Source organism: Hippichthys cyanospilos, chromosome 20, assembly GCF_059441005.1.
Source record: "Hippichthys cyanospilos isolate Australia breed blue-spotted pipefish chromosome 20, RoL_Hcya_1.0, whole genome shotgun sequence".
In the NCBI taxonomy this organism is placed as follows: Eukaryota; Metazoa; Chordata; class Actinopteri; order Syngnathiformes; family Syngnathidae; genus Hippichthys; species Hippichthys cyanospilos.
Genome location: NC_142388.1, coordinates 13111248 through 13183336, shown reverse-complemented (window position 1 = coordinate 13183336; position 72089 = coordinate 13111248). Strand labels below are relative to the sequence as shown.

The following is a 72089-nucleotide window of genomic DNA, read 5'->3' as shown; positions in this document are numbered from 1 at the left end:
AGACCAATTTGGGAGAATTTCACAAAAACGTGATTATTGTATAAGTCTACCCCTGATTTCAGTGGTTACATAGATCATGGCTGTCCAATTAATGTGTGTTATTAAAATGTTAAAATTACAGTACTTTTAGAGGCATTTCTACATTGTGTATCAAATTACATACTATTGCGGTTATGGGGGCAGGTAGTAGGGTGGAGACGAGACAAGTGCAAGGCGATGTACACATGTGCATGGATGCAAAATGCTGCAACTAATGTTGTGAAGCTTTATTTTTTGACACAGCTGAATATTAATTTGTTGAAAAGCTCTAAAAGTCATCATCACTATCTGATATGCCAAATAGCTCCTCCCATTTAACTCACAGATTTTCACTCACAGGTTATCTTCCTCCTCATCATTCATTCAAACATCCTCATTACTCTTCCACAGTTAGTCATTTTCGGACCTGCCCAGTTTGTTGGAAATGGAATTCATCAGAAAAGATTTGCTGATCATCTTACTTTGGATACTATTCAAAGTTTTCTTTACCCAAGCACATGCACCAACAAAAAGATACTACAACAAATCTCACACAAGATGTAGATGACTGGGAGGGGTGGTGGTGGAAGTGGGGCCATGACGTGGAGATATGAAGCGACCAAGTGCTGCAAGCACCAAGTCCTCAAGCGGCAGTCACCTAACACAGGTTGAATTTAGGAGCAACAGATGTGTTGAGCTGTGACGGTCAATGTGGTGGCTTGTTTTGTGTAAGGGTATCCTTCAGCAGATGCACCAAGCATACCGTCCCAGGCAGAAAAGGTACAATCTATTTATTAGTCTAAGGGCACTTGGTAGGGGTGTGGGTAGCCTTGCAGTATCTGGAAAAATTATATTTGGGAGAGCCCAGTTTACAATTGTGGAAGCTGGTCGACAAAAAACTTTGCGCTGAACCAGATATCTACCACCTCCAAGAGGGTGGATCTCCGTTATCAAAATTCCAATAATGTAGGTGTTCCCCATGTCCTCTTCGGACAAGTTTGAAAGGCACACCCCCTCAGCCTTTTCCCGTTAAGAAAATTTCCTCAATAGAGTCAAAAGCCCAGCTGACCAATTCCATGATAGATTTTTGAAATAGAATATTGCAGGGGACTACAATTATAGTTTAACAGAAGACAGCACAGACTGCATTTACTTTACAAGTCCATGCAAATGCATTTACAAGTACATTCAAGCATATTTGCATGTGCCTTCAAATGTATTGAAAGTACTTTCAAATGCACCTGATAATATGTTTGAACATATTGGCAACTATGCCAAAAATATGTTAAGCAACAGAAGACTTGACCTTGCCCCTTGGTTAGTTAAGTGGCGACCTCAAGCACTCCCACCACAATGACTATCAGATAACAAAGCAGGACAATGACATAGCAGGCAGCAATGGGAATAAAAGGAGCTTAGTCACTTTTGTTTTGATGTCTTTTAGAGAGAAGTTTTTAATTGTTGGTAGCTGGTCATGTTTTTAGGACACTTACTCTCTGGGAAGCTGTACATTCAACGTGGACTTTTTCTTTTCAATCTAGCAGAATATGTGCAGTCTTCAGGGACACTGCGGCAAGGTCAGGATTATGGCTGAAAGAGAAAGTCAGCACGTGAGGGCTCAGATTTCTCCTTTTTTTCACTTTACAGCTAAAATACAAATATCCCCTGAAGCACCATAAAAGAGACAATTATACAATTCTAAATCCCTCCATTACTGTTATTTGGATCAACTGTTGTAAATAATAATCTGAATAATAAATAATAATAATGACAGATTCCCAATGCTATAATTTATCATGTTAGCTTTACTTTGAGGTTCACTGCACAACTCTGGCCAGCATTTTTTCATTAAGACTTTCTGCAAAATTCTGGAATATTTGTGTGATTTTTCTTCAACTCATCCAGTTGAGCATCTATGCAATGGTGTTGTGGGAACATAAAGATGCCTTTCATGATGACAGCATGGGTTTGATTTAAATCTTATCAAGCCCAATTAAAGTAATGGTGGTTTAAAAGAGCATCGGGCATAAGAAATGTACCAAAAAATCATTTGTGTGAGACCCCTAATAGGAGAAGTCAAAAGCCGCAGAAACAGCAGAAGCTTTAAGGTCAGATATTTCTGATTTTGGATGAACAACTTGTCAATCTAAATGTTTCTTATTTTATGGGGATGATCTTAATCAATAAAGGGTTTGGGTTTTTTTCCCCCCAAACCGAACTCTTGTAATGTGATTCCACAGAAGAATGGATTTCCGCTGGAATACATTCGTAAGGTTAACATAATTAACCTAAATCAAGTCCATCGCCTGATATTGTTGCACAGCACGGACCCTGCAGGGCACTCCCATGTCTCGGAGTCGTCAATGAACTTAAAACGAACGCTGTTTGTTATGGTTCTCTAGCATCACCTGCTGGTGAACGAGGGAAAATACATACGTTAGTGGAAAATACATACCTAAGTGGCCAAAGTCATAGTTTTCACAATCCAGAACGTGGTAACAACACTTCGAAAAGAAAAAAAATGCTAATGATGATAATTATATTAATAACGAACAATCATAGCAACAACGATTTCATCCAGAGTATTCTGTCATACAGAATTTGAAAGGGAACCGTTTCATGATCACTTGTTTAGATATATCCTAGACATATCCCATCAAGTCTCATGGTGAACTGTGATTAACTTCAGTTGATTAATAATTCATTCATTTATATATTTTGTTATAGGCCGACTACACCCAGTCACACAACGTTTATATCATATACATGTAAACATACCGCTTGACACAAAGTCAACAGGAAAGTGCAAAATACCGAATAAATAAGTTGTCATTGGGGTGAGATTTCAAGGAAAAAATAATTGATATCACTTGTTTTTTGATTGCGGTCACTGATCGTCATTCTACAATAATTTGTTTTAACTAATTGGTATGACTCAAAGGCACTCAGTGGAACATTGGTGCGTCCGGTTTGCAGCTCAGGGACCGAACTTCAAATCTTGTGTGGAGTTTGCATGTTCTCCCCATACCCGCTTGGGTTCTCTCCGGGGACTCCAACTTCCTCCCACACACCAAAAACATTCATGGTGGGTGTATTTGAAATACTAAATTGTCTCTTTAGGTGTGATTGGGTGCGTAAATGGTTGCTGGTCTCTGCGTGCCCTGCAATTGGCTGGCAACAAGTTGAGGGTGCCCCCAGCCTACTCCCCAAAGTCAGCTGGGATAGGCACCAGCAAGCCTGCGTCCCTTCTGAGGATAACCTACAGATAGATATACAGTGGACCCCCGTGTTACAGCGTCCCTGGCTTACATTTTTTTCATGTTGCAGTGTAGAATACTGAGTTTTTTCATCCCCTCTTTACGGTATTTTCCCGGCTTTGGAACAAAACAACTGTCATGACCCTAGGGAGTTGACTGTATTTGTGTTGTTTTGTCTCCATTTACAGGCGTATTTAGGTAATTTTCAATTCAATTTTCAAAATGGTAAAGCTTTGTTCGATTGGGGGTGGTAGTTAGGGGTGGTAATTAGATGCTATATATGGAAAAGAAGCTGGAGATAATCAAGAAATACGAAGCTATTAGGTAGCTAATACAATTACTTACTATACTTACTATACTGTTTTAGTACCAATTTTGAATATGTCTGTACAATTTTTATGTTTTTACCGGGGGTTTTAAACGCATTAGGTATTTAACATAGGTTTGGATTGCCTGCCATATGGTAAATTTTCCTTACGAGCCCAACTGTGGAACGAATTAATCTCATAAAATTGGGGCCCACTGTATGTCAACCTGGCATGATAACGACGCCCTTTATTTCCCCACTCACCAATGTGTAGCTGAGGTTTTATGACTTTTGAAAATTACCACATAGTGCATTTGACAAACCAAAGCCTTCTCTGCTGGCCTAATATAACCTGAAATTATGATAACTATAATAAAGTATAATAATTATAATAACTATAATAAAAGTCAATTTCATTTTAAATTTATTTTTACTAAATAAATATATTTTATATATAATATTATTCTCCATATTCTGTTCTTTTCATGTCATATTATAGCCATATGGTTACACTCCTCCAAGTGCTGCCATTTTAGTGTAGAGATTTTAGCCAATTTGAATTCAGCTAACGTGTGTCGCCAGGCTGTATGTAATCTGCCTGCTCCCGGAGGTGCTTGGGCATTCGCTTTCACAGTTGTGGGCTTCTGCGCAAGCGCTGATGGATATTGGAGTGGCCGTATACCTAATAGACCTAATAGACTACAGTCAGGCAGACCTCAGTCGACTTCCAGGCAGACTGGGAGGCACTCGGGCATTCGCTTGAACAAGTAGAAGGCTTCTGTGCAGTGTGCAATGGCATATTGTGTATGGACCCATATATTTGTTAGACAGCTGCATTAGCCAATCAAGTCATAAGATTGCCACCTAGAGGCCTCGCGTATAACGTGACGTAAGTGGACGCTCACTGCAGAAAGGCGGTGGTATATTGATCCAAATACATAGTTACAATCAAGTGAAGTGATAAAAATAACTTTTTAAAATGAAGACTATTTTGTGGCTCTTTTTTTCCACAGATGTTTTGTTATACTAGCCAATGCGTTAACATCAGCAAAAAATAAAATAAAGTAAGTGGAGCTCATAATAATTGTTTGGGACTAGCCAAATAGTTGATTGAGATGACACACCCTGTTCATCACATATCACACCAGCCACAACACACGCCATCTTGCTACCATAAAAGGCAAGTCCTGCCTCGCAGGTTGTGCATGTGTTTATTTGAGTGTGAGGGTGAACAGATTGAGTTCAGGGGATGAGGGTTGCCACATTGAATTTTTATAGTTGTATGAGGGTATCACATAAAGTGTCCATATTTTTTTTATTTTTATTATTTTACTGCAGGTAGTGCAGTAAAAAGCACATCTGCCTCGCAGTTAAAGGGACCTGAGTTCAAATCCACCTGACTCTAGCCTTCCTGTGTGGGGTTTGCATGTTCTCCTTGAGCCCGTGTGGGTTCTCTGTACACACCACTAAATCATCATTGTGTTTTTAACAACTTCTCTCTTGATAAAATGAGAATCCTTCACGCACTAATCTGCCTCATCACCAGTCACTTTTTGGCATGCACACATGCGCCTTACAAACCCTGGACAGTGCAGGAAAGCTGCTAAATACATCATATTTTCACTACATATGACCACAGTTTCTATGTCCTTCTTTGTTCCCATTATGCTTATAAATTGACAGGTTTAATGTGATATGATTTTTTGCCATGTCGGGACTGAGCTTCTCTAGGCACATCCCCAACCACTGCAGATTTGAATTTTTATAACGTTCATAATTATTTCGTGAAGCTGGGCTTTTTTCCAGACATATTTAAAAAACAAAAATCCATCATGTAACAAACCACAACACATTAAAAATTGGAATAATAATAATAATAATAATTTTGTTATCTTTACTAAAACAAATGTCCACTGTCGCAAGAGACAGCAATGAAACAAACAATACCACGAAAATGACATTTAATTTCATTTAAACAGTTTCATTTGGGATTCAATGTGGTCATTACTGGAAGGGGGGGTACCAGACTTATTTAATATTTACAGATTTACAGACTTTCAGATTTTTGTTTTGTTTTGTTTTTTAGATTTGGGCTCAGTTCTAGTAAATTTTACTTGGAAAATTCATGTTTTATTTTGATTTTGTATTTGGATTATTTAAAATGTGATAAGTGGGATGTGAAATGTCCTTCATTTATCGAATGACTCACGAGCCAGAATTCAAATACAAGGAACAAAGTTTTTAAGTTCCGTATTTCTCCAAGTAGAAGTTGATTTTTTTTTCCGCATTTTCAACCCTCATATTAGGAGGGTTGATTTATTACCACATTACTCAATTCTCAATTCTCAATTACTCAATACCACATTACTCAACCAGACCAATTTTCTCCACTTATCAGTGCTTGAATATTATTGATTTAAAGTCTAAATGTACAATTGATCTAAATGCAAACGCTAAAAGAATCTGTCCGTCCATTCCATCCGCTCTTTCCCTTCCCATAGTTATTCATGTTTAGACCAGGAAAATTGGTAGGTGAGACTTTCGTGTGGTTAACCCCTATATAAATACACTTGGCTTGACAATGAGTTATATACACAGAAGTAGTATAATAGAAAAAGTGATAATCCATCAGAATGATATGCCTAAATTCATACTGCATTTTGGAGGTCGTCCCTATAGATATATATATATATATATATATATATATATATATATAAAGAGAGAGAGAGAGAGTGAGAGAGTATTTTTCAAGTGCAAGACAAAAACAATTCTTTAGCTTGCAAAATACCTTTGTGCCAAAAAAAACCTTGACCAACATGCTAACAATTTCTTTGAATTTTAAATAAATAAAATGTGTTAATTCGTATAAGACTTATGTTATTTTAGAGCAGTCACAAAGCAGAGCCACTTGCCGAAGCTTTGTCCATATCGAATCCCGCTCTGTCTGAGTCATGCATCTTTTGAGTCCTTGAGCACCTCACTCACGTGGTTGGCCTGACAGGCCATAAATGCAAGCTAGCAGCCAGGTTTGCGCCAGGGCAGCTGTGGCGACACAAGGTCGCTTACTATCACCGCTGTATGAATGTGTCTGTGCATGAATAATGTATGTATGTAGAGTGTCCAGAAAAGCATTTTATAAAGGTGATGCACTTACTCCATATTATATGTTTCGCAATTCTGTTAATTTTTGTTAACTATAATAAACTTGGTACCCATTAGATTTATGGCAAAGAGAACTCGAGCCGCATCGCAAGGAAAATGAAAAACAACTGCTTGGTGCTCATTCAACATTTCACTGGTGTTCACTGACTGTTCCCAAACTGGAAAATCTGAAAAAAATAATCCACAACATAATAATTTGTAAATTGTGCATATTAACACAAGAGATTATGAAAAATTTACAAAAGATGATATTTATTCTGTTTTGCAATAGTTTTTACATTGTGGCAAAACTCATGGTGCGTCTTATACATGGTAACAACAAAGAAAGTACCAGAATTTGACCCCCAAATTAAGGGTTCATCCTATACACAGGTGCATCCTAGATTTGAGGAATTTCGATAATTGGCAAAAGGTTCTTGTGAGAACAAAGACTACTCTAAAACACGAATATAGGGAATTACAAAAAGGTATTCCATAATGAGTTTAAAATCAAGTTTACATAATTAACTACTATCATCTTAAAAAAAAAACCTGCACTGTACATTTTCAGATTATAAACCGTGACTTTTCCCTCATGATTTGAGCCCCATATATATATATATATATATATATATATATATATATATATATATATATATATATATATATATATATATATATATATATATTCTTTGAAATCAAAGAATTGATTTTGATCGTTTGAACTGCTACTCAGCAGTATTCTGTTGGTGTTATGTTGAAAATATCCATCTAATTTCTATAGATATGTTTTCAGTCTGTTAAAGAGAGGATATTGCTGTTGGCAGGCAATTAAATACATTATTTAAAAAGAAAAAACTTCCATGTACCATCTTTTTGCATAAATATCTGATGTTATGACCTGCAGCATAGAGTTTATTGCGGCTCATTCGCGACAAAAAGTTTTATTTATTCATTTATTTTTGAGAGGGGCTCAATTTTTTGCTGCTGCGCCCTATATACGGATGCAGTTTGTAATACAGTCCATTTTTTACAGCGACAGTCACACCCTGGATAGGGGTTGATCAGATTTTCATTGTTTCCTATGGGAAAAGTTATTTAAAATCCGAATAAGTCCACTACAAAATTTGCCTCTGAAATCAGAGGGCAATATGGCCACTCCTGTAGCTCTGGATGAGGGGGATCAATTGGGACACCTCTGACACATGCGGGTAGGCGTTCATGACTCCTTCAACTGTGTCTTCAGGGTAAAGCGTGCTCAGCGTGATCCTCATCTCGTTGCGGAGCTCATTGGATGGGCTGCCGGCGTGGCTGCCCTGCACCCATGTGACCCTGGGCAGGCTTTGGGTCTGCCTGTGCGCGGACCTATTGAAGTAGCGCTTCTCGGAAAAGCCCGACGGATGCTCCCGCTGATGTAACGGCACAGGCGGGCAAGAGGCCCATGCGGGGGGATGAACAGTAGTGGGCAAGGCGGGTCCATAGTGAGCACCTGTGCAGTGGGCACATGCAGACTGCTGGCAGGTATTTTGAGGAAAGTAGTAAGTTCCCGCAAACTTTTGGCCAGTGCCACCGTACGAACCTGCGAGGGAGCCGTCATGGCTCATGCTGCAGCTGCCCACTCCGCTGCTGCCGCTCATGCTGTAAGGCGCATCCAAGATGTAGAGTTTGGACATGCAGCTATCCAGCGAGCTGAAGGCCTCATCCGCATCTGTGTTGGGCCAGTCCGGGAGGCCCCCTGGCGTTCCGGGGCTGTTGCTGTCTCTCTGATAGGTGAAGAGTTCACTGTGAAGAGGCTCATCTGTATTGGCGGCAGGGGGGTGCGAGTGCGGATGTGAGTCTGGCATGCTTGGATTGAAGCTGGACGTCTTGGCTCGGTCTCTGAGCTCGTCGGCCACAGACAGTTGTGATTGGTTTGTCCTTTCTGGGTGGAAGAACTTGCACTTGACGCCATATGTACACTTTTTTCCTGAAGGAAAGAAATGATATCAGCTCCAAGTGTGACAAGTAAAAATATTTGTGAGTGAGTATTTGTGACTGGTGTACTTTCATAGTCAAAACGGAAATTATGATTCAGCATTATGATTTCTGCTTACCAATAAATGACTAGGAAATGAAAATATCTGATCATGAATATCTTGATCGTCTTCCGCTATGTTGAGCACTGGCACTAACATGTGATGCATCATTATTGAAAGCAATGCAGTTATTTGGCATTTACAAACTCTTGACTCATGAAAGGCCACAGTTCATATAAATGAACTGCGAAGTAATCATCTTTTTCATTTGTGCATCGGTTCACGTTTCCTGTGAAATGACAAAGTATATATGAAATATATAAACATGTCCATGTGCTGTTTTTGCGGAAAAAGTAATGTTCCTCACAAACCAAAACTTAATAAAAGTATAAAAATCCCTTTGTTGACACTTTGTCACCCTTTGGTCGTCTGTCCTGCAAAGCAGACTGAAGTACAGTAGTATGATGATGATTTTCAAATATATAGAATGCAGCAGAAATAATTTTTAACTGAATCAAATTAAATCAAATTAAACTCAGTATTTTACATCGCAACATGAAAATAATGTAAGTCAGGGACGTTGTAAGACGTGGGTCCACTGTATATACGTATGTACATACAGGATCAGGCAAAATTATCTGACACATTTGTGGGTTAGTCACGGATTTTTTTACAGTGTGGATATATTTTACAGCGCATTGTGGGGCTTTACTGTTGTCTCGAAATAAAATATTGGCGCTGTTCTGTATTGGTTTTTCACTTGTCAATTTATTACAAAAGGCATAAGGCTCCAAAAGCTTGCTTTCTTCTCTCCTGTGTCTCTCCTGTGCGCAAAACTCAGCATACACACAAACGTGCTAGTAAGCACATTGATTAACAGCCTGGTCTCTGTGAGCCAATCACGTGACTCGTAGGCGTGCCGAGAGGAAACACACGTCTGTGTGCTTACATAGACAGCAACGGAGAAATGCACAGCTCTGGAAATATGACTTTTACCTAGATTTCTTTGGTAATAAATTGAAATTTAAAGTCTATTGTTATGATATAAGAGGCTTCACTTTAATTCGATGTCCGGGCATATCCGTTTATAAAAACCTTCTTGCTCAGAAAAAGAGCTAAAACACTTTCTCATAACAATATGAGGGTTCAGGAAGAAGAGGCATAGCTGGGACTGTGAAATACATGAGTGGCAATGTTTCCAATTTTGTATTACTATATTAAAATGATTGTTTTAAACAAATTTTGGGCTTTAAAACAGGTTTAGATTTTTGGTTTTATTCCATAGTTTAGTAATGCATTGTAAAATCATAAACAAAATAAAGCTGGCTACTTCACGGATTTCACTTTGCGCATGTTATTTTTGGAATGTAACCCCCGTGATAAACGAGGGATTGATGTATACAATTAAAAAAAAGCATTATATGTACTTTTGTGGTGTATTATATATATATTATATATATATATATATATATATATATATATATATATATATATATATATATATATATATATATATATATATATATATATGTGTGTCATGCGAAGGCATAGATTTTAAAAGGGCTTATGTATTGGATCCCATCAGATTGGTTTGACAATTGACATGGACATCAAGATATGAACCAACCATAAGGGCAGTGTTGCAGTTTGTTGTCAAGATTTTGTGGCTTCTTTCGTAGGAAATCATCAATGGTGGGGCCGTTTCTACCCAAAGGGTCATCTGGGGGCATGAACCTGTAGAAGCACAAAAGACTTCTTAATATCTAATAGATTCACTTGGCAGCGTAATTATTTGTATGCAAAATATATGTCCGCCGCACCGTCTTACTTGTTATTGGCAAACGTGTACATTAGCAGCCTCTCCTCAATGAATTTTTTCCATTGGGGATTCTCCATCTGAAGGTCACGGTAGTTGTCATTGGACACGATGATTCCATCTACATCATAAGCCAGCCTCACAATGTAGCGATCATCATAGCACACAACCCTTTTTCCATTCACACAACGAGACGGCGTGTACACTAAGATCTTCCTCCTCTCGAGATCATGGAGAATGTGTTGATCTGTCAGGCACATGGGAGAAGAGGATAAAATCACATAACTATAGTATTTTTTTGTATAGAAATGCATATAATTCATTTTCTTTAACGAGTTAAAGGGCTTTTACTGAGCTTGTTTGGGAAATAGGCAATACAACCATAGACTTGTAGTGTTTTTTTTTTTTATGTGAAATACAGGCAAGCAAGGTACTTTACAGTTAACATGCTGAATAAAAACAAGTCTAAAAAACAAGACTAAACGTAACAAATCAGAACTTTGAATAAACTCAACACAAAGGGGAAGAAGACTTGAGGAAGCATGACTGATAACAAGAGAAACAATGACCCGACCCAGTCTGATAGAAAAACGGGAATTAAATACAAGCAAACTGACAAAAGGGAACTGATACACACAAGAGAGCGTTCTGATGAGAACAGGTGAAAAATAACTCATAATGACTAAGAAAGGAAAACCAAAACCTTGAAAAACAAAACCAAAAAAAGCAGTGCATGAAACAAAACCAAATGTAATTCAAACAGGCACAGAACATTATGGTAATATTCAAAACAAAATGTTATATTCCACATCGGTTTTGTCAGTTTTATGTGTTACGTGTTTATGTTTATTCACATGTTTCTTTCAGATTTTCAGGTACTCAATTCCCCATCTAATTTTTGTACAAAACATACATTGAATACTCGGCATATAATGAATACTCGCCGTTGTTTTCAAATTATTCGGGCATATAAAAAAATAAAACAAAAAGTCAGGCCACCAGTTTCCCATGCCTGCTCGAGGAACAGTGTTCTAAAAAAGCAGGTGTCTAATTTTAACCATGTTTTTTTTCTTTGCTTCAATTAGACTACACACCCTGCAATTCATTAAAGCATGACATCTATTAAAGCAGAGGCCACTATGTGAGTAAAACTAAACCACAACTACTCAAGGGATTATGATAATGTTTATAATTACAATGGGCCTTGTTCAATTATAAATGGGTCTACAAGTAAGGCTGAGCAATAAAGCAATCTAATTCAATGACTATCATTTTAAAAATCAAAGTTTTTAAAAATTGCTAAATCGCAAAATCGATGTTTTATAAAAGTGGCTATGGCCCAGTATCGTTCTGTGGATCAACTGGTTCCGGGCCGTATGGGGCGCACCCGAAATAATGAACTTGTCATTGCCTGGAAGTGTTTGTGCTGTTCTTTCCTCCCTCTTCAGGCTTTTTTTTTTTTTTAATTTTTTGGTGCAAAGTGAGCACTAAAGGATTTCAAGCACAGAAAAAATAATTGCTCGCTCGAAACCTCTGATTGCTCGCTCACAATACCCCTCCTTCCCTCGCTCAACATCTAGATCTCTGCGCACTGAGCTTGGCACACACGTTATGAATGTGCCACAAAGCCAGCCAATCAGAGCTAGCAAAAGTACAAGGCAGTTTGGTCTCCAATTAGATCGCTTGTTACGTTCACCCAGAAAAGGCAAACAAGATCGCGTCACTCCGACTTGGGCTGGAGAAAGTACACTTCTTTGGAAACAATGTATGTGTCACATCCTGCGTCCCTAATGTGTTGTCCTGTTTGCAGATTGGGGAGCAGAACCACTGGCCACACACCTGCTCCTCATTCCAATCAGGAGACTATTTAGGTGCGGTCAGAGCTGGAGAGTGTGGCCGGATTATTGCCTCTGTAGCCCTCTTGTGTACATGCCAGTTCCTTGTTCCCTCGATTCCTAGCGCCTTTGCCCTAGTGTTTTATTTGCTACTTTTCCTCCTTGCCTCCAGTCTGCCAGTTGGTCAGCACTTTACTTTGTTACTTTGTATTTTCGGCGGTGCCCTCCTGCTGGTTCTGCTCCCCACGTCTTAGTAAGTTACTTGCTCTTTTGCATAGTCTCTTTTAGTTGTACTTTGAGTCCCCTTATCGTTTTGTTGTACTTTGAAGTAACTTTGTTAGAAACCCACGCGGTGCGTGCTTTTTGTGTTAATAAACCGTTGTCTCTACTCCACGCTGTCTCCTGTGTCCCGGGTTTCACAATCAACCCGCCCGAGTCACAATTGTGACAGTATGGGCAGGATTATTTTTATTATAATCATTGTTATTATTATTGTCTTATTTGATAGAACTACCTTGTTCGTTTTTGGTGTCCTCTTCCAGAAGTACTTTAACTTTAGCCTTATACAATGCTTCTCAATTATATTTTGCAAAACCTCCCCTAGAAAAGAGAACCCCCCCCCCACTTGCTACACTGACTATAAATAAGATTATCTAGCAAAATTGTTTGACGAAGCACAAAAAACCCCAAGTGTATCAAAGTGCCTGAAAAAAATGTCAATCCCTATTTTTTCACAATTATACTTTACCCTGGGGTCATCTGCACCCCCCTGGCATCATCTCGCCCCACTATTTGAAAAACACTGGCCTAATCCATTCCAAGTCACCCCACTCCACCAAAAAAAAAGTCCCTTTAAATGAATGATTCATAAATACTCCAGCAATATATTAATTTTCAGGCACTTTGATACCTTTGTTAAAAAGCCTTTTTTAACAATTGAGATCCTCCTACATGTTTACCACAACCCACAATGCAAAGCAATGCACAATCTCAATTGGTAATGTAAGAATCCAATATCCCTGATCTATCGCTAAGATAAAATCTTAATTCATTCACTGCCATTGATGTCATAGATATCAACGTTCCATTTGAACTGGGCTGGCACATGAGTCAAAAATAGTGTCTTACATCAGATAACAGACATTTCAACAACAAATGTGACATCACGAACGAGTTCGCCTGAAGCCTTTGAATTCCAGAATGGACGTCTGAAGGGACACCTCATAGCAAAAGACTACAAACCTCAACTTGAGTTCGACATGTCTGCCCGCACAGTGATCATCAAACGGGAACGCCTTCTTTGATTCTTAGGTTTGTTTCTTAAAATGTTCTTAAATTGATAAACTAAAAGTACATTTACTGTTTCTTTTTTTTTTTAATTCATTTTATTATTGAAGAGGTTTCTCTACCAGAAGGTTGAGAAAAGGGTTCGAGCCCCTATTAATGTAACACTTCATGCAAGAATCCGCATAATCCTCCTCTGCATCCTGTGCCAAAGTTTGTGGAAGTTGCCAACAATCGTCAATGTTGCATTTTGCAGTAATTCAGAATCCCCACAACATTGCTGGTGTTCTGTTGGTTTCTGTTAATGCGGTTGAATAACGTGTTCTGACTCTTGATATTCCTCGACGTAGGCAAATGAACTTCTTGCACTCACTGAGGCATGTAGATTAGCAAGATATAATTGTCACCATTTCCACTGACTCCAGTTATGCATTTGGCATTATGCTTGATCTAGACAAGCTCTGACGACGCTGGAATTTCCTCAAGACAAATGGGAATCATCATTCAATTAAAAACAAATATAAATTAGTTAACTGAGTAAGTATGGAGGTCTTTGGGAAGGGGTAAAGGCCCGGTCAAGACAGGTGACGAGTCTACACCTTCAAAAAGAGGAAAGCTTTTCTCAGGCAATACCAGGAGTCCTACTTGAAATCATACTTCTCTTTGAGCGCTATGTTTTCCAAAAAGGACCCTCCAAGTGACAAAGAATGGATGTTCTAGCTTTTTGTTACAAAACCAGATCGCAAATACCATATATAGTTCATATTTTATGTGCACTTTGTACAAATGAGATTAAAATAATGCATTACATTTATAGCCTGAAGGTAGTTTTTAATGTGTTGCTTTAACAGCTGGGTGCAGTCAGGCTTAAAAAGAAAAAAAAAATCTTCCTTTCAAAGCCTGCTGTGTTGGGGGTCATGTGATGGATCATGTGACTACCTGTAATAGGGGCCTCGGGCCTTGGCTGCTCCTTCCTCCACATGGGAATGAACACAGTGATGTCTCGCAGTCCCTTTTCCCAAAACCAGTTCACTGCCATCTGGATCCCCTGACATGAGAACACCTTCTTGTCTCCATGGCTACACACATATGAACAAACACACAAGCTTACGCTAAACAAAAGTACAACACTGTCTGGCTAAGCACGTTGCTAAAAAAAAAAAAAAAAAAAATCCTTCCTCTTTTATAAGGAAGTAGGTTGGTCAAAAGTGAAACTTCCGCAAAATACCAGTAAAAGAAACACAGTATTGTATCTTAAACCGTAAACGTTGTGGTTTAATGTGCAGTCAAAGGGAACAATATGATATACAGTGCAGGCAGCCACATTTAAGCACTTTTATACTGATGTCATCTCTTAACTAGAAAGCAAAGACGAGCTGGTCGTCCCTTTCAAGTTTGAATCTGTTGCCTGGAATTACATGTGGTTAGCACAGCAAGCCCCAAGACTTGTGAAAATAAAAAATGGAGCAACAAGAAAAGAAATTAAATACAGTAAAGACATAAGGGAGATTATTCACGGTTTGAGCATGAGCAGTTCTAGAATGAAAATGCAACAGGCTTGAATTACACATGATATTTTCCAAGAAACACTTTCGAGGGGCATGGGGGCAGGGTGAAGGGGTGGGAGAGTTTTGTTTTAGTTTAACGTTCTTAACAGCTAGTTAACTAAGTACACTTCAGTTGTGTTTAGCTTGAACATACAATACATTTGCATTTTAAATCATTTGGTGTCAAACATGTATTCCAGTGCAGTTCTTAAAACATGTTTTTAATGTGCAATACTATTTGATGGAATGGTCATTTACTGTACCTATAATTTCATGTGCATCATTTTACATAAGCTTACAAAAATATGAAAGTTTACTACCACTGGATGGATAGATGGTCCAAGCTTTGTATATAATGCTGAATTTCTTCAGCCATAAATAGAGTTGTCATTTTGGAAATGTAATAAACTTAGCCAAATCGTTAACCAGAGAGAGAAATACATCATTTATCCTTATTCCCCTTACAAAGCAGCTAAAAGTATACATAGCTATGGCTCATCTGACATGCGTGGAATTTTTCATTTTGTTTTTTAACCCTTTCACTCCCGTTGCGACAACGCGTGACACAGCTTTTGAAAAAATGGTAGTGGGTATGGGAATTTTATTGCTAAAATGAAATGGCATCCCAGTGGTTCATTACACACCTATCTAAACATCCTAGTGGCCTTTTCCATACTCTACAAGCCAGTGCTGGGCCCACTGTCAACAAGGTAGCTTGCCTTGTATAATTTCTCCTCAATTAACCATCTCGTACTACGGAAATAATTTGATTATATCAGCTATATATGTGTGTTATTATACAGTAGAATACACTAATTACTCTGTGCTGTAGGTGTTTGGTGATCATTTTCACTTCTCTGGCATGTTTTTGTAAAAGTATCATGGTCTATGGCAAGGGTTCTCAAACTTTTTGGAGTTAGAGACCTCTTTGAGGAAGCAAATTTTCCAAGAACCCCTATTGCAAATGTTTGCAGAATCAAAACAATGAAAAAAATAATTTAAGCCAAACACAAGTGCCCTTTAAATCAGCAACATATTCAATTAGACACCACGTATATTTGTGTCTTTTTAGCTATAGCAAAGTTTAGAAAATAACAATTGCAAATTGCACAACCTCCTCATAACAAACTAGGTCAATTTCCCCCAGAAAGCTTGCTGCCAATTATTTAGTCAAAAACAGTATTATAAAATAAAATGACGTTTTAGCTTTGCCAGCTTCATCGCCTCATTAGCATGCAATCTTAGATACAGTTTTGACTAATTTAAAAATCATTACATTTTAATAATATGTTAAAGTGGTTGAATTGATTGCTTTATTGAAAAGTCATGAATACTTTCACAATCTAATATAAAATGAAATGTATACAAATGTATATATATTTTTAATTAACACAATCTTCTGTCCTTCCTAGATATTACAGTGGCTTCTATCTTGGTAGGTGAAGCGAATTTAATTTAATTTAGTTGTGTCATTAGTTGTGTCATTCCTTCATATTGTAAAACTCTAAAGAAAACAAAATACACCAACTAAATGAACAGAAATTGTGTTGCTTAAATCAATCATATAACTGAATTAGAAATGATATTCCTTTCAATAAAAAAACGTCAATTAGATGCAAACAAGTATGATGATCAATTCAAAACATTTGCATATGTCGTTGCTTCTCAAATAGTGGGGCGGGCCCCACTGAGGGGGGGGTGCAAGGTGATGCCAGGGGGGTGCGGATCATCCCAGGAAAAAGGCTTTGTTTTTGTCATGTGGAATGTAATTGCAATAAAGTAATAATTTTCATCATTTTCTTTTAGTTTCAGGCACTTTGGTGCACTTGCTTCTTTTTCTTCTGTTTAAGACTAAGTTATAACCCGTATAAACGAGATAAAAATAATTAACAGTTGTTGAAAGTTGATTTATATTGCGTTTTCTGTTGTTAATGTTAAAAAGGATACATGTGTAGGTATACTTAAACAATTTTCAACAATAATAATCTTATTTATATTCAGTGCATTGACTGGGGGGGGCGAAAAGTTTTCTCTTTTCTAGGGAGGGCCTGGCAAAATATAGTTCAGAAGCACTGGCATATGCTAACATTTACCAAAAGGAAATTCCTAGCACAAACGAAAAATGCTAAGGAGCTAAACACATACAAGGCAACACTATATAACACACTGAAGATAAAAACTAACATTAGCCAGCATGTTATCTACAGTCACAAGTAGGACCAAAAAACGACTCATTTTGGGCATATCAGCATAAATGACAGCATTCCAACCAGAAAAACACAACTCACAGACACTCGTGGGCAAGACCTCACAAAGACAAGGGACGAGCGGCGGCGCCAAAAACAAAGACTAAGCCAAACAAGGCACAAATCTGTAACTGTTAAAAGATAAACTTAATCAGTTCCAAAACACCCAAATTATTTCACGGACCCTCTGCAGTCAGGTCACGGACCCCCGGGGGGTGGCGGACCCCACTTTTTCCAAGTATCATCGACTTATAAACAAGTAATATATGCCATATGTTTGATCTCTTTTGGGAGAAAAAAATAATCTGCAGTGAAAGGGTTAAAGTACCTGGAGCTTTCTAAATAGTTTCAATTGTTTTGTTGGCTCTTCCTTATCATGAATATGTCAGGTAAGCATAAAGGTGTGACCGAGAACAGTTTGGCCATCCTTTACTCGCAACTTCCTTGTGAGCGCAGACACAACTGTTACAAGTGTTTAGTTATATGAACATGAGTCAGTTGTTGGAAATGTGAAGGCTACTTCAAAGTAGCACTTTGGCCTGTGCAGGTGCTTGAAAAAAAGAGCTGAGAAAATGTTTTTACTTCCTGCTGCTCTCATGAGGAAGTGAGGCTGGATGTATACTGAAACATAAAAACACAACTCTACTATCAGGCAAGTCATAAAAAGCAGCTGAACAGCAAATATAAAAATAAATAAATAAAAAGGTTAGCCTTTGGTTGCAATAGTTGATTCCTATGATACAAGTATAGTGTTTGCCTTGCTTGTCAAATAGTGAGCTCAACGTTTATCTCTGTGAGAGCTTTTAATTCTAGCACCTCACTAAAGGTATTACTGTTTCACGTTTTCCTACTTAAAAATCCAACTATGTGATGAATACCAAACGTGACAGTATCTTGAATTTGCTCCATAGAAACATAGTTTTATATTTTAGCTGGAAATTGAATAAGTATACGGTGGTGTCTTGAGATATGAGTATCTCAACCTACAAGTTTTTCTTTAGATATTGAGTGAAATGAAAGACGCTTCGGGCTGTTTTATGCAGCTTGTCAAATTTATAATATAATATAATATAATATAATATAATATAATATAATATAATATAATATAATATAATATAATATAATATAATATAATAAACTTGGTTGTCACTTGATGCCACTTGGCTGTCAGCATGTCAGTTTTTGCAGCTAACAGTAGGACATGTTAACTGAGGTTGATGCAGCATTATTTTCAATAAAAGAAGCGAGCAGACTGAACCACCGTCCAAGTCCATCCTTCTTCACATACAGGAATATTACTAAATTACTAATGATGTCTCTAGCTACAGTAATTCAATGAAGAGTGGCAAGGTAAGCAGACGAATACTTCAGTTAGAGAACACAGAAAGATATTCCATTTGACTCGTTTATTTATTGCAGCCTTTTGGTATGCAGTATACACACACACAATCATAAACTTGGTGAAACATGGATGCTGCTCAACTTCAGGTTGTTTACGGCAAAATGAACCCAAATCCTGTCGCGAGGAAAAGGAAAACCAACTGCTTCAAGCGCATTCAACATTACACTGGCGAGGCGTTCACTGACCACTCACATGTGGGGAATCTGAAACACGTTTATCATGCAACAAATATATAACATTCGGATATGAACACAAGAAAATACGAAGAGTTTACAAAAAAAAGATTTAATCTGTTTTGCTATAGTTTTGACATTGTTGCCAAAGTGTTGGTGTCTCTTATACGTGGTATCATAAAAAATACTAGAATTTGATGCCAAAATTAATGGTGTGTCTTATACACAAGTGCGTCTTTGGGGAATTGTGGTATTTAAAGAAATTAAACAATGTCCTAAAGAAAGCCCTGACCTGCCGACACACAATGAAAAATGCAGATGACATGATAAAGGTTAGCATCAGCATAGTTTATTAAACCTTCTAAGAAAAAGGGTGGAACAATACTGGACAAAATTACCATACTCAAAGTGGCAAGCATATATTCTTCACCCTATCCTAGAAAAGACCAACACTAATGCAAATCATTGAGCCACTGAGAATAACAATGTGAATACTCGCAAAAATTGGGATATCCTACAGGGATGGTGGAAGAGTGGTTGGCAAGCCCGTCTCACAGTTCAGAAGTAGGAAGTTCAATTCTGGTTCCAGCCTTCCTGTGTGGAGTTTTCATTTTCTCCCCATGCCTCTGTGTATTTTGGCTCCGGCTTCCTCCCACCTTGCTTGGTAGCACGCACAGTTGCATGGTACCTAATTGGGGTGGCATGGTGGAAGAGTTGTCACCGCGTCCGCCTCAATTGCAAAGGTTGTCAGTTCCATCGCTGAGAAGGTGAGGAGGTGGTCTGGTTTTCGGTTACACCGTCTGGAAACCTTCAGGAGAGTTTGTGGATGTTTTTTTGTCTGAAAATTGAGTTCCTTCAATGACAGGCTTGTTCATCTGGCTCATGTTGAGGTGTAGAGCTCCGCTGGTGTTCATTTATCCCATTCCTTGCTTTCACATCATCACAACTTCATGTCCATTGTTGTTGGGGCCAAACTTTGGCGTTTAAGTCTCCAATGAGGATGCGTACATGTTTCCTTTTATATTTTTTTTAGTAGGGCTGTTGGGTGCCCCCTGTAGAAATCTTCCTTTTCTTCATCTTCTTGGTCTATTGTTGGGGCGTACACTTGGGCAACAGTGAGTTTGACATTACTGCATGAGCTTGTTGGAAATTGGTTCCCATTCCAGGAGAATGTTCGCCGCCTGTTTGCAGACCGTGAGTCTCATGCTCTTCTCATGTCTTGCGTTCTTTTTCTTTACTTACAAGAATGTTTCACCTGATATAAGTTGTGTTTTACCAAAATTGCTCCTTCTGGTTTCGCTGACTTGGCGCTTTTATTTCTTTCTTTTCTTTGGCAATGAGAGTTGCCGAGCTGGGTTGGGGTTTTGGTGGACAGGATTCTCCGTCTCGACATCTTCTGTTGTCATCCGGGGCCTTCCTTTGGGGTTTGATGGGTTTGCTTCCTCCAATGGCATGCCCATATTGCTTGGTTTTTCATGGATTCCATTGCTTCTCTTTCTGTTTGCATAACCATTTGGGGTTCAAAGCAATTGGGCGGTTGGCCCAATGCACCCGGGGCCTGGGCCCTGCAGACCAAAGTCCTGAGAGATGTAAGATGGGCTTCCCCTGGCACTGTGCTGTGCCCAGCATTTGGCTTTGCTGGTTTTAGGGTGCTAGTGACCTTGCCCAACCCCCAGCTCCGGTCTGGCGTCTGTTGTCTGGATCAACAGACGCTGTGTATGACAAGAGTTATGACCCATGTCGTGGGATGAGAGGTTGCAACCCTCCAGGGCCGCCTCGACCCTTTTGAGCCATTGAAACCAAATAAAACATTTCCAATTAATTGTGAAATGATTATTTGTTTTTATATTTTTTAGGGTTGCAATCAAGTTTAGTTAGACTTAAATTTAAACTGTGCTGAACAACATAACTACTTTTCATCTATGAGACCAATTGACATCAGAACCACATGAGAGACGTTAAAACAGCGTACCGTATTTTAGTCAGCCTGGTTTGTTACATAAAGTTATCAGTAGGAATGGCAACTGTGTCAGACAAAGTGTGCAGAGTCATTCATTTCTTACTCACTTTTGACTCACCTCATGGCAACATTGCTTCCATCTATGACTACTGGTCTGAAGGCAAAAGCGGTGTCTCTGTCCGGGACTGGTCTGTTGGACCCAGGGCTGCAGCCTCTTGAAACCAGTTTGGGACTACTTGGTATGCTTTTGTCACTGCGAATGTGACAGGTCTTGATTAGCTCTTCGAGAATGTCGTTGGTCTGGGCGTTGTGGTCGAGGCTCTTCAGCACCCTGTCAATGTCCTCATGGGAGTAGCCCAACTTGAGAAAACGCTCCACTTTAGCGTGCTGATTTCCGTGGTCCATGACACTGGCCAGACGGATGCTGGAATCTTCTCCTTGGTGTTGGACAACTTTTACGCTTGGTTCAGCCACATCTCCATGGCGATAGGTCTGTGTGTAAGAACAGTTGAAAATGAATAGAGGAAGTTGCATTTTACACCTCCACCTTGTGACAGCAACATTTGAAAGACTTTGGTGAAATTCTCATAGCAAATTATCAAAAGACTGCAGGTCAAATAGTTTACTAAATTAACAATATGAATTTAGGGGGAAAAATAGACTGTTTTCTATATGAATTCATGATTCATAGTTTGCAGTTACTTAAGCGCACTGCTTCTCAAATACTGGGGCGGGACACCTGGGGGAGCGCGAGGTGATGGCAGGGGGTGCACGGATGACCCCAGGGAAAAATATTTGTTTTTGTCATGTGAAGTTTAATTGCAATAAAATAAAAATGTTCATCTTTTTTGTTTGTTTTTCCCCCCCAGGCACTTTGATGCACTTGTTTTTGTTCTGTTTAGACTAAGCTGTAAACACTGTAAAAAATAATTAACAGTTGTTGAAAGTTGATTGATGTTGATTTTTATTGATTTATATTTATATATTACATAGAAGTAGTTGAACTGAATTTGAACATCTTTCTCCCTTTTTAACTAAAGTCAAAAAGGTACTGAGCATACCTGGGTCAGTTGGACACAACTTTTGAGGTTATTCTCTTGACCAAAAAAAAGTTAGGTAAAATAAATAAAAACAAAATCACCCAAATATGAAGGTTAGTTCATGAGTTATTCACCTGACACAACTTTTTTGGGGAAATGAATAATCCACATCCAAGCCATGATGTTGTTTTATGGGTTATTTATTTATTTAATGCAGCTTTTGGATCCAAATTTTAACCCACAAAACAATGTAAACATTTCGTTGATCCAAACAACTTTTTGGGGAAAATGAATAACCTAGAAAATTGGGCCAAGTGGGAGTTGATCAATGTTTTAACCAAAATATATCTAAAAAGATTTTTAGTTATTTAAATCTATACATTTTCCTGAAACTACAAATAGCCACAATGCCCTGGCAGAACTCCTTTTCGGAAACCAAAACCTGTCCCAGATTTCAAGGAAGTGAATGTCAAGATGCAATTATACTTAAGCAAATGGTTGTCTTTTTCATTTCCTCTAAAAGCAATAATAATTTGGCCCAATACTTTTGTCAATTTGGCTAAAAGTGCTTTGATTTGCAATTGTTAAGCTGATGATAAAAATGTCACTACAGTAATCCCTCATTTATCGCGGGGTTTACGTTCCAAAAATAACACGCGCAAAGTGAAATCCGTGAAGTGGCCGGCTTTATGTTTTTTATTATTTTACAATGCAATACTAAACTATAGAATAAAACCTGTTTTAAAGCCCCAAATTTATTGTATTTCACAGTCCCAGTTATGCCACTTCGTCCTGAAACCGGACATTGTTATGAGTAGTTGTTGGGCTCTTTCTTTTTCTGAGCAAGATTTTTATAAACGGACATGCCCAGACATCAAATTAAAGTGAAGCCTCTCATATCAAAACAATACACTTGAAATTTCAATTTATTACAAAAGAAATCTAGGTAAGATTTCCAAAGCTGCGCATTTCTCCATTGCTGTCTGTGTGTCGACATAGTGCGTGCGTTTGCTCCCAGCACGCCTACGAGTCACGTGATCGGCTCCCAGAGACCAAGCTGTCAATCAAGGTGCTTACTAGCACGTTTGCACACAGCAGTAACAGGAGAGAAACAGGAGAGACGAAAGCAAGCTTTTGGATCCTCTTGCCTTTTGTAATAAATTGACAAGTGAAAAACCAATACAGTACAGCGTCAATATTTTATTTCGAAACAACAGTAAAGCCCATGAGCCAATCAGGATTCGGAGCACAATGCGCTGTAAAAAATATCCATGCTGTAAAAAAATCCCTGAAGCAGCGAACCCGTGAAAGGTGAACCGTGATACCACGAGGGATTACTGTATATGAAATTGATTACTGAAGGCCAAGTTGCAGCCGGCAATAAATATTGGGTGATTAGAAAAATACCACGTGTGAATATTGCAGCAGAGGTAAGATCAAACGATTGAAAAGACTAAATGCAGTCACACACAACAGCATGCTGTACTGCATATCCAGTGTTGTTGTCATGCTCAGCTGCATGCAAAAGTATGAGTTGTTGGCTGGTTTTAGTGTTTTCAGTACAACTTCACATGCTACACAGTGTGACTAAACAATGACACAAATGCAGAAAAGAAACTTCCTGTTCTTATCTTACAAACAAAACATTGCATTACGCCTTGCAGGTGTTCTGTACTGTAACTCCAAGGTTATCATTAGTATGAGGAATACAAGGTTAAAAAAAATGGAAGTGGGGAGAGTTCTACCCAACAAATCCAGATATCAAGACATTTTATGAAAAAGACCTGAAACAAGATTTGGACTCAATTTGCTCATACTAGTCCACTTTTCAAAGTGTATCACTCCGTTGTCCAGTATGTAAACATCACATAACAACGTAACACTAACTTATTCATTCAAACAATGACAGACCCTAAACACATTTAAAACACTTTCACTGAACATTTGGTGTTAAATCTTATGAAGTACTTACATATAGAACGTTGCGATGGATCACAGAGCTGATTTGAAGCGTCTACGGCTTCCTGTGCTTCAGCAGTCTGAGCAATGCAGCCGTCATTGTGAGCAACTCTTATTACTCATAGGAGGAAGTGGCTGCTAAGAGCACTAGGAGAAGGAAAAAAAAAAAAAAAGTAAATTTGCACTCACTTCCTCATAGAACACTGAGCCTGAGGGGTTTATTTTCCTTTTGAGCTCTTCCTGGTAGGGTGCTATCAACATTTACTGAGAGGTTGGAACTTGTCCACAAGATTCAATAGCAAAGTTGGAATCACCCATAACTTGTGTGTGTGTGTGTGTGTGTGTGTGTGTGTATGTGTATACACACATATATATATATATATATATATATATATATATATATATATATATATATATATTACATACAGGGGGCCCCCCATGTTACAAGATTAATCCGTTCCGCAGTTGGGTTTGTAAGGTGAATTCACTGTATGGCGGGCAATCCAAACCTATGTTAAATAGCGAATGCGCTTAGAACCCCCAGGTAAAAACATCAAAATTGTACATACCGTATTTTCCGCACTATAAGGCACCCTGGATCATAAGGCACACCCCCAATTAATGACGTATTTTAAAACTTTTTCCATATATAAGGCACACCGGATTATAAGGCGCACCCTCAATTAATGACATATTTTAAAAAATATTTCAATCACAATATAGTAATACTCAAAGTAATAACAATAATAACTCAATAACTCTAAACTCTCACTAGCATAATAACTCAATGTCAATATGAACAACCTTGTTTAACTGTAAACAACACAAAAGAACAGGTAAAGCTTACTTTATCAGTTCATTCCCCATCTACGAATCCCAATCCTAATATTAATCCACATATAAGGTGCACCTGATTATAAGGCGTACCATCAGTTTAAAAAAAAAAAAAAAAAAAGGCTTGTGGGTGCGCCTTATAGTGCGGAAAATACGGTACATAGTAAAAATTGGTACCAAAATAGTATAGTACATGCTACGTAAATAATGTACATGTATACAATCAGAAAACAACATAAATAAAAAATATAGAAAGGATTTATTTAGCTTTGAGTGGCGCTTGTTATGCCCATGATCCCTAGTACGGTAGCCTAGGCTCGGGTATCTTCATATTTCGTGATTATCTCCAGCATCGATTCCATATAAATCATCTTCTTACTTGTCTTTAACATCACTAGCAATCTTGGACCCATGGCTAACCCATTCAAATTTGAAATTAAGCACTAAAATGCACTATAAATATGGTTTTGTAACCACTCACGATAGAACAAGGCTTTACCGTTCCGCCATTTTGAAACGAGTGAGGCCGACCGATAGCAGACCACCATCTCCGTGAGGAGACACCGACCAATAGCAGACCAGCATTGTTGTGATGCATTGCAAGGAGGCATTGACGGCAACTGAAAATAAGTGCAATTACCTAAAAACACCTGCAGATGGAGTCAAATCAACAGAAATACAGCCAAGCCCCTAGGGTCATGAGTTTTTTTGTCGCAAAACCGTGAAAATGCCATAAAGAAGGGACGAAAAAACTCAGTATTCCACCGCAACATGAGTAAAAGGTAAGCCAGGGACGCTGTAACACGGGGGTCCACTGTGTGTGTGTGTATATACTGTATACACATACATACATATATATATATATATATATATATATATATATATATATATATATATATATATATATAATCGGTTCATTTAATGTTTTATATGGCGCAAGGGCTGATAGAAACATATTACAGTTAGAGGACGGTTGAACAAGCTCTTCAAGTGGAGTGGTAAAGTTTCCTGAACTGAGGAGTGCTCTGACTGGAGATTTAGGCTATTTCCTTTTATTTGTATTTTGTTAAAGAATGGTGTGACTGTTAAGAGAGAAAGGGACTTGAGACAAAAGATGAAGTTTATGATACTGAAAGACAGGGAAGTAGTTTGTTCACAATGAAAGTGCACTTTAACTTATCTAACTGGGATGTCAAACTACTTGATAGTTTTGAAATGATTTGCAGTTTTATACAAGTGTGGACTCAAGTGGTATCAAATAAAATAGTCATGTCATGGTGATAATCATACTGGCATGGGAATGATAGTGACTTCTATTTATTAAACAAACAAAAAAAATCACAAAAACAATCATTTTATATATTAAGATTATAATTATATCAAATTATAGACTAAAAATTATAAAGCATGTTTCTAAAAGTAGGGTATCCATTTCCACTTTCCAGATCCTTTCCCAAGAAACAGCTTTTATATTTGAAACATAAATTATAACAAGTAGTCGGCATCTTTTCAATGACTGTCCAGAATGATTTATTTTGGCAAAGGAAAGAACAAATGTTATGTTGCTTACAAGGACATTAGTATATGGGCGCTACACCTTGAAATGGGGAACTGGGTGTGAAACTTAAAACCATTTTGCTACTTGAGTCGTTTGAACTTAAGGCTAGAATTTCTGAAGACTTTCTTCTCTTTACATGGCTGTAAAAAGAACAAATCCACACAGCACAAAAGCCAGTCAAAAGATGAGATTTGATTCATTGTAAATGAGTGCAGGCATAATTTATAAGACAAATATATATATATATATATATATATATATATATATATATATATATATATATATATATATATATATATATATATATATATATATATATATATATATATATATATATCTGTGGTGGTCCGTGACTTTCACACGTATGCATCCTGTGATGTCAGACTCTTGAACGCGCACACGTACGCATGACTGGGCTACACAGGCTATTTGCCAGAGCTTTTGAACATCAAGACACGCCATCAGCCATTAAAACTTGTCATTATGCGTGATGCTGTCAAAACTTTAAAAAATTATTAATAATTTAAAATAAATGTCCACAAAATTTTATGAAGTCCAAATTACAAATCGCAGTTTAACATAAGAACATCATTGTATGTTTTACTAGTCATTGAAAATGAACGAAATCAAATAACACAAACATATTAAAAATGAAACACTAAATAAAGAAAAGGCTTGCACTCACAAAGACAGATGGCGGTCACAATCGATCAGTCTTTTCAATATCTCCCGATTTTTCTTGACCTCTTCATGGTCTCTTTCTTTGGGCACGGAGATGTACAGTGTATCCACTCGGGTGTTCCCAAAAGTTTTTTTAAGCACCATAGCGCATTGAGGAGCTCTCTTTACCTTCTAATTGAGATGCACTAGACTGTATATCCACTCAGGTGTCCCAAGAAGTTTTTAAAAGCACCGGTTCGCGTGTGTCCAGCCGTGCTTTGGTGTCTCGTTGCTGCCTTGGTTATATATTACATATGGATGACATCAAAAGACAAATGCGAGACAAAAATTTAACATTTCCACTTTGATCTCTAGATTTTCGCAGCTGAATCTTATACACATCTTAGAGGGGAACATTATTTGTAGAGGAACACTACATATTTGGGTGATCAAAAATATTGTTACATGTGACTCACAGGTGTGTTTTGTTGCTCAGGTGTTTCCTAATTTCACTAATTATTTCGTATAAACAGCAGTTGATGTCTGTGGTGCTCAGTTTCAGAGGTGGGTTTATCCTGTAGAGAGTGCACTTCTGTGTAGTAAGAGGTGTAACAAACATGAAAATCAGAGAGCTGTTTATGGAGAAAAACAAAACAATTGAGAAGCTGGAAGAAGTTGAAAACTCAATCAGAGTAATTAGACAAACATTGCCCATAGCCAGTACAACCATTTGGAATGTCTTGAAGAAGAAAGAACCCACTGGTGTAGTAACAGATGTCAAACAGGTAGTCCAAGAAGAACAACAGCAATTGATGATAGAAACACTGTGAAAGCTAGAAAGAAAGACCCCAAAACAACTGCTCGAGACATCACCAAGAACATCCAGAGGGCAGTTTCCATTGGTCGGCGAAGACAAGCAAAGTACAGAGGCTACACCAGTAGATGCAAGCCAGTGGGAGAGGAAAGCTAATTGTACGCTGTAGTTGTAGTTAAGGCTGAGAAACAAAATTAAAGTAATTTGGCTTGTTATTTTACAAATCAACATTTTAGAATTAGCTTACTCTTGAAATCAAGGTTTCGCAGAGGATAAAACACTAGATGTGTAGTTTACAATGCGGTACGCCATTTTTCCAAACCGAGAATTGTCGGTCCGTCGCTCTGTCAATAAATTATCGGTATTCGTATAGATAATATGTATATGTATAGATGTATACTCTATACATGTCAAATTTAGCCCATGTTGGGCCATTCCAAATTGTAAGTATTGTCAATTTTGGACATGTTGAAAACCCGATGTTTTATCATGCATTTCCGCCTATTTTCGCATTAATCCTTTCAATGGCAAGTCTGGTGACACCCCAAAACCACCGGGTGGCGCTAGTGCCCAACTTATGACATTTGCAAGCCTTTTAATGACTTTGATGATTGGCTTAGACTGGACTCCCATAATGCAAGTCTTCATACTCTAATTATGACATAATAAATATTCCTATTTCAATTTCATAAATACATACACAGCGTAGATACTTTTCCTATTATCTAATGTTTACAATTTTTGTTCATAAAGTGGCATAGGTTGCCCTTTGAAGGTTGAAAGTGAATATATATTGATATTTGACAATGTTATGACCCTTTCAAAGTCAGCCCAAGTTAGGTGATAATAAGGCCAGTCTAGTGAAAAATCCTGACACTCAGGGATTAAATAAAGATAAATAACATTTCAAACTTTAGAAATTTAAGTTTTAATTAAATATGATTTAAACATGTAACAAAACGAGTAAAAAGTCTTGTTTACTGAACCCACACCACTCACTGTTTGGCTGTCTCGCCCCCTTCATGACATCGTTCAATGCCGGCCATGCATCATCTTGACTGCTCATCCTCACGAGGCCCAATGCAACGCTTTGACTAACACTCTTTTTTCCAAACAAATCGTGGGAACCCAGTATTCATAACAATAGTTCCGCCCACAAGTGAATTATTTACTAATGTTGATTGTCCGTCTGTGTGCTCTCACACACACATTTTTGCCACTTTGGCATTTTCTACAGTAAAAGGTTGTAACTAATAAATGAATTGCTGCTGTTTACTTGGCCGACTCAGGGTAAAATCTCTCTTCCTCAATGAAAGTAAAAGACTTGAAAAAAAAAAAAATCAACATCTTCTGTTGTCATAAGTCCTCAGGTCAAGTTTATCTGCTTGGGCAGGGTAACTGGGAGAGCACAGAATAAACAAAAAAAAATAAATAAAATGCATTGATGAAGGAAAATAACACTTTGGACATGTTTAGGGTGAGAAATCAACATTATAAAATGGTTTAAAGCTCATAAACGTTAAGTTTTCATGATACGGCCCCATTAATGTGTGCAGTCGGGTCAGACTGCAAAAAGCAATCATGTTCACAAGGAGCCATTATTGTGCTTCAAACAGATTTTAACCTCTGTCTATCTCACCATCTTAACCGCTTGAAAAAGGCATTTTAAGTGACATCTACAGAAAACAAAAATTCACATTTGACCACGTCATCTGTCACACACCCTACACGTAAAAGTAAAGCGTTTCTGAGTTCTGAGCCTAATTTACTAAATAATGCCTTTTGGGGGGAATTTAATAACTTCTATCCTGCATTTCCTGGCTAAAGCCAATCAGAGTGAAAGTGTCACTTTGCGATGTGCCCATTGGCAAGTTGAATGCTGTCACACGTTTGTTTGCAGAAAGGCATCCCAGAATGCTTTCCTCGGCTATGTGCTAGTGATTTATTCATTCATACCAAATTAAAAAACAAAAAGCCCCAAAATCACTTAATTCCGAACATTGGTTTTTACTTTAGGTCTGAGGTCTACAGTGAATGCGCTGGAATGGCAGTTTAAAATTTTCTCTGAAATTAGGAGGGTTTAACTGTATGAGGTGACAAACTTAACAGTGACAGGCAACACGTAACAATTACAAAAACAGATCAAAATGACGCACAAAACCTACTGTTTTATTGGTCTTAGTCTGTCGTTTTTAATATGCTTTCAACATTAAGCGGTCCGTCGGCAAAACGTTGGTCAGTGATGGACCGACACAGTTTGTCAGTACCGACAAACATTCTGTCAGTACCGAGAAACTACCTTAACAATTAAGAGTGGATCCCCGGTTTACGACGTCCCTGCCTTACTTTTTTTTCACCTTACGACGTGAAATGAGACCGTTTTTGTCCAGTCTTTATGCCATTTTTTTGCCTTACGACTTAAAAAAAAACCTTCACTTCTCAAACATGGCGGTCAGTGTGCGCGTGTGTTGCCAGGCGCATGCCAGGCATGTCACTATACACGTAACTACTTATGTCACTACAATGCTGGTCTGCTATTAGTCGGCGTCACGACTCCTTAAGATACTGGTATGCTATTGGCCGGCGTCACGGGAGTCACTACGAGGCTGGTCTGCTATTGGTCGGTGCACGGTTTCAAAATGGTGACATGTTAAAGCTTTGATCTCATGTATGTAGTTACAATATCATATTTATTGTGCATTCTAGAGCTTGATTCAAACTTAAATTGGTTAGCCATGGGTCCCAAGATCGCTAGCAATGTCAAAGAAAGAAGAAGATGATTAGCATGGAAACGAAGCTGGAGATAATCAAGAAATACAAAAGAGGATAGGCTAGGCTACCCTCGCTAGGGAATATGGCCGTAACAAGCTCCTCATGTCACTCAAAGGTAAATAAATCCTTTAGATATTTTTTATGATGTTATTTAATTGTAAACATGTTTATTGTATGAAAGTAGCACTTACTACACTATTTTGTTACCTTTTTTTTTTAATATGTATATACAATTTTGATATTTCTACCTAGAGTTTTACACGCATTAGCTAATTAACACAGGTTTGAATTGCCCGCCATACGGCGAATTCGCGTTACGAACAGAATAAACTCGGAAACCAAGGCCCACTTTACATAACTGTGGCATTTAAGCAAGTTGTGCATAAGCTATGAATAACTATATTAAACAAGATCTAAATGTTAAGTTTGTTAAAAACTGAACAAAATCAGTATATTGTTGTCTGGGTATTTTGAACAAGATTTACTTTTAAATAGATCAACCCTTCAAATTTGTGTCTGTTTGGTTCATTACTTTGATTAAAATTTATTTAAATGGTAATTGTCCAGAAAGACTGAAGAAAAATAAAACTATTTTATTGAGCTAGTTGTAGGAGGTAGGAGCAAAAAAAAGTTGAGTTGAATCACATTTCAAGAGCTTAATCAGAATTACAGTACACAGTATTTATTGATATTCACCTCCATCCAAGCAACCTTTTCATCTTGCCCAATTGAAATGATTCCACAGTTTGTTGACTTACATCACATGGTTATCCTGCTCTTAAACGTGTAATTGCATCATTTAATTAATTCATCAAATTGTATTTTTTTTTTCATTGTAAATACAGTGGGTAAGGGGACTAAAAAATCTCAACAAAGGTTTTTTTTTTCCTCCTGACATTTCGTGTCAGTTGACTGCTGGAGTCTGCAGATAAGTCACCCACACTATAAGTACTCATGATAATTTGACCAATCTTTTCCCCCTGAACTTCAAGTCTTCATCACGTCAAGACAATTCTATACTTCTAGTTTTGTGTGTACAGTATGAGCCTAATCTCACAAATGAATTCCTTTCCAATAGACACACCCCTATATGTTGTAGAAAATCTTCACAGAAGCTCTTAAATCAGAAACGGCAGCACATAACGGAAACGTTTCTCAATATTTTTGTAAGACGGATGAAGAGGATGCCGTTCATCTGTATCTGCTTCTGTCCTTGTCCTTGGACTTCCTGGGCGAACGACTGCGACTCCGTCGACTCCTGCCATGTTCCTCTTTGGCGGGTTTGTTCCGGGACTTGTCATGCCTACGGTCCCTGTCTCTGGAGCGGGAACGTTGCCGGTCCATCTTTCTGTCCCGCTGGGAGTCCTCATCATCCTGGAGATATGAGAGAAAAAAAAAATCATATATATATAATAATAATAATGACTATATATGTATGTGTATATTATATATATCAAAAAAAATAAATAAATAAGATTTTGGTCATGCAAAAGCCGCACTGGACTATAAGCCGCAGGTAATAACATCAGATCTTTATGCAGAAAGATGGGATATGAAGTTTATAATTTTTTTTGTCATTTTTTTTTTTGTAATTGTCTGCCAACACCCTCTCTTTAATAGACTGAATATGCCTGCATGTTTAGACCCAACATATTTATCGATAATGGATGGGTGATGGATATTTTCAACATTAACAAAATATTGTTAAATCGGAGTTAAAAACCGAAATCAATCCTTCAATAGCATGTTTTTTTGTCTGCCTTTGTTTGACACATTATTTTTGTGAACATAAAAACACATTCCGCATAATTCAGTTATACAATTATAAATATATAAATAAAATCACATATACTGTGTACTGTATATAAAATTTACACATCAATTTAGACATACCGTATTTTTCGGACTATAAGCCGCAACTTTTTCCTCGTGAGCTGAGCCGTGCGGCTTATATTCGAGTGCGTCTTATCTTCGTTTTATTTTTTTGTTTGTTTGTTTTTTGTGTGCTAGCCATCAGGAGAGAAAACTCGAAGAGTTTTGAAAATAAATCATTAAAAATGTCTATATTGAAAAAAATTGATTATAAATGTTTGTGGTGTGTAAATTTGATGTAAGGTATATATGATTGTATTTAAATATTTATGATTGTATGTATGAATTAACTGCAATGTGTTTATATGTTCACTAAAATAACCTAGCCATTAAACTTGGGAGATAGAAGAAGATGCTTTTGAAGAATTGATTATGAGTTTGAACTGCTATTTAACTCTGTTGGTGTTATGTTGTAAAATCCATCCATTTTTGCATACGTATGTTGGTGCTAAATATGCAGGCATGTTGAGTCTGTTAACGAGAGGATGTTGCTGTTGGCAGCAATCTTCCATGCGCTGTCTTCACTTGGGTAAAGAACATCCCAAGTAAGAAGATCAACAAATCATCTCCAAAATTGATGGGTCCGAAGATGACTATTGGTGGAAGATTAAGGAGGATGTTAGAACAATCGGCGAGGAGATGGGAAAGGATGCCCAGGAGGTTAATGGGAGGAGCTATTTGGCATGACAGATAGTGATGATGACTTTTAGAGCTTTTCAACAAGTTCATATTCAGCTGTGTCAAAAAGATAAAGCATTGAAACTTCAAATCGTTTTATTGTTGCAACATTAGTTTAAGCAATTGCATCTAAGTGCCCCCGTCCCCCATAACCGCAACAGTACGTTAATGGATATATGATGAAGAAATGCCTCTAAAGGTAGCATAATTTCCTCATTTTAATAACACAACCATGTGTTATAATTTGACAGCCAAGACCTATGTTTCCACTAAAGTCAGGGGTAGACTTATAGTAGTGTTTTTGTAAAATGCACCTATTAGCAAGATTTGAGTTGTACTTAGAGAAACATGCTTGTACTGGAAGTGTAGATGTGTTCCATTAATATGCAGGAGACATTTATTTATAAAATTTATATCCTTCTTCATGGTAATCATCAGGCTAGCCCAAAACATTGTTAGTAGTTAGTGTCGCCAGTTTAAGGTGTTTACCCTCATGCTAAAAGTCTGGTTTCAACCGGTTTATTGCACTAGCTTCAGTGTATATTCACATCAATGAATATTTGCGAGGTGAAGAGAACCAGTAAGACCTAATTTTTACACACCCTAAAGGCTGAATATCATACAATACCCAAAGAAGGAACAGGGAAGTGAACAGAAGATCAAGTACTGACACCACCTTATTAAATGGCTTGCCCTAGATGGATTTTTGAGATAAATTCTCCTGGCCCAAACTCAGCTAGGTTCAGGGAATGCCACTGTGAATGTGATGTTTTCTGTGATTCTTTCACTTATGAAGCCCTTTGAGAATTGGAGACTGTTGTGGTTAAAGGTCATCTAAAAAAAAAACTGCCTTGAGTCATTAATATGAATATCATGTTTAGACTAGTGGGGGCACATAGAACATATTACTGGAAATTAGCACTTAAGTGCCAATGAAAGGCTTGGCAGAATGTGAAGAACAATTGGCACACCCAAGTTTCTGATACATCGTAAAAATGAAGCGGTTAAGGCAGCGGAAATAAGTGTGTGATCAGAACAAGCTTTGCTGTAATTGAAAAACTGCTGCCCAAAACAGAAGAAAGGCATCTCTTGCAAATCCTTATTTTATAGCAATTACACTTTACATGACAAAAACAAAGCCTTTTTCCTGGGGTCATCTGTGCCCACATCTGGCATCACCTTGCGGGGGGGGGGGCTGCCCCACTATTTTAGAAGCATTGACGTAACCTATTTTGATGTGTTTGGGACAATTGTCCAAACCTTTCACTGGTAATCTAATCAAAAATCTCATCCATAACTTCATATTTTTACATCCTAGTACTTCAGTGTAATAGATTATGGAATTTCACATTTGGTGGATGCCATTTCAGAGAACTAATATTTGTATCAGACTATAAATAAATGGTCCATCATATAACCCTCTTTATTGGAAAATGGTCAGCAATTTTCTTTCCTTGTGTGTCCTTCGTTTTATCACATTGAGAATTACATTGTACCTTGTGTCTTTTGGACTTTTTGCTTCCTTCGGTATCTGAATGATGATGATGGTGGTGTCTCTTGTCTTTGTGTTTTTTCTCTGTGTGATGACGTCCTGGTGTCTCCTCCTCCTCCTCCAACAGCAGGTCATATCGAGAACTTTTGAGTGGGTTAGGGAACTTTCCAATACCAAATGACAAAAGTGCAGGTACTTGTTCAAATCACTTCTCACCAGAGTACAACATCTCAGGTCAACATGTGAGGATACTCTTGTTTGGGTTTCATTTGATCTTTCAGGGTCAGTTTGGATCGCTTCTCCAAGTCGTTCTCATAATCTTTGAAGTCTTCTTTAGTGTACTTTCCACCTGCAATGCATTATGAGGAGGATGGCTACTCAGTAAAATACTGTACATTTAAAATATAAGCTGCACATGGCAGAATACTGTACCTTTCCCTTTCCATCTGATCTTTGACACCGATTGGCTGAAGTCGACATGAATGCGTCGATCGTCTATGAGCACGTTATCCATTTTGAAGTAGGCCTTTTCGCAGTCTTCTTGCTGTCAAAACACAATTTTTAAAAAAGCAACCATAAAAGACACGGTTAATCCCTTGTTTTTCAACGGTTAATGGGGACCAGAATGTCCCGGTGGAAAGTAAAACACGTGAAGTAGCGCCCCCACTTTTCAATTATTATTATTATTTTTTTAAAGTCGAATATCTTTATGCCATGATCAAACATGATAACATTGGAGAGTTTACACTTGACATACCATTTTATTTTAAAAGAAATCTAGGTAAGAGATTTCCAACGCTCTGGTGAACATTTGTTCTATCGTTTCTGTCTCGACAATATGTGTGTGTGCGTGTGCCAACTGCCTCGACAACAACTGCGTTTGCCGTTTCAAGACTGACACAGTGTGTGTAAAAGTGGGTGTAAAACCAGGCGTCGGGGCGGGAGTAGATTACAACTCCACAGGGACGTGCTGTGTAACTCATTACACGCACCCTGCCTGGCACACGTTGTAAACATGCAGGAAGGAGGCAGAGGAGCAGATGTTATCCAGACCGTCTTACCTAGATTTCTTTTATTCAGTGTATAAGGTTTAATTATTTAAGACTTAAGTAAATATGTGTACTGCAATAGTTCCACGTTCAAGGAAGGCACGTGGCAAGGGCATTTAAAGTTACCCGTCACAGCATGTCTCTTTGCAGTACAGTCTAGCTTTTTTTTTTCTTCCCTAAAAAAATCCACGAAAGATAGAGGGCGCGAAAATCAAAGCACAAAATAGCAAGGGATCACTGTGTGTATATATATATATATATATATATATATATATATATATATATATATATATATATATATATATATATATATATATATATATATATATATATATATATATATATATATATATATATATATATATATATATATATATATAGATGATCGTTTGTCTCTGTGTGCCTTGCAATTGGCTAGAAATCAGTTCAGAGTGTCCCCCGCCGAGTGCCCCAAGTCAGTTGGAATAGGCACCAGCAAGCCTGCGACCCTTGAGGGGATAAGCAGCTTTAGATAATCAATAGAGATAATGGACAACTTTCTTTCCTTTCCGATTAGAAGCTCCATTTGCTAAATTTGAGTCTAATGTAAGCCCCACGTTCTTAATTCAATGTGTTTTTAAGCACACTGAGTATCAGCCATTTGACCAAAAATGGTCGTTTTTAAAGACGATTTCTGCTTAATGCCATGTTCAGATGGAGCGCGAAGAGCGGATGGTTTTATATTGTAGTCAATGGAGTTCGCGCGAAGGGCACGATGACGCGTCGAGCCACGCGATGGAGCGATGTGCGGCACGTAATTATGCGCAACGTGAGAAGTTAAAAAATTTAAACTTTTGTGACGTGTAGCGTCAGCCAATCAGCTTCGGGAACGTTCAACGGCTCACATAGGGGGCAAGAATGAATCATGGCGGCTGCTTTGTGGTCACCGGAGCTACCCAACACGGCTAGCTGAGCTTTCAATACAAAAACAGAGCCAAGCAAGAGCACTCACCAGGCTTGAAGAAAGGCAGAAGGGAGAACTTGGGACAACTGGTTTGTTCAGCGTTTGCTTCCTTTTTTAACAGCTGTTGAACCGTAGTTACTGTGCTAAGCTAACAATAGTGCAGCACTGACAGCACAGTATTTAGCACGTTTGGCAGACGAATATTGCCGTAAAGCGAGGAACACGCAGTGTAAAAAAAGAATCAAGGTGCTGTCGGAGAAATTATTGGCTCTGCCACATCCCGGAAAAGTGAAAGTTCTCAGCAATGCTCTCCTTTCCGGATCCACTGTATAGTGCACAGCAAGCTCACTCCCCTCCCCTTACGTGACACTGTTGCGTGAAAAGTGAACTTCATCTTGACCTCTCGACAAAACGCCCCGCAAAGAGCGTAAATGACGCGCTCCATCTGAACGCGGCATAAGTGTGGTACTGCTGTGGTATGCTCAGTCTACTCTGCATTATTTTTATATTTTTGTCACCCACTTTTAATTTAAAATGATCCAAAATTTCTGATATCCTCTTTTTTGTGCAGGGGGACTCTTTGATAGCACCGGTTAAGCTAAATGCACTGTGCCAATGAGTACACAGTAAATGAAGCTCACCTTTTCAAATTCAATGAAAGCATAGCAGAGGGAATCTCCACTCTTCCAGTCACGAATGATTTCACAACTGTACAGAGCATAAACAATAACAGTCCTTTAAAACAACACTGACATAGAGAGCACATCCATATTAAGAGAAACTTTTGTCCACCTTTTAATATGGCCAAAGCGAGAAAAGATTATTTCCAGGTCCTCATCTGTGGTCACAGGGTTCAGCTTGCAGACAAACAACACATTCTCTGGAGGCTTTATGTCTGCATCGGGAAGATCACCCACCTGGCGGAATAACAGACAGATACTTAACACAAGTGTGAAGATGCATTTTGAGTAACTTCACAAAAGAGTAGAAGCATTTTTTTCACCATCTCCAGCAGTATGGCTCGGGTTTTGGCTTCTTTCTCCTTAAGCCTCTCCTCTACTTCTTCAGCTGCTTTTCCATCGGTATCATCGATCACTTCATCTGCGCCAATCCGACCACTCTTCAACCACATAAAAAAACGAAAAAAAAAACACAGTATTTGGTTGATAGTTAAGTGAATTGAAAATTAGGCTCAATCTTAAATTACATTTAAAACTAAGCTCATCAAAGTCAAGTCAAGGTCAATATTATTTTCCTTATATAGCGAAAGACAAGGTAACTGTAATAATATCTACAGTACATACAGTATGTAAAAATTGCGGGACTTTAGTAAAGAAAAATAAACCAAATATCCTGCACTCACATCTAGCTGCTCTTTGGTGGGATCAGGAGACCGATCAGGCACCGGGAGATCCAGAGGGTCATCAAAAGGGTCATCAAGGATCACAGTGTGGTTAATTCTAATATAACATCACAGAAACATAGCTTTGTTAGATATAATTAAATCAAAACAAATGCCCAACAATACCAAAAAATAAATAAATAAAAATTCACTTGAGCCATGATCGAACTCACCTAATGTCCTGAAATGGAACGAAATCTGCGTCTACAAAAGTCTCATTGATTTTAGCCACAACGTCCAATCCTTCTGACACCTCACCAAAAACCGTATGCACACCATCCAGATAATCCAGATTTTCACCAGTGGTAATAAGGAACTGTTAAAAAAAAATAATAATAAAATAAAAAAAAATCATAATAACTGTTATCTCAGCTGAAGGTTTTATAATACACATACCTGTGAACCATGCTGGTCACCCCCGTTGTTGACCATAGACACCGTGCCCCTTTTTCTGTGTTTAATACGAGGCGTTTTCTCTGAATCGAAGAAACGGGCCTGGTCCCCATACAGTTTACTAATGGCACACAAAAGAGCACATTGTTGTCAACATGCCGTTTTGAAGAACGTTAAGCTATAGAGATTAAGATAACACACCAGAAGATTGACTCTCCACCTCGACCCGTCCCAGTGGGGTCCCCAGTTTGGATGATGAAGTCTCTCTGTGAAAATAAATGAATAAATAAATAATAAAAGAACCAATACATACATTAGTAGTTAAACACATTTTAGTAATTAATGGCATGATGACATTTAAAACAGATACAAAGCTTGACAAAAACTGTATTTTTGGGGCTATAGGGCACAATTAACATCCTTTAATTTTCCAGGTGCACCTTATACATGTAATTCAAATAATAAAGTTGGACTTATGTGCCATTTATGTGTACTAATAATAGGCCTTATAAACTAGTATGCTATATATTGCACAGTAAGGGTGGAAATCTTTTCAGATTTTGGCCTCTTCGATTAGTTTTAGAATTGATTTTTGATTCAAAGTGATTTGATTAAAATGATTCTATTCAATTAAAAATGATTTCTGCCTCTATAAATGTGCAAAGAATCATCAATCTACTTCAATCTGCTTTGCAAGACTGAACAACAGAGGGAAACAAATTGAGGATTTTGTTTTATTTTGTATTTAAGTTTTGATTTGTAAGGAACATGCCTTTTTCCAAAAAAAAACTATGTGGACAACTGCTTCTCTTTGAAGCTAGCTATAGACTGTAAAAATGTTATAGTATAAAACACTATGAAACAAAAATAAAGTGCTTAAATATCACCAAAAAAGGTAGAACAAGATACACTGTCATTTCACAGGAAATTGCAGTTACGAAATATTATGTGGAAAAACAGCTCAAATGAAAAATCTTAATATTTCCCAGTTCATTAATGACAAACAAAATATGAAAATAAGCTTTTTCAACTCAGCAGCTAAATTGAGAGTATGGGCAAAGCAGGACATGTTTGCAACTGCCAGCATCTCAGGAGTATTTGTAACATATCATTGTAGTAGATGTAAGTTATTTAGTATAGATAGTATTTTCTTTTATTTACATGTATGTGAATAATATGTGTGTTTGTGTTCGCATTTTTTTTTTTAATGTACATGCTGAAGTTTTGTGTTGTGTTGATTGTAGACCATTTGCTTTCTATTCAGTTTGAGTATTTGTTCCTGGTTAGTGCATTTATTTTACGTGTGCGTGCAATATATAAAAGTACATTAGAACCCGGATAGTTGTCCGGCTCTTCAGGCCAAGGCGGGTCCTGACATCTGATTGGTTACCCTGCTCTTCAAATCAGGTGTTACGACTCACCTGTCAAATTTTGACAGCCGAGGTTGTTGGATAAAATAAATTCATGAAACGGCGGCAATTGCCACGTTGAATTTATTTTATCGTCAACCACACTTGTCAAAGTTAGTAGGCGGTTCTAAAGCCTGTTTAGCTCAAATCTCATCCTATCTTTTGTCATGAACGGGCTGGAAGAATGGCGGCTACAATGACGGAGAACCTCGGTGAGCTTTCAAACAAGTTAGGTAGAGATATTTTAGACCTTGTTGAGTATGTAAAAGCAGAGCCTGCAGAAAAACATTTTATTCAACGTTAAGTAGAAGAATGAATTGAAGTAGAGTTATTTCTGCACTTTGACCCAAGACTGACCAAAGACTTACTCATATTGTAGTTTATTTGAAGCCAATGTACATATTGTTATTAGTATTTGTATTTTGACATTTTTGCTTGAGTAACCACTAATCACGTCTCAACTGTTTTTTTTAGGTTTAGTCGTGTGACGTTCACAAGCTGAGTCATGGATGAGCTATTATGAACCCCTGAGTACATACGATATCATTCACAGTCAACAAGTGGACAAAATATTACCTTTTAACTACAGAAAATGGATACGTCGATTTAATATGGAAACACTATTATTTGTTTTAAATTCTGGGTTTAATATAATATTTATAATACGGACGGAGACCTTTATTAGGCGTCGAAATAGTGAGAATTCTACCTCAAAATATCAGATCTTCTGACCCTACCTGTACATTGTGGATAAGACAGTAGTTGTAGTATTTTATCTTGCATAGTTTCAGGAAGTTGAGGCAAGCTGGAAAGAAGAAAGAAATTTGGTTAAGGTTTTCTTTATATTACACCTCAAGAATGTTTTTATCACTGCAGTTGACTGACTGGACGTTCCATAGCTGCCGAGCAGCTAGCACGCTAAAAGCCCGCTACTGATGCTTATTTTTAAATCTATCAGAGCTTCACCCTCCTTTAGTAAAGGAACAATTAAAACTAACATATGAACGCCGTTGCATTCAACGACAGGCGGGAGCTTTCTAACCTTTTGGCCTTTCTTCTGTGAATAAATCAATTACGATATCGCCGAGCGTCGTTTCAAGAAGGACCGCCATGCCAACGTTTAGGATCTCGCGAGAGGAAAAAAACGTGCTTTCCGTTTCACGGGCATGCGCAGTTCATATTTCCGTGTCAACAGTATTACAGAGTATTGATGCGATGAAACACAATTAAGAATGGCAGGGCTACCTATTTTTATAATATTCCTAATTTTTGTCAGTGTAAAGCAGACTGAGTCATCACCAAATACGGTAAGACATACGCTGGTCAGCTGGTCAACACTGTTATTTTAATTTAGCGACGTCACAGTTCGTATTGTAGGGGTCTGAAGCAAACCGTAAATGTTTCAGTTTTCACGTGTTCGGGTTTATGATGGCCGACTCTTTACTTCTAGGAAGTGATTAGAAATGTGTGTCAGTAACAACGTCTATAACCCAAACACGGAGAATAACGTGGGGGACCTTAGCTCGTTCTGTGCAAACAATATCGAATGACGCTGTGTAGATATAATGAAATGTATAATTACATTATAGCACTGACAATGTGCGATTAGAGGTTCGGTTGATGTTTCTGGGCTGGTATTATTTATGACAATACCGGTGATTAATTATTGATTTTTGTAGGGAAATATTCTAATCAATGTGACAGCGGGGGCGCTGGTCAACGTGACAGAAGGAGCAGTGGCAGATGCCCAAGTGTCGAATAACTTGCAGGTACTGCACACCCTCTCCTGGTTTCCTTCCATCCTGAATGTGTAGCAGTCTAAAAGAAAAACGTTTCTGTTGTTTCAGATTGCTTTTAACATATCCGTGGGCGAGGACGAGGTATTGGTCAATGATGTTCCTGTCCAGTTGTCGGGGGTGACCAGATTCAACTGCCAAGCTCTTCTCTGTAATATTATGTTTTTAATGAAATTAATAACTAATAAGTAGAATTATGAATCAATTTGGTCATGTAGATTAATATGGCCACGGTGCTCATTTTAGCTCTGAAAAGTGTTCACAGTACTCACAATACTAAAATACTATGAGTTCCACCAAGAAATATTTGGTGTCCCAAAAATCATGCAATGAAGAGGACAAAGGACAAGGTTCATATTGCGTTTACAAGATGTGAGGAAAAACAACCTCAACAGATATTAACAATTTCACAGAGAATATATGTATGTGGCCCATAACTTGATAAGGAAAAATGTTTTTCCTCCTGAAGGTAGACCATTTGATAACAACTGCACCATCCAGAGCAGTGGTGTGAAACTCATTTAAGTTTGCAAGCTGCACGGAAGAAAATCTTTTCCCAAGCGGGCCGGACCAATACAATCATGTTAAACACATAACTTTAAAACAAAAACTTCAGTTATTATTCATTTTTAATAAAATAAAATAAAGCAAGTACAACCTCACTATTAATAATAAAATATTAACATTACTATTAATCATAAAACATTAAAAACATTAAAAGTTTTTCATTTATAAAAAAAATCAGCTTGTTTTTGTACTTCACAAAAACATCTCGCGGGCCGCTTTATACCCAATTGTGAGCCAGAACCGTATGTTTGACACCCCTGATCAGCAGCCAACTAACACAAGCTCAAAATGATCATTTTCGCGGCGCCAACAGACAGCAAGCAGCATTATGTTTCATGCAGCTACACTTAAAAAAATTACAATATACTGGCATACTTAATTGACGTCCCTCATCCGTCGCTGCTGTGGGCAAATAACTTTCTGATAGCCATATCAGTTACACTTTAAGCCAAATCAAAATAATAAACTTTTTCGTTCCTCCCGCGCTCACGGAAGGACTATCAGCTACATGTGAGTAAATTACGATATTAATTACCACATTAATTCGCCACGTGTGCGAGTTAACACAGTAGCAGTGAATTATTATAGCAATGCAAATTCCCCCGACAGCTCGTACAGCAAATGAATATGGTTGGCTTGACATAAGGAATAACGTTAGCTAACTTAGCATGAATTTAAAAAAGCTAGCTAGGACTTCATTTAGCTCCCTCATTCCTCGCTGTTTGATCCCTGCTGAGGGCGAATAACTTTCTGATATCCATCTCTGAGTTACACTTTAAGTCAATTCAAAATAATAAACTTACCAACTTCTTGTGATATTCATCTCCTGCCGATATTACCCGCGACTAATGGAAGTATTTTCAGTTACAATTGAATAAATAATCAAATGAATTTGCCATGTGCATGCTATTTATGTGGAGTGAATACAGTAGCACTGAATTACTATACTAAGTAGTTTGCGGCATGTGCGCTCCGAAGTGAATTTGTTTTTACTGGTGAAATTTTTACCCTGTGGAGCATATGCCCCTGCAGCTACCGGAGCAGCATGCGCTCCAGTGAAATCTGACTTGTGACGTGACTGGTCGTAAAGGAAGTCAGAAAATGCTTCAAATTAAAACATGGGATCTCAATTACAGTGGACCCCTGGTTTACGACATCAATGCCTTACATTTTTTTTACCTTACGACATGGACCGCGGCATTTTTTGATTTTTTTTTTTTATCCCCTCTTTACACCATTTTTTCACTTTACAACATCAACAACAATGGCTTCTCAAACATGGCTCTCATACGTCACTCTACACGTCATTGCTTACATCACCACAATGCTGATCAGCAATTGGTCGTCCTCACAACTCCCTAAGATACTGGTCTGCTATGGGTTGGTGTCACGGAGTCAAAATGGTGGCATGTTAAAGATTTGTTCTTGTATGAGTGCTTACAATCATATTTATTGTGCATTTAGTGCTTAATTCAAACTTTAATTGGTTAGCCATGGGTCCCAAGATTGCTACTGATGTTAAAGAGAGAAGTAAGAAGATGATTAGTATGGAAACGAAGCTGGAGATAATCAAGAAATCCGAAGAAAGCTAGGCTAGGCTAGGCTTCCCTCACTAGGGAATATGGCCATAACAAGCTCGTCACGTCACTCAAAGGTAGATAAATTCTTTATATATTTTTTATTTATGATGTTTTTTAATTGTATACATGTATATTATGTATAAGTAGCATGTACTATACTATTTGTACTATACTATATGTTACCAATTTTTAATATGTATGCACAATGTTGATGTTTTTACCTGGGGTTTTACACGCATTAGCTAATAACATAGGTTTGGATTGGCTGCCATACGGCAAATTCGCATTACGATCCCAACCGCGAAACGGATTAATGTCGTAAACCAGGGGTCCACTGTAATGTATGAAAAGAAAGGCATCTGGACGATTTTAGTTTGAAGTGATTCCCGGAAGCATGGCCGTGACAACTATCTAATCGTCGTCTATTTGATAATTTTTATCTTACGCCGTGAGCATTTATTGAACAAAGCTTTGTTCTTTTTTTGTTTTTGTTTTTTTTCTTGTTCTTTTTCTCGCAAGATCAAAACAAACGCGGCAGACGAAGTTGTCAAATGCTCGTAAGATGTCAAATTTTGTTGAATAAAAGAGTAGATGGATAATGATTAATATTTTGATGTGAAAATATGTTGCTGACGCATCAGAGATACATGTTGATTTGAAAGTATGCCTCCCTCGAAAAAAATGCGTCTGGGATGCGGGGACGCAAGCCAACGAGAGCCCTCCTGACTTGATGACACTAATGCATATGATTTCTTGTTTTTGTCAGTGGATAGCATTAATGGAAGCAGTGAATATGAAGGAGGGGACCTGGTGTCTACTGTCACCCGGGTTATGGTGACCCAGAAGCGATTGTCTAGTGACATGGAAGAGGTGGTGTCTTTGCAGGTGTTTAGTGAAGTCATTGAGTTGGAGGGCAAACAGGTACACACCACATGCTTTTATTTTTGTTCAACATGTATAATTGTTTTATATTTTTCAGCTAATACTATTAACCCCTGGGTGTCTGGGGTGGGGATTTTTCACTAACCTTGCCTTATTATCACCCAATGTGGGCTCATAACATCATCAAATAAAATATAGTTTTGCTTTCAACCCCTCAAAATGTTCAGTTGCATCAGCCCTATCCATACATATGTATCTTTACATACAGTATATATATATATATATATATATATATATATATATATATATATATATATATATACGGTGGTCCCGCCTACTTCGCGGTTAATGGGGGCTGTCAACCCCCCGCGAAGTCTGAAACCCACGAAGTAGGGTATCAGTTCCTAGATTTCTATGTACGCCCCAATATAGCCGCAGTAACCATAAACAATCCTTTTTTTTTGTATTTTTTGCCTATTTTATTTCCCTACTTCTATTATTTAACATTAACATTATTAACATTATTTTATGTTCATTAAATAACTAATTTTACTTAGTTTGTTGAGAATGTGTTCTCAGGACTGATTATCTTCACCAAGACTCCGGTGAAAGAGTGTGCAAGTCATCACGTTGAACTTCACATTTATTTTGGCTCATGTATGGTGTATCATGTAGTATCTGTTGAATAATAGATCAAAAACAATCCTAAAGTCAGTCAACTAACATATAAACACTTAATCTATGAATTTACTGTATTTTTAGCCGACATTAGCGGGTTAGCAACAACTAACAACTACTAAGTGCAACCTCTACATAAACAAACACATAAACAGAATAAACACTCATCGCTTACTAAACATAGGCAGTAGCGTGCGTTATCAACATAAATGATAATAAACTATAAATATGAGCTTACATTGTCATTCACTACGTCACCGTAACGAGCCGAATGACGCACAGAGAACGTAAAACGGAATGGAAATGCAATGCGACCCGACAAATTAAAAGCATGCATTTCAAAATAAGATAAAAAATGTCACGAACTCTAACGCTTGAAGAATTCTTAACATAGTTATTAACTAATATTACTTCGTTATTTGATTAATACAGTACTGTATAATGTACTTTTTTGCTTTTTTCAATTTTTGTAAATTTTTGCTCATTTTTTAAATGATTTTTTATTTTGAAATATTTTTTATTTTTCCTGAAAAAAAACGCGAAGTACTGAGACCACGATATCTGAGACCGCGAAGTAGGAGGGATCACTGTATATGTATATATACATTCTTCTGTGTGTGTGTGTGGGGGGGGGGGGGGGGGGGGGGGGGGGACTATTAACTATTCAGTGACGGGAATATGCAGATATAATGTTATGCGTTGCATGCATTTAAACGCTCCCCTGCAACAAAATAAAAGTTTTCCTGCAACATTTAGTTCTTGGATTGAAGCCTTTTGTCAACTACAAGTCCAATTAGCAAGAACTTTGCATTATGGGAGTCCAGGCTAAGCCACTCAACGAAGCCATTCAAAGGCTTGCAAATGTCATTGATTGGCCTCGGTGCTTTTAGGGCGTCAACACAAAAATTTCCATTGAGCCCCGTTCGCGAGTTGCTGTTGAAAGGATTAATACAAAAATCAGGGGAAATTAATGATAAAACATGGGGTTTTCAATATGTCCAAATATATCGACAATATTTCAGATTTTTAATGACAGCAAATGATCCTGACAGTGGCTAAATTTGACACCTATCGGGTGTACCTCTCGAACTCCCGTTTGCATGCGTTGAGAAGGGATGGCAGGACGGCATATTGAAAGTTGACGTATTTTGACAATCTATGCAATATTTTAGCCTCCTATAGTTTTATTTGTATGCCTTTCCTTTGATGTCACACATCAGAAAAATCGAAAAGCCCAAATTGGGTCTAAATTTGCTCCACGGTTTAAAGTGGAAGGAGAACGGGAAATTATTGCACCAAATATGTATTTGTGTGTGTATTTGTATTTTTTCAGGTCCAGCAACCTGATATGTGTGAGGTAAAGATACTGCTGAGTCCAGATTTTCAGAAGCTGGCTCAATTTACCAACATTTACCCAATCGGACACAGCGAGCTCTTCAAAGTTTCCAGAGACAATGACGTGGTGGTCACAGATCCAACAAGCCATAAAAAAGGTATGCTGACCATACTGAATCGGTCATTCAACCTACCAGTAAATCTTGTTCCTTTTCTTTAAATCATCAGAGGAGCAAATGATGCTACAGACAACCAGTCAGTATCCCCTGAAACACACAGAGACGACGGAAGAAGAGATCGCAGCCCCGGGAAAACTCCCGGAGACTCCGCTTCGCATGGACCCCGATCTTTTGAATGATCTTACACATGAAGACGCTGAAAATGAAAAGCTGGACCAACAAGAACAAATTCCAATTGACGGATCACCAAAGGAATTCCTCTCATACTCGGTGCCATTTTCGACTTTCTCATGGAAACTGCTTTTTCATGTTATAGAAAGCTTGTTCAAGGAAACATAATATTGAATTTACCATATTGCTCATAGCCCAAATCGAGGTTTTTTTTTTTATTATTTGTCATTTTCAACCACTATATTGTGGGGAGCTCATCTAATAACCACATTACTCAATCCAAACTTTTCCACATTCCAAATCCAGATTTTTTCCACATATCCGTGTTTTAATGACATTAATTCGAATGCGATATAAGCAATATGTATTCACAAGGCTTAAAATGATTTTATATACCTCTAATTCGAGATACAGTAGTGGTATGCGTTTGTTTTAGAGCGATTGCACAGAACATCGCAAAAAGGCACTTTTGTCAAGCCTCGCTTTATTGCCTTTTTGTTGTGAACAAGGCCGCGGGGATCATTTTTGAAGGACTTTGATGCATTATGAAAAAGAAAAGAGGGCTTGACTTGTCTCCTTCCGCCTGTGGACTCTGGCATGGATGTCGACAGGTGGGAGGGAGAAACAGCGAAGATCAACCTTGCACGTTCTGATCTCACAACAGTCAGAAAAGAAAGCTTGGTAGAATATCCAAAGTAAGATAATCAGCAAATCATTTCCGAAGACCTCCATTTCTAACAAATTGGACGCGTCCAATTATGACAACCCGAGTCGGAAGAACGACGGCCGGGTGTTAAATGGGAGGATAAATGTTGATGATGACTTTTCGGGTTTTTGGACAAATTAATTTTCAGCCTTGTCAAAAAATTAAAGCATTAAAACTTCAAATTGGTACATTGTTGCAACATTAGTTGCAGCATATTCGTCTTTGCATGCGTTGCACTACTCTCGTTTCCGCCCCACCCCCTCACTCCCATCACCACAACAGTATGTTATTCGATATACGATTAAGAAACGCGTCTAAAAGTAGTGTAATTTCATCATTTTAATAACACACACCATGTGTTATAATTGGACAGCCATATGTAACCACTAAAGTCAGGCGTTTTTGTAAAATTCACCCAAATTGAACTTAAAAAAAAGGGGGGGATGGGGGGGTCATTTCACTTGAACTATGAGACTTATGGTGAAATTCTGAGTCGTCATTTACTTGAACTAAACAGTGCACCTCAAAGTGCAGTACTTGTACCACTGCTAATTTGGCTCACTAATGAATGACTGCCCAAACACAGTTCATTTGTATTTAACTTTATATTACCATTTTCCTACGTTTAAGCCACAGTGTTAATAGTCAACCTGTGCGTAGCCATTTGCAATAGTGTTATTTTCATAAACACTTGGATCCACTTTGGTCCCGAATTTCTAAGTAAAACACTGGATATGAGGACATCCATTGTGATTATATGTCAACGTGTCAACTGCTCTGCCTTGTCAGGCCATGTGTCGCTGGATGGAAGACCTCCGAGAGCGTCTGAGAAACTTCTGCTTCGAGTCGCTTCCCCTGTTTTTCCTGGTTATGTGGGTGGTTGTCATCGGTGTTGCCGGTTCAGCGGTCATTGTCAAGATATTGGACTTGTTCTTCCCAACTTGTGAGCAAAAGTGAGTTTGCTTTGACCAATCATTTTGACCACGGAATTCATCCGCAGACACATTTTAATGTGCACTTTGGGATTCTCACAGGCGGATTTGTCACCTTACGTCATTCACTCCCGTGCCAGACGAGGAGAAGCACACACTGCTGGAGAACATAGAACTAGAAGAAGAGGAAGACATGAAACATTAAATGAGGACTGGACTGTTTGTCGAATGTTCTTTATTTTCTTTTGCATCTTGTTGAGCTAGCAAGTCAAATGACCTGCTTTGCTTGGTGTAAATTTAACACACATGCGATCTGTCGCCATCAAATTGTTTCCCATTTGACTTACATTCATTTCAGACGGGAGTTCATGAGAAAGCGCCGTCAAGCGATCGTGTTTACTAAAAATATGTTTGCTGGCTGTACGTGATCTCCATACACACCAAGTCCTCATTCTTTCACTGGCCATATTATTAGGTACATCTTGATGAATCTTACTCACCTGGATGGCAAAATATTAGATCACGATGGAACTGCTTTCATATTCCACTGCAAACAAGACGTTTTTCCTTATTATACTTCTCTTTTATGTTAGCTGCAAATTACCATTTGAAAAACAGCGGCAATACGCTGTTGATTTCATGATCTAAGTTCAGATGTCTGGTGGATCAAAAAAATTCTATTTCACTTTGGTCAAATGTGTAATTTTTTTAAAATTCGTGTTATTGACCAACTGGCCTTCACGGTATGAATTTTTGTGAAGGTAGCGTTAATGTTGTTTTGGATTAAATCTCATTGGTGTACCTAATTTTATGGCTAGTGAGTGGAAATACAGTAGAATATATGGAAATATTGTTGCACTTGTCGAAGGTAAATTGACACTAAACAAATCAATGTCATAGTGTGTTCCCTCTTGGGTTTTTTTTTGCTTTTGTTTTTAAACTTATTAGGGTCAAGCAACCTAGAAAATTTAATAAATAACAAACAGGAAGACAACAAGGTTCTTTTTCTCGCGAGGAAAGCAGACAGGAATTTGACGGACTCATGGTTACAGATCCTTTCCGATCCTCATTTATTCAGTCCATGCTGCTATCTTTTTCCCCGACAACATCAAGCGCGACCCCATTTTGCATTTGTCTTTTGGTAGGGTCATGGCGCCTGTTTCTCTTTTACAGCTGCTGGAGACACGTCACCTTCTCACACCTTTACAAACAACCCCAACAGAAAACATCCCCCCACTAATCTACCCATATACTTACTGCATAAACTAAATACGGGACAACTGAAATACAATTATTCTAACAAACCCCTTACATGTGAATGAGACACTTGTGACATTTAATTTCCTTTTCACAATGCCCTATGTTTTAGTTTTGATGGTTAGGGGGAGTTTGGTGTGTGTTTGTGTGTTTACCTATCAACACAAGTACGTGTGCACAACACAATTATAAAACACTGAACCTTTTTGAACTTGTGTCTTTTGAAATGTAACTGGACTTAAATCAACATGAATGCTTAAGATAATTAGATGGGTGACTTGAACTAGGCTGGTCTGGCTGTGACTTTTGCTTTTACTTGGCTCCTCTTTATGACGCCCTTAGCACACATACTAGTTGAATTCAGTCAAGACCTTTAAGTCATGTTTGATGAAGAGACTCAGAACTTTACAGTTGTTACACAAACCCAGTCAGTAATGTGTCCAGCAGGCGGTGAAAACCCCTGGAGGATTTGAGGAGCATTTTTTTTTTTTTAACCCTTTGAAAGCATTGAATTGGCACATTGGACCCATATGCATCCGAGGGAGCTCTGTAGCATCTTAGCGGTCCGTTTTAGCTGCACACTGCATGTTGTACCGCATTTTTGAGATGCATGTGGAGTGAATGCACTTTGCTGTTTTGTCTACAGCATGAAACCTCAATGGTAACTTGAACTAGAATATTTTCATTCGAAATTGATTTGTTAGTTTTCTACTAAGTGCTCTTGGTGATACAGCGCTGTATAGCAGGCATGCGCTCAGATGGATTTCATTGTTTGAAGAGTATTTCACCCATAAAATATTGATACTGTATGTTGACATATATTTCATCAATTATAGCTTCACTGCATATGTGTCCATGTAACCCTGTGGATTAAAGGCATTATTGCTATCTTTTGATATTTTTGTCTTCTGTTCAGCCTGTGACTAAAAATACCATTGCCAAACTTGGAAGCAAAAAATGTCTTTGTATGCTCAATTAGGGCAATTCCAACTCAACTAAAACTATAGTTAAAGCCTGTGCTCATTCACATATTTATAAATGCATATGAATTAATGTTATACTGTATATGTCCTCCAAATTTCTGCACTCTGGGACCAATATGGATTATCTTATACACTGAAACTGTATGCGTTTCAGTAGGCCAATTCAAGTTGAAATTTGTTCCAGTTCATTTAAATTCCAAAAAACACAATTACATTATACAAGCAATTTCCATCTAATTTGTTTGAAATGATTGATGGTTTACTCCCAACAAAGCAGCAAATAGTAGCAATTAAAATGAATAAAATTAAATATTGCACTGTGTGTTTTACTTGACAAAAAAAAAGAATAGTGAAATATTGTACGTTTGCCAAGTTCACCCGAATCGGGCTGTCCAAAAGCAGGATTGCATCTGTAGCTTGTATTCTGATTGTTCAGCTGGATCATGGCTATAATGTGCAGAAAAGACCTCAAAAATAATCTAACAAAACATGAAGCCTATGAACACAATTCAAAGAGGATACTAAACATAAAAAGCACAATTTATTCATAGAATTATAGTTACAAATTGCATCACTAAGATGTGCAAGAACCACAAATTTCCATATAAAAGCAAGTGCAGAAAATAAGTGTCTAGAAAGACGACTTTTTGGTGCGTTGTGCTTACGTAATATTGTCACATAATGATTCAAGGCATTTGCAAAAGCAAAACAACAAATATGCAATATGTGATCAGGTCTATTTCTTCGACAAAAATTGTCATGTCGGTTTCAAAAATTTCAAAACAAAAAAAATTAATCTGAAGTTCATAAACAAATTTACAATACAAATGATCATCTTGAGGCAGATACTGTTCGAAGAAGAACTTATGCTAGCAGGCCAATTCTAAAGCCTCTCAACAGGAGCCAAACTCTTCAATCCACTTTTCATACTTCTCGAGGTCTGCTGCCGACACGGATTTGGAAACTTTCTTCAGGGATGACTCAAAGTCCTCCATGGTGGTGGGCATGTGCATCTCATCGCGGGAGATGTTGCGGATCTCCTCTGGGGTGAGCCCCTCGATTCTTCGCCGCATGGCCATCAAGGAGGCATCTCTGCAGTCATACAAAGTAATGCTTTTATTCCCGATCATATGGAAGAAATTTTCTGCCTTATAATATGCTTCCAATAAATGTATGGGGGTCATATAATCAGCAGAACTTAAGACACTGAAAGACACAGGACACACAAGTGGAGAAAGTAAACATCTTGTCATAAAAACAAAGGAAGACGAAAACTAGACCTAGAAAACTGGACTCATTACGACAAAGGGGGGACAAATACAGATGGTAGTAACGGCACAGCAACTGATCTTGCAACAGGAAGCCTGTTTTAAAACAATAATTGAACAGCCATTTACATTATTACTTCATTTACAACATAATTCAAATATTCAAAATAATGATCTACAGTATACCTCTAATGCAATATACAATAAGACCTCATTTTTTGCGGTTAAATAAGCCACCAGGGGGCAATCACCCCTTAACCAAATGGAGACAGAAGAAGACGCTATAAAAATAGATTTTAAATTGCTATTTTAATCACCACGAGGGGGCACTCTCCACCAGCAAACACAACCAGGTGTGTTACTGTTGTGATGGTGCAGTATTCTAATGATCTGAATGTGTTGGTGTTATGTATGAAGATATGCTGGTGCAGCTCTCATTTCTAAACGTGGAGGCATGTTCAGTATGTGGTGAAGGTTTGAAAGTTTTAAATGAAAAAAATAAAGTTTCTGCGTACCACCTTTCTGCATAAATATTGGGTCTTACAACCTGCAGTTTATAGTCTGGTGCAGCCTATACAAGTCGACCTCACTTATATGTCAAGCCCCCCCCCCCCTTTTTTTTTACTTCAATTTGGGAGAATTTTACAAAAACATTATTGTAAGTCTACCCCTGACTTTAGTGGTTACATAGATTATGGCTGTCTAATTAAAACACATGGTGCGTGTTATTAAAATGATGAAATTACGCTACTTTTAAAGACATTTCTTCATCGTTTATCGAATAAAATACTGTTGTGGTTGGAGGGTGGGGGCAAAATGAGACAAGTGCGAGGCAATGTACACAGACGGAAATGTTGAAACTAACGTGGCAACAATGAAATGATTCGAAGTTTCAATGCTTTATTTTTTGACAGCTGAATATTTATGTGTAAAAAAAAAAAAAAAAAAAAAAAAAAAAAAAAAAAAAGCCCTAAAAGTCATCATCACTATCCATCACGCCAAATAGCCCCTCCCATTTAACATCCAGGTGTTGTTCTTCCGACTCAGTAAGTCATATTCGGACCCATCCAATTTGTTTGAAATGGAGATGATTTGCTTATCATCTTACTTGGGGTGTTCTTTACCCAAGTGACGACTGTTGAGATCAGAGCGTGGAAGGTTGCCATTTGCTGCCCCCCCACCTACCGACATCCATGTTCAATCACACATCCAAGGGCTGAAGCAGACAAGTTAAGCCATATTTTCCTTTTAATAATGCATCAAAGCCCATCGGAACAAATGAGCCACGTTGTCAACGGCAAAGAGGCAATAAGGTGGCGCTTGACGAAAGTGACGTTTATATATATATATATATATATATATATATATATATATATATATATATATGTGTGTGTGTGTGCATTTTAAGCCTTGTAAATTACATATTACTTATTTTGGATTTGAATAAATGTTAGTCAAACATAGGTACCATATTTTCCGCACTATAAGGCGCAACCTCAATTAATGACATTTTAAAACCTTTTCCATATATAAAGCGCACCGGAGTATGCACCCTCAATTAATGACATATTTGAAAACTTTTTCAATCACAATATAGTAATACTCACAGTAATAACAGTAATAACTCAAAAAATAACTAATCTCTCAATAGCATAACTCAATGTCAATATGACCAACCTTGTTCAACTGTAAAAACACAAAAGAAACAGGTAAAGCTTACTTTATCAGTTCTTTCCCCATCTACGAATCCCAATCTCAATATCGATCCATATATAAGGCGCACCTGATTATAAGGTGCACCATCAGCTTTAAAAAAAAAAAAGGCTTTTATGTGATTTATAGTGCGGAAAATACGGTATGTGAAAAAATGGTCTGTTTTAAGTTATGTGCCTATATGTTTCCCATATGGGAGATAAAAATGAGGAAAAAAAACTCCAGACTTGTACTCTGACAAATATGGTACTTGATTTAGCACAAATCCAAATTACAACGCAATATGAGAGGCCTACGACTAAATGAAAAAAAAAAAACCTCTCCTGTCAATATTAATCAAGTCCAGTCTCACATCTCACAAAGAAATGAGCAATTACTTAAAAATGTTAAAAAAAAAAAAACGGAGCTTTATCCCATTGCACAAATTTTAGTCCAACCTGCACACGTTTGTGATGTCAGCTCCAGAGTAGCCTTCCATCTGCTCAGCAATCTTGTCCAAATCCACGTCATTGGCCAGCTCCAACTCCTTCAAGTTTATCCGAAGCAGCTCCACCCGACCTTTTTCTGAGGACACAATGTTGAGGGCACAACAATGTTGCAACACAGTTATTTCAAACAAGATATGGATATCTCAATGTGGTTTTGTCGGTACATGCGAAGGTGAAGCATACAAATGGGGGAAACCTGTTTTTATTATTCAGCACCTAACAAAAAAGTAGGATGTAATCACATGAGTAATAGTTATGCAAAGGGCAGTAGACAATTTAGAATAGTCGGCTGGCAGGAACTGGGCACCAAGAAGAGTGTGAATAGTTGTCTTGTGGCATTTCCTCCCAGATACGTGTGAGGGCATAGCTGAGCTGTTGTACAGTCTGAGGAGCAACCTGGCAGCACCTAATGGACCGAAACATAATGTCCCAGAGATGTTCTATTGGGTTTAAGTCAGGGCATCGTGAAGGCCATTCAATTGTTTCAATTCCTTCATCCTCCAGCTATTGCCTGCATACTCTTGCCACATGAGGCCGGGCATTGTAGTGCATTAGGAGGAAACCAGGACCTACTGCACCAGCGTAGGGTCTGACAATGGGTTCAAGGATTTCATCTCGATACCTTATGGCAGTCAGAACACCATTTCTTAGGCAGTAGAGGTCTGAGCGTCCCTCCATCGATATGCCTCCCCAGACCATCACTGATCCACCACCAAACCTGTCATGTTGAACGACGTTGCAGGCAGTATAACGTTCTCCTAGTTTTCTCCAGACACTTTCACGTCTATCACAGATGCTCAGGGTGTACCTGCTCTCGTCTGTGAAAAGTACAGGGCGCCAGTGGTGGACCTGCCAATACAGGTGTTCTTGAGCAAATGCCACTTGAGCTCCACGGTGCTGGATAGTGAGCACAGGGCCCATGACAGGACGTGGGGCCCTCAGGCCACCTTCATGAAGTCTGTTACTGATTGCTTGGGTAGAGACATTCACACCAGTGGCCGTCTGGAGGTCATTCTGTAGGGCATGAGCAGTACTCAGCCTGTTCTGCCTTGCACAAAGGAGCAGTTATCGGTCCTTCTGAGGGGTTGAGGAACTTCTACGGCCCTGTCCAGCTCTCCGAGAATAACCACCAGTCTTCTGAAATCTCCTCCATGTTCTGGAGATTGTGCTGGGAGACATATTAAACCTTCTTGCTGCAGCACGTGTAGATGTGCCACCCTGGAGAAGTTGGACAGCCTATGCAACTTCTGTAGGGTTAAGGACTCGCCTGATACTGCCAGTAGAGATAATTACGAGAGCCAAAATGAGCAAGAGTGGGAAAACAAGCCAAAAAAGATTAAGAGGGAGAAACTTGAAATGACCTCTACATGTAAAACCAGTCATGTTTTGAGGTTTTTCTAATTTTTGCCACTGAACTGCACCTGTTGTTAATTCCATGAACACCAATACAGCTGAAATTGATGAACTAGTTCCTCAGCTACTTAACCAACCAGAAAATTATCAGACAGGTTTAATTCAATTCATGCCAGGCCCAATTAAAAAAAAAGCATTCCTTCAATTTTTGTGAGCAGTGTATATATATATATATATATATATATATATATATATATATATATATATATATATATATATATATATATTGTAAATGTGAAAAGTCTTCATTCTATGCATATTATTTAAGAAAAATATTACTGCAGTACTGTGACACATATTTACGTAAATCTTAAATGATTAAAACTTATACACTAACTGAACAGTAGCTACCACTTTCCACCTTTTGGACTCCCGCGAGCAGCTGCCCTGACATTAAATTAAAGTGAAGCCTCTTATAACAATACACTTGAAATTTCATTTTATTACAAAAGAAATCTAGGTAAAAGTCAGATTCACAAAGCTGTGCATTTCTCCGTTGCGGTCTATGTAGGCACACAGAGGGGTGTGTGCGTTTGCTCTCGGCACGCCTACGAGTCACGTGATTGGCTCCCAGAGACCAAGCTGTCCATCAATGTGCTTACTAGCACGTTCGTCACGTGTGCGAGTGTGCTGAGCTGAGCGCACACAGGCAGTTACAGGAGAGACGAAAGCAAGCTTTTGGATCCTCTTGCCTTTTGTAATAAATTGGAATTTAAAGTGTAAACTCTTTTTTTTTTAATCATGTTCGGTAAGCTTCTTGTTACTCGCTCTAGTCGGACGTCCGAGGAAGAGCTAAACGTATAGGCACATGACGAGACACGGAAGACCGGAAAAGAGAGGGCATACCAGTACATTTACAGTATAAAGTTTAATCATTTAAGATTAAAGTAAATGTGTGTACTGCAGTAGTAGTTTGACTTCCAAGGAGTGCCAGTGAAAAGTGCATTTATGGATAACTTGCCTGTCTGGCACATTTCTCCGCAATATCATTTTTTTTTCTCCCCCCAAAAAATCTGCGATGCCCTGAGGGGCGTGATAGGCGAAGCGCGAAGTAGCGAGGGATCACTGTATATACATGGAGAAAAACGAAGTATATTTGTATGCACAGTGTGCACAATTCATAATCAAATACATGTGAGCCAGAGCCAGTTTACACAGGCATGACCAACTACCTACATAGAGCTAACAGATAGGCTAATGCACATGACAAATAACACAGACTAGAAATAGCGAAACATAGGATCCATTAGTTGCCTTTTCTATTTTGTCTACATATAGTTTATAAACCGAGAACATTCATTCCGTACACACACATAAATGAAATCTAATTCCAAATCTTAACAATGCCCGACAAGGCTAACTGGTAGTGTCTCCTCCTCCTATCATTTTTCATTTGTTTAACAAATCGTTTATTAATGTGCAGTGAATGACAGCAACTGTTGTGAAAAAAAGGGACTCCATGGCATCCTTAAATAACTCCTTGACGGGCTAGTAATTCCATCAGGATTAAAGGTTGTTTACTGAGGCTCAGTGGAAAATACAAGAAAGGTACTAAAGGTTGACTAGTGTGCGAGACAGAATGAGAGGAATGTGGAGCTGAGGAAGCCAATTTGTGTCGGGGGGCCTGGAGGGATAATCTATTGCCTTGCATTATGCAGCAAGTGTATGGAGCACTGAGTATTGTACTCTCATCATTCAGAGCATTTCCCCCCTCATCGAATCTTTTCTTCGCATAAATAAATCAATAGCTGTGCATTCAAACGGGAAGTTAGGTTTTTTTAAGATTTTTCTTTACAATAATATGCTCTATGCAGCGCCACAAGTCTAAAAAAAAAACGGTATTGTATTTATTTTACTAAATGGGATATGAATTAAGAAGCAAAATTCCTAAGCAACTGTGGTATCATGTGGGGGCAAAATAGTTGCAGCGGAGAAACACGCCGTGATGGTTTTCTGCATGCCTGACAGACGAGGTAACGATAAATGCACTTGCCACAAACGTGGGAACTACTGCAGTACACATATTTACTCAAATCTTAAATAATTAAACCTTATACAGTAACTGAACTGATCGGAACTGCTCCAAACAAAAGTTGTTGTTTTTTTAATTCTGTGGGGGGCACTACTTCGCGGCAGCCGTGGTCATATAAGCGGCGCCCGGAAGTCAAATGTGTACATGATCAAACATGATAACAATGAGAGTTTACACTTGAAATACCATTTTATGATCAAATAAATCCAGGTAAGAGGTTCCCAACGGTCCGGTGAAGGTCTTTGCTTCTCTGTCTTGGAGGAGCAACAGCCTGTGTGTTTTACCATTGTGACTGGCACGCCCAGGTGTGAATAACTTGCGGGATTTGACTTCCGGGCGCTGCTTATATGACCGCGGCTGCTGCCAGACTTCAAAGGATGGAAAGGGGTAACTGTTCAGTTACTGTATCAGGTTTAATAATTGAAGATTTAAGTAAATATAAGATTAAAGTAAATACGTGTACAGTACTGCAAGAATGTTTGTCTTTAATATGTATAGTATGAAGCCTTTTTCCATTTAAAAAAAAAAAATCTTTTTTTTTTTAATTCCACGGGGGGGCGCTACTTCGCGGTTTTCACTTATGGCGGTGGGGTTCTAGTCCCAATTAACTGCAAAAATCGAGGGATCACTGTACACCAAACATAACTCAGGTAAGTCGCATTTGCAAAAATTACATCTCTTACTAAATGTACCCAAATTGCATAGATTAAATCAATCATATAACTGAATTCACAAGTTGGACCGACAAACAACTCATTTTGGGCATATCAGCATAGATGACAACAGTCCAACAAAGAAAACACAACTCACAGACACTCGTGGGCCAGACCTCACAAAGACAAGAAACAATGCGTGCGCAGCGACAGCAACTGCTCCCCTCCCAACTGAAGCCATATCATGCTCCCCACCATAAAATGCACTATCAACAGCGGCGCCAAAAACAAAGACTAAGCCAAACGGGCACAAATCTGTGACTGTTCAAAGATAAACTACAGTAAATCAGTCTCAAAACACCCAAATTATTCCACAGACCGGTGTTTTCAGGCCCCAGACTCCTGCGAGTCCGCTGACCCCACTTTGAGAACCACTGCGGTAAAGTGATGCTACGTTTATAAATTTTACAGGTATTGGCCCTCTGAAGAAAAATAATTACAAGGTGGACTGTAATGATAGCAATTAAATCAACAGTTGGACAACCAGGGATATCTTTTAAGTGGTGTACCTGAGGGCAAAGGAATGTATATCCTCTTCTCTAAACGTCTTCTCAGAGCCTCATCAATGTCCCATGGAAAGTTGGTGGCAGCTAGGACCATGACCATCTTTGATGGGTCATCACTTTCCGTTGCCCCACCAACACCTACACAAAACAAACAAGTGGAACAGAAATGTGTTTCTGCCATTGGTTTCGGGTACTCAATAGAAAGCAAAAACTTTTGCACCCATTTAAAGAAAAAAAAAAACGATCTCAAACTGTGATTCAGAGTATCTTATTGACCCACCATCCATCTGCACCAACAGTTCTGCCTTGACTCTCCGACTAGCCTCATGTTCCTCAGAGGTACCTCTGCGACTGCACATGGAGTCAATTTCATCGATGAAGATGGTTGTCGGAGCATAAAAGCGGGCCTGAACAAGGTAATAATGCCATAATTGAGCATTTCTCATTTAAGGTTAATAGTTATCAAGAGCCTACTATGATCACTTTGATCAGTCAAATGTTTCTAATTTCTAATTTCTTCAAATGTATGGTAGTTTTGAAGATTTATACATTTACAGTAAAAGTGTCTTCCCACACACATGTACGGATATACACAAACATATGCATTGGTTTTGGTGGTACAGGTATACTTCTGCATTTGCATGATTTGTGCTGTGATTTGTTTTACATTGCCATTACTGTTCTGTTTTGGTATGTGTTCAAATGTCCTCAGGCCCAAACTTAATAAACTTTAAGTAGCTTGTTTGAGTGTCTCTCACATGCTTTTCTGCGGTAAACTTGAGGTTCCCCACATGGTGATAAATAAGCAACTCTTAACACTTGATGTGACAAAAATCAAAGTCAAAGCTGCGCTACTCTGGTCTGGTCATTAGCCCGCTAATATATGGGGCAAGGTACGCAATACATTCCCTCGTTTTCATGGTGCCAGATGGCTGTCATATAAAGCAGAGGTCCCCAACCGCCGGTCTGTGGCCCGGTACCGGTCTGTGAATTAACTGGTACCGGGCCGCATGGGCCGCATCAGAAATAATGATGTTTTGGAATTGATTTGGTTCATACTTAAACAGCTCGTTTCTTTGTGCTTTGTTTGGCTTGATCTGTTTTTTGGCGGCACCTCTGGCCGCTGTTGATATTATAATTTGTAGTTAGGAAAAACGGCGTGGCTTCACTTGAGAGCAGTCACTGTCGGTGACACGCACGTTGTTCTGTCTGTCTTTAAAATCTGTTGTCATTTATGATAATATACCCAAAATTAGTTTGTTTGTTGATCCAACAACTTGTGACACTGGATAACATGCTAGCTAATGTTAGCATGTTATATAGTGCTATGTTTAGCTCATTAGCATTTTGGTTTGTTATATTTCCAGTTGGAATATGGTACCATATGCAAAGGTTTTGGATTGAAAAGTATTTGTTTTCATCTATAGTAAAACTCCTCTAGTAAGAAACCTGCAAGCGAAAAAAATACAAATAAATCCATGCATCGAAACCTTTCCCCATTTCTTCCTCATATAACAAAAAAAATCCCCTATGCATAACACAAAATGTTTTTTTTCTGCATTTGCATTGCATTCTCCCCATCCACAATGAAAATCTCAAGAGTTGACCGGTTCGTGGTGAAAAACGGTTGGGGAACGCTGATACAGAGGACATATTCATACATGCGGAACACCCAAAACATACCATCTCGAAAAGCAGGCGCACTAACTTCTCAGACTCTCCTCTGTATTTTGAAGTCAGTGTGGATGAGGAGACGTTGAAGAAAGTAGTCCTGCATTCAGTGGCAACTGCTTTCGCTAAAAGTGTTTTCCCTGTGCCAGGAGGTCCCACCATGAGCACTCCCTAAAGTGAAAGTATCATGCGCTGCTGTGAGTGACATGTCTTATACACATATTTGAACTGTGATTAGTACCTTCCAAGGTCTCCGTATGCCTTTGAAAAAGGCCGGCATCCACATTGGCAACACAACCGCTTCTTTCAGGAGTTTTTTTGCGTCTTCTAAGTCTGCAATGTCGTCCCTTAGAAATAAGATCACTCTATAAGTCAAATTTGGCTAGCTAATGTTTAGTGCAGTCTTTTTTTTACTATAAGCTGTAACTATACGTACAAGTTACAACATTTAAGTAGACCTATGAGGGATGGGATGAGATCTTGTGCAACGAGATTTTGCAAGATTAAGGAATGTTATCATACCGAATAGTGTATGGACACTAATGGATGTTGCAACAACAGCTGACTTCATACAGCACAAACTGTTGCTGCGAGAGATTCACGAGTCACAACTCAACACAAAAAACACAGCTTTGTCCTGAAATCATATTCAATAAGCAAGTCAGGGAGCTAAACAACAACTTCATTATGCTAGCAATCTATTGAATGGTGCCTTTAGTCAACGTTTAACACAGCCTCTAGCATAAATTAGCCATGCTCGAGTAATCTATATTGGCTGGCTGGACCAATCGGTTTACCTTTCAAACGCAGTTTATGAGAAAAATGATTAAACGCTCTGATAGTTGCTGTTCGTACTGATCACTTTTGTACAAACCGGGCTGACTCAAATGTGTGTTCTGTGGTTCTTGCGCAGGGAAGGGCAAACTACGGCCCGGACCCAGCCCATTGGTCTTTTTAATCCAGCCCGCCTATGATGGCACAGAATTAAGGTTTGGTTTGAACTATGCCATTCATTTCTTTTTGACTTCTTTTGACAGACATTAAGAATGAGAGACAGCGAGAGAAACAGCGAGAGAGAGAGAGAGAGAGAGAGAGAGAGAGAGAGAGAGAGAGAGAGAGAGAGAGAGAGAGAGAGAGAGAGAGAGAGAGAAGAATGAGCTATTTTCGCTCTTCTACTGGTCAGATCAGAACCCATCTGCAGCAATGTCAAAGAAAAATGAAGTTGACAATGAGTTCTGGATATATATATATTCTCGCATGTCACTGAAACGCCAATATTCTATTGGTCTTATAAGGTCACAGTCACGGAGATGCCGATATGCTATTGGTATATTAAGGTCACAGTCACGGTCTCAGTCACGGAGATGCCGATATGCTATTGGCCAGCGTCACGTCAATCACAGAAATGCCGATATGCTATTGGCCGAACGCCTTCATCTAGCTTGATGGCACAGCTGGTCGGTGTGTTGTGAAGACTTTGCAAACTTTATCTGTTAGACATGGCTTCTAAAATTGCAAGTGGCGGTAAAGAAAGAAGTAAGAGGATGATGACAATAGAAACGAAGCAGGAGATAATAAAAAAACATGAAGGAGGCACACGCATAGTTAACCTTGAGTATGGCCGTAACCGCTCAGTAATATGTACAATTCTCAATAACAAGAAAGCTATGATAGCAAGCAAGTCTTCAAGGGCAAGGGCAAGACTTTCCTTGTCAGGGGAAAGACCTCGGTCGACAACAAAAAATTACGAAAGAGGCGCACGCATAATTAACCTTGCTAGTGAGTATGGCCGTAACTGCTCGGCAATCTTCTAAGGGCAAGACTTTCCTTGCCAGGGGACGGACCTCGGTCAACAACAAAATGGAGAGGCTTCTTCTATTATGGATTAAAGAGAAGGAAATCAGCGGTGATATGTTCTCGTTTGAGAAAAGTTCTCGTTTAAGAAAATAAATAAAAAAATTCTGCGGGTTCGTCTCTGCTCCCCTCCGCCTCCACCCAGCTCAAGTCACGTCGCCCCAAAGGTAAATGTCATTTGTCCTTTGTATATGTTATTTAATTTAACTGTACAGTAGATTATGTTACTCATTTTTAATATGTGTATAAAGTCGTGATGTTTTTACCTAAGGTTTTTGCACGCGTTGCACGCATTCACTAATTAACATAGGTTTGGATTGCCCATCATATATATATATATATATATATATATATATATATATATATATATATATATATATATATATATATATATATATATATATATATATATATATTATTATATATAAATCCACTCGAAACCAATCAGACCAATGCTCCCCATTTCACTGTATGACTGTGTACGATGACAGTAACTGCATTCTACAGTTTAAAACACAACAACAACAAAACAATTAAATATACCATTTAATGTTTAGATTCTGAGATATGATATCTCGCTCCAGGGCTTCAACAAGGTCTTTGTCATATCCTGTCCCATCAAACTTTTTCACTTCTTTTTCCGGACCATCTCCTTTGGTCTGGGGGGAGGGGTACGACAAAAGCAAAAGCTATTAGCATCATGTATTTAACGCACATTGTTATTTATTAAATTGATATTATTTTGAAGAATTACAATAACAACAATTGTGACCTTAAGTAAACGTCTGTGTGATTGAACATTTGGGACAGATCCTTTACAGCTGAGGTAGGAAGGAAAAAAAGCTTCACCTTATCATCTTTTGCTTTGCCAGCAGCTTCCTTCGTTTCTTTTGTTTTGGCCTTTGGGTTTTTATGTCTGTCCCCGTTGGGCCCGCGAGGTGAATGCCTCTGCTGAGCCTTCACAGCCACGCTGAGCCGGTTGTTGATTGGCTTATTGTCTTTGTAATGGTTTGTAGGCCGCCTGACAGGACACGGTGAATGCCTGTGAATCAAAAATTAAGAAGGAAAATGTCCTCTTTTAAAATATTTTACATTCAACTGTGTCAAAAAATAAAACATTAAAACTTCATAATCGTTTTTTTGTTGCGACATTAGTTTCAGCATTTGCGTCTACGCGTAGGCACATTGCGTCACACTTGTCTCGTTTCCGCCCCACCACCTCCCATTCATAACCACAACAGTATGTTATTTGATATATGATAAAGAACTGTGTCTAAAGTACCATAATTTTGTCATTTTAATAACGCACACCGTGTGTTTTAGTTGGAAAGCCATTAAATGTGTAACCATTAAGTCAGGGGTAGACCTATACTCATGTTTTTGTAAAAAAAATCACCCAAATTGAAGTAAAAAAAAGGTCGTCGACTTATACACGAGGTCGGCTTTTACACGGAGAAATACGGTAATTTGGGGTTTTATTAGACACTTCAAATTGTGACAACTGCTGAATCCCAATAACATGAGATTCCATTTGATTGGCTATTTCCGAAGACAGCCACATCCCCATTGAGAAGAGGGTGTCCACTCTTGTGCAACCACATAATGCTTATTTTTACTTCCCAAAATGTTTTTAGTGGTGTCGTACATTTATAGGTCACGTTAATGGTTGTTGTTGTTGTTTTTTTTTTTTTTTAAAGTGAACTTGATCTTGGCGTCTTTTTTAACACCACATAACCTGCTGTTTAAACAGCAGTGTATAGACCACATATTAAGTGTATAAGTGTGCCTCTGACACAAACAAACACAGGCTCACAACAGTGATTCCATTTTACTAATCTGGATCATAGGACCACATAAGGACTATTGCGTACGCACCAAAGAATATTTTCAAACCGATACTAAATCTGTTCATAGGGAAACAGGTTTATGAAATTTATTTTGCAGTATATAAATACAGTAGAACTCCTACAACGAAATCATAACTGCAGCCAGAAATTTTTCGCAACAGGGACAGCAAATCTATGTCTCGGACATAAACATAAAAAACGTGTTGAGAAACCCACAATATGACTGAAGTTGAAAACAAAACCATCCAACATTAAAAAAAAAAAAAGAAAAACGAAATAAATTGCCAAGTCTACAATAAGCATTAATTTTCATACTTACATCAACTCAACATTAAAAAAAAAGAAAAACGAAAGAAATTGCCAAGTCTACAATAAGCATTATTTTCATACTTACATCAATTTCTTACATAATGTCTTTCACTTTGCTTCATCCATCTTTCATCTTTATTACTTTTATCCCATCTTCAAGTGTTAAGCTTGGTTTAAGCTTGTAACGCATGCGAATCAAATGACCCGCACGTCAAATGACGTTATTCCAGCAACCACGTTCCATGAGTCCACGCGGAATAAATTTTCAGCAACGCGTGTCTTCCGTAATTTCTTTACAAGCGGGCAACATGGCGGACGAACTATCGCTTATTTGCTGTTAAAAAAAAAACAAAAAAACTTTGGGTGAGAAAAGAAAAGGAATACCTTAATTTTAATACCGTAAACAACTACTGGCGAGGACCACGCTGGTGAGAGATGAGGAGTCTGTTTAAAAAGACTTGGAGGAATTTAGATCGTTTGAATCTACTGGGATTCTCTACCTAGTAGTGTTGTTGTTCAATGCTGAAGAGTTTATCGCCACCGAGAGTATGGGAGAATATCGTCTGACTGCAGAGGGAAAGCCGCTCAGAGTATAAAGTGCTGCAAAACATGTGCTGCCGCGTCAAGTCTGAACCAAGCTAGACTTTTGCTGTGGGCTTGTTTTCGCCGTAGTGAATTTCAGTGCAACGCAAATGCAGACAAAAACATTTTGTATCATGCAACAGGGTTTTTTTTTTCGTTGAAGAAGTATGAGGAAGTAAGAAAGAAGGAAAGGCTTCATTGCATGTTTTTGGGGGATTTTTTTGCACATGCAGGTTTCGTTGTAGAGGACTTTTACTGTATCCCCAGAGATTCCTTACCTTGGTTCAATGGGCCTTAAATCACAATCATCAGATTCAACTGGTTTAATAGGCACAGCGTCCAGTTGAACGTTCTCCAGTGTCGACAGGAGGTCTTGAACCTGCCTGTTCTCATCGCTCACTTCTTGCCACAACTGGGGAAAACACACACACACACACACACACAAGATTTTTAATGGCACTTCAGATGAGCAGATCAGGTCTCTCTTTTTTCTATATTTACCTTCTGCCATCTCAGTTGAAGACTTGGGTCTCGGGTGATGTACACATGTCTCTTGATTTGTTCTAGTAGGCCTTGGTAGAGAACACTGGCTGAGTTGTAGTTTCCCAGCAAAGCATATTCACGGGCCAGCTTCATGTTCTCAAAGATTTCTTGTAAACTCATACTGCTGTAGAAAGGACCAGGGAGCATATTCATACTGGTTTTTCACATTTTAATTGTTATTAAGTATATAAAATTCACTTGCCTACACTTTTTTAATGAGGACTGTAAAATACAAATAACAACACTGTACAAAGATTTGACTGCCACACAAGTATTCATGGAGCAATGTTTAAATATGGTTGTTTCAGTTTGCAATGGTACAGGAATGTACTGGACTTATACTGACAACTACAGTGATCCCTCTTACTTCGCAGTCTCAGATATCGCGGTCTCAGTACTTTGCGGGTTTTTCCAGGAAAAATTAAAAATATTTCAAAATAAAAAATTATTTAAAAAATGTGCAAAAATGGAAAAAAATTGAAAAAAGTACATTATACAGCACTGTATTCATCAAATAACTAAGTAATATTAGTTAATAACTATGTTAAGAATTCTTCAAGCGTTCAAGAGTTCGTGACTTTTTTTAAATCTTATTTTGAAATGCACGCTTTTAATTTGTCGAATCACATTGCATTTCCGTTTCCTGTTTTACGTTCTCTGTGCGTCATTCGGCTTCTTACGGTGACGTAGTGATTGACAACGTATGCTCATATTTATAGTTTATTATCATTTATTTTGATAAATATTCTGTTTATGTGTTCGTTTGTGTAGAGGTTGCACTTTATAGTTAGTAGTTGTTGTTAGTTGTTGCTAACCCGCTAAAAATACAGTAAATTCATAGATTAAAGTTCGGCAAGTGTTTATGTTAGCTGACTGACTTTAAGATTGTTGTTGATTTATTATTCAACAGATACTACATGATACACCACACATGAGCCAAAATGTGAAGTTCAACGTGATGACTTGCGTACTCTTTCACCGGAGTCTTGGTGCAGATAACCAGTCCTGAGAACAAATTCTCAACAAACTAAGTAATATTACTTATTTAATGAATATACAATAATGTTATTAAGGATAATGCAATGTCAAATAATAGGAGAAAGGAAATAAAATCCGCAAAAAATACAAAATATATTGGGGCGTACATAGAAATCTAGGAACTGATACCCTACTTCACGGGTTTCAGACTTCGCGGGGGGTTGACACCCCCCATTAACCACGAAGTAGGGGGGATCACTGTATTTGTAATCTATTGTTGAACAGTATTTCAATAGGCTCCACGAAAGAAGCAGGATTTTACAAGCACTGTGAAGCACGATGCAATGTGACCTTTAACATGCCAACTGCATCTAAAGCCACCATTAGCTATGCACACTGGCGCGGGTAGTAACGTGCAAACTCCGTTTCCAAACGCTGATCAAAAGAAATTTGATGCATACTGCAAACCAATACCTGCAACAATGTTTTATTATAGTTATTGCAGTTTGCAGTGGTATGGATCGGTACAGGACTCACTGTATATTGGCAACAATTTCTAATATTTGGCATAATCCTACTTTCGTTTGCTCCAAGACTCACTAATGAAAAATGCAGGATTTTACAAACATTGTGAGGCAGTGGTTCTCAAAGTTTGGTGCCTGACTGTAGGGGGTCCGTGAAATAATGTGGCTTATTAACTCTTACAGTGCCAAGTGTTAACGGAAACATCTTTTGTAGTTATTGAAAGTAACACTCCCATCAAATGGTCACAATTAATTACTACAGTGCTCAATAAGCTTAAAATTATGAGGAGCGCTGGCCACAGGTGTCATCACTCTAGTCATAAAACAGAAAAAACGTATCGGCAGACAAGAAATACTTTATGTGATGAGAATTCTTGTTGCTGGCAAGGAAAGACTTATAAAAACATAGATTTGTGTTAATTTAATTTTATAATAAATTGTGAATGTATTGATTACGCTATAATTTAATTACTTCAAACAGTTTAATATCTTTTTAAAAATGTAATAATTTTGAAAATTGTCAAAATGTGTTTTGTGTCTGCATTTGCTTGCTAATGAGGCGATGAAGCCAGCCAAGATAAAGCACCATTTTATGTTATAATTTCGGGGAAAATTGAGCCGGTTTGTTATAGGGAGGTGTGCAACTTGGAATTTTTATTTCCTAAACTTCAGTATAGCTGAACTGAATTTAATCTTTTGATGGAAAAAAAAAAGGGCTCTTATGTTTGTCTCAAATTATTGGCTTTGTTTTGGTTCCACAAACATTTGCAATAGGGGTCCTTGGAGAATTTGCTTTCTGAAAGGGGTCCCTGACTCCCAAAATGTTTGAGACCCCTTGCGGTAAAGCAGTACTTCTAAAATGGTGGGGCAGTGTTAGTCTAACCATGCAACTTGTATGAATGCTGGAAAACAGTTAACAGTTGTTGAAAGCTGATCTCTACTGTGTTTTCTTTTTGCAATGTTACAAAGGATACTTTAGGTTTACTTTTACAACTATTATAAATGATAATCTTATTTAGAGTCAGTGAGGCGAGAGGGGGTGCGCGACTCCAACAATCATTGCAGGTCCAGGGCTCCTGCACACACGAGATCGATGAAACGTTAATATCTCGCCATAAAAACCACGCAGGGCGAATCCTTCTCAACAGTGGATTTTTGGCGGGATCTGCCGAGAGACTAAAGATGCTCACACAAAACCCATCAAATCTTTCTGGCACGTCTACAAGATGCAGAATAATTGCCAATGCGGTGCACGCCGATCTTTAATGGACAGCTATTTGAGTGAGTTTGTTTGGAGGCAAAGGTACCAAAATACTGACCTTGTCACGCAAATTATTAATGACATGTTCCAATTTGAACCTCTTCAATAAAAACAATTTTCATATCCTCTTTTTTTTAGGTGGCGGGGGTTAATGACATGATTAATTACATGTCCCAATTGCACCCTCTTCAACAAAAACTATAGGTACAAGTTTCATATCCTTTTTGTTTTTTAATCACCTTTTTTAGGTGGCGGGGGTTCACATTTGGCGGAGTTTATCTGGAAAAGATCCTAACTAATTAACTGGTATCTACAACTAAAGTCACATCGGCTACCACTCTAGCACAATAAGCATGCAAACTCTGTTTCCACGCAGAAACAATTTCAAACCCAGATCATAAGAAATACGGTATAAAAATCACTACTACTCCCAACTACTTGAACTATCAAAACATTTCCTGTCACAAGCTGCCACATTCAACTAAATTATTTTGTTGTTTCACAGGAGCTGTAATCACTTTATTTACAAAGCACATGTCGAAGCTACAAGGTTATGTAGTACATGACATATGTTGAGCAGTTTTTAAGTTAAGTATTCATCGACTCGTCATTTCGCGACTCGTATATGCATAGCGTTTTCGTGTTCGAAATGTCGGAAAAGAATGTACAATCTACCACGAACGAATGATTTCTGTTAAGCTCATTAGGCAAAACAAAAAGTTGCTAGCAAACGTATCGGTGCTACGCTGTGTACGGATATTTTGGCTACACTTAAAACTGCCGATGGCGTCTTCCGCTGAAGGTTACAAATACTGTCGGCTGACTTTTACACAAAGTTTGTAACAGCTTGAAATCGACCAAAACAGACCAATACTCAACTTCTCGAATGAACCCACGCAGAGTTCCTGCAACGACAGACGTGATGTGACGAGTTCCGTCGTAGCTGTTCGAACAGGATACTACCCGGATAACTGCCCGGACCCGGGTAGCAGCGTTCGGCACACGGAAGTGAGGAACAGCGCCCTTTCCTGGTGCTACAAGGGAAAAAAATGCGGCAAGTTTGTTTGAGTCATATGTAGATTTTTGCTATTCGCGCCGGAGTCGTCCCAATACCCCACAAATAGGAGTGTCAACCGTAAATTTATTGTTGAAAAAAAAAAAAAAAGTAAAATAGCATTATTTTTGGTGTCCTGTAAATCCCAATACTGTATAACATTTTTCCAGCGTTAAAATGAATGGACAATTTCTATTGTTTTTCTAATTCTACTTTGTATAGAACAATGGCTCTTAAAGTAGGGTCCGCGGCCCGCCAAGGGTCCATGGCTTGACTGCAGGGGCCCGTGAAATAATTGGGTTATTAATAACAAAATATATTGTGTTAGTTTGGTTTTATATTCAATTGGGAAAGTTTTCACGACTTCAATGAAGCAATCAATTCAACCAGTGTGATATATGTTTTTTAAATGTCACATTTTTTAAATTTGTCAAAATGTGTTTTGTGTCTACAAGTGCTTGCTTACGAGGCGATGAAGACAGCAAAGATAAAAGTGACATTTTATTTTAGAATGCTGTTTTCGACTGCATAGTTGGCAGCAACCTGTTTGGGGGAAATTGTCCCAGTTTCTTATAAGGAGGCATGAAATTAGCCTTTTTTATTTTATTTTCCAATATGGCTCTTTCAACAGTTCGGGTAGCCATTCCTGTTCTAGACTCGAGGCCAGGGGTTGTCAAAGTTTTTGGAGTCAGGGACCCCTTTTAGGAAAGCAAATTTTCCAAATACACCCATTACAAACGTTTGCAGAAAAAAACAAAATAATTTAAGCCACACATAAGTGCCCCTTTTATTCAGCAACATATTCAATTTGACGACAAGTATATTTGTTACTTTATAGCCATATTGAAGTTTACGAAATAAATATCGCAAATTGCATGCTTCCTTCCCATAACCAACTGGGTGAATTTTCCGCCACTAGGTGACCGAGAAACATTTACTGAGTAAAAATAATCAAGCTCTGTGATGATGTGAATTACGTGGGTCTATTTGACAAATTTCAAAATGTTTACATTTTTAAAATAATGTTAACCTGGTTGAATTGATTGCATGAATACATCCACAATTTAATATAAAATAAAATGAAAATACCAAAAAATAAATATTTTTATTCATAACCAAATTATTTCACGGAGCCCGCTTTGAGATCTACTTCTCTAGGCCAATGGTTCAAAAGTTACAGATGTCCTCCACATAAAAATGACTCGAATGGGTGCAGTACCACATATCACCAGCAGATAACGCAATCCTTGGGTGGATGAGGGTATTTGCGCCGCAGCAATAATATTTTGTGTATTCATTGTTCTATAAAGGTGTTTAAAAAAAAAAAAAAAAAAAGAGCCGCCAAGGAGTAGTTTAACATCATAAAGAAAGAAGTATTGTGGCCTCGTATGGATGGAGCAAGACGTTTAGTTGTGACTGAAAGCCAGCCATTTTTAACTATGATCACTTGTAGGCTATAGGACTTCTACTTACGAAATAAATTCGTTCCCAGAGTAATGTTGTTGGGTGAATCTTTCATAAGTAAGGCCACTTTCACATGTAAATAACATAATCCGTTCCAAGCCCCCCAAAATGCTCCTAAACCCTTTAAATGAATATGATTAAATTATTAAAAATGCATCACAAATTGTGACATATAAATATTAGAATTACAATCCGGATTTGAAGTTGAGAAATTGTGTAAAATGTAAATAAAAACAAAACACAACGATTTGAAAATCCTTCTCAACCCATATTCAATTGAATACATAACAAAGACAACATATTTAATGTTCAAACTTATAAACAATTGTTTTTTGCCAAATAATAATTAACTTAGAATTTCATGACAGCAACACGTCCAGTAGAAGTTGGGAAAGGGCATTTATCACTTGGTTACGTCACCTTTCCTTTTAATAACACTCAATAAACGTTTTGGAAGAGAGGAGACTAATTTCTCTTCTCGCTTCTCATGTGGAATTCTTGCTTGATGAACCGCTTCAGTTGTTCAACAACCCTGGGTTTTCTCTGTCATATTTTACCCATCATAATGCACCACACATTTTCAGTGGGAGACAGGGGAGAACCTGGACTCTTTTACTTCGAAGCCACTGTTTAACACGTGCAGAATGGCATTATCTTGCTGAGATATGGAGCGGCGTCCAAGAAAAAGACGTCACTTGGATGGCAGCATATGTTGCTCCAAAATCTGTACGTGCTTTTCAGCATTTATGTTGCCTTCACAGAAATGTAAGTCACCCATGCCATGGGAACTAATGCACCCCCATACCATCACAGATGCTGGCTTTTGAACTTTGCGTTGATAACAGTCCGGACGGTCCGCTTCCTCTTTGGTCCGGAGGACACGACGTCCAGTGTTTCCAAAAACAATTTGAAAAGTGGACTCATCAG

At 38.2% G+C, this 72089-nt stretch overlaps 4 protein-coding genes across 8 annotated transcripts; 1 reads left to right on the top strand and 3 right to left on the bottom strand.

Annotated features, from left to right (window-relative positions):
• Positions 1-7439: 7439 nt before the first annotated feature.
• Positions 7440-24119, bottom strand: LOC148407464 (endoribonuclease ZC3H12A-like). Of its 2 annotated transcripts, XM_088402740.1 has the most exons (7): positions 24014-24119; positions 21120-21493; positions 14613-14752; positions 10567-10801; positions 10366-10472; positions 8303-8689; positions 7440-8212 (listed from the first exon to the last, which is right to left on the bottom strand). In XM_088402740.1, exons 2-7 carry the CDS (start codon positions 21404-21406, stop codon positions 7863-7865), a joined length of 1506 nt encoding a protein of 501 aa, XP_088258866.1. In that variant the 5' UTR covers positions 21407-21493; positions 24014-24119; the 3' UTR covers positions 7440-7862. The 2 variants fall into 2 exon arrangements, with proteins under 2 accessions (XP_088258866.1, XP_088258865.1); XM_088402739.1 differs by having other exon boundaries at positions 7440-8689.
• A 7092-nt stretch (positions 24120-31211) lies between these two features.
• ppil4 (peptidylprolyl isomerase (cyclophilin)-like 4) lies at positions 31212-41003 on the bottom strand. 2 transcript variants are annotated; one of them, XM_088402722.1, is made up of 14 exons: positions 40919-41003; positions 40614-40681; positions 38669-38733; positions 38471-38588; positions 38248-38390; positions 38036-38132; positions 37676-37792; positions 37465-37589; positions 37314-37380; positions 35113-35224; positions 34933-35029; positions 34685-34823; positions 31997-32012; positions 31212-31954 (listed from the first exon to the last, which is right to left on the bottom strand). In XM_088402722.1, the coding sequence occupies exons 1-14, from the start codon at positions 40986-40988 to the stop codon at positions 31830-31832; spliced, it is 1359 nt and encodes a 452-aa protein (XP_088258848.1). In that variant the 5' UTR covers positions 40989-41003; the 3' UTR covers positions 31212-31829. The 2 variants fall into 2 exon arrangements, with proteins under 2 accessions (XP_088258848.1, XP_088258847.1); XM_088402721.1 differs by having other exon boundaries at positions 31212-32012.
• A 16-nt stretch (positions 41004-41019) lies between these two features.
• ginm1 (glycoprotein integral membrane 1) lies at positions 41020-50847 on the top strand. The gene is made up of 8 exons (XM_088402723.1): positions 41020-41183; positions 41556-41645; positions 41724-41823; positions 44586-44740; positions 46713-46872; positions 46943-47163; positions 48560-48723; positions 48805-50847. The coding sequence occupies exons 1-8, from the start codon at positions 41109-41111 to the stop codon at positions 48905-48907; spliced, it is 1068 nt and encodes a 355-aa protein (XP_088258849.1). The 5' UTR covers positions 41020-41108; the 3' UTR covers positions 48908-50847.
• A 603-nt stretch (positions 50848-51450) lies between these two features.
• On the bottom strand, positions 51451-69666 carry katna1 (katanin p60 (ATPase containing) subunit A 1). Of its 3 annotated transcripts, none has more exons than XM_088402719.1 (11): positions 69524-69666; positions 65840-66005; positions 65617-65750; positions 63450-63642; positions 63144-63259; positions 60988-61093; positions 60759-60917; positions 59356-59482; positions 59079-59213; positions 54361-54487; positions 51451-52034 (listed from the first exon to the last, which is right to left on the bottom strand). In XM_088402719.1, exons 2-11 carry the CDS (start codon positions 65999-66001, stop codon positions 51836-51838), a joined length of 1458 nt encoding a protein of 485 aa, XP_088258845.1. In that variant the 5' UTR covers positions 66002-66005; positions 69524-69666; the 3' UTR covers positions 51451-51835. The 3 variants fall into 3 exon arrangements, with proteins under 3 accessions (XP_088258845.1, XP_088258844.1, XP_088258846.1); XM_088402718.1 differs by having other exon boundaries at positions 65840-68459; positions 69524-69596; XM_088402720.1 differs by lacking the exon at positions 69524-69666 and adding an exon at positions 68884-69514.
• Between the last annotated feature and the right edge of the window lie 2423 nt (positions 69667-72089).

Coding starts and splice junctions, on each gene's coding strand:
- LOC148407464 (XM_088402739.1), bottom strand. CDS start 21,406: ATGGACCACGGAAATCAGCACGCTAAAGTGGAGCGTTTTCTCAAGTTG. Junction 10,802..14,612: donor GCCCGAGGCCCCTATTACAG/GTAGTCACATGA, acceptor TGTGCCTGACAG/ATCAACACATTCTCCATGAT. Junction 8,690..10,365: donor ACTGCAACACTGCCCTTATG/GTTGGTTCATAT, acceptor TCTTTCCTTCAG/GAAAAAAGTGTACATATGGC.
- ppil4 (XM_088402721.1), bottom strand. CDS start 40,988: ATGGCGGTCCTTCTTGAAACGACGCTCGGCGATATCGTAATTGATTTA. Junction 38,133..38,247: donor GTTCCATTTCAGGACATTAG/GTGAGTTCGATC, acceptor ATGTTATATTAG/AATTAACCACACTGTGATCC. Junction 34,824..34,932: donor CAAATGAAACCCAAACAAGA/GTATCCTCACAT, acceptor CCCACTCAAAAG/TTCTCGATATGACCTGCTGT.
- ginm1 (XM_088402723.1), top strand. CDS start 41,109: ATGGCAGGGCTACCTATTTTTATAATATTCCTAATTTTTGTCAGTGTA. Junction 41,646..41,723: donor AAGTGTCGAATAACTTGCAG/GTACTGCACACC, acceptor CTGTTGTTTCAG/ATTGCTTTTAACATATCCGT. Junction 47,164..48,559: donor AGGAATTCCTCTCATACTCG/GTGCCATTTTCG, acceptor CTGCCTTGTCAG/GCCATGTGTCGCTGGATGGA.
- katna1 (XM_088402718.1), bottom strand. CDS start 66,034: ATGAATATGCTCCCTGGTCCTTTCTACAGCAGTATGAGTTTACAAGAA. Junction 60,918..60,987: donor GCATACGGAGACCTTGGAAG/GTACTAATCACA, acceptor CTTTCACTTTAG/GGAGTGCTCATGGTGGGACC. Junction 59,483..60,758: donor TGCGCCTGCTTTTCGAGATG/GTATGTTTTGGG, acceptor TACCTTGTTCAG/GCCCGCTTTTATGCTCCGAC.